Genomic DNA, 71,593 nt, shown 5'->3' on the forward strand with positions numbered 1-71,593 from the left:
CAGTGGCCTTCCACCCTCCCGAGTTACCTAGGGTGAGGCCTAGTGACGTCAACACAGGGGTGGGGCCTTGGGTGGAGTGGGGGCAGGATCTGGGGCACAGCCGGGGGTCGAGCACCCCCGGCACTTTGGAAAGTCGGCACCTGTGCCTCCCCCTACAGATTCCCCTGGTAAACCTCTTGACACTGTCCCCAGAGTCCATCCTTATCTGGCACATTATTTGATCCAGTTCTTTCCACAACACTTCCCAGGGCTCACAGCACATCTCCCCCATGGAGAGGTTACAAACCATCCCAGCCCGCAGCTTTGCATTTAATACAATGGACTCCAGCGAGACTTACACTTAATTCAGTAAGGCCTCCTACATCACTGTCACACATCCCTTCCCCTCTTACCCTCCTCTCCCCTGCTCTGTCCCCCTCACCCTCTTTCCCTTCCCTTTAGCTGATCCCCTCCTAACTAAACCCATCCAAAAAAAGGTCCAACTTCCATCATGTTGCTGCAGTCATGTTGTTCACTCTGCAAGTGTGTTCTACCCCTTCCCCCACCCTGTGTCTATCTTAGTGGTTCTCAACCAGGACTATGTGTACCCCTGGGGGTACTCAGAGGTCTTCCGGGGGTACATCAACTCATCTAGTACATCAACTTGCCTAGTTTTACACCAGGCTACATAAAAAGAACTAGCAAAGTCAGTGCAAACTAAAATGTCATACCGACAATGACTTCTTTATACTGCTCTATATGCTATACACTGACATGTAAGTACAATATTTATATTCCAATTGATTTATTTTATAATTATATGGTAAAAATGAGAAAGGAAGCAATTTTTCAGTAACAGTGTGGCTGTGACATTTTTGTATTTTGATGTCTGATTTTGTAAGCAAGCCGTTTTTAAGTGACGTGTAACTTGGGGGTATGCAAGACAAATCAGCCTCCTGAAAGGCATAGGCGCCGACTCCATGGGTGCTCTGGGGCTGGAGCACCCACAGGGAAAAATTGGTGGGTGCTCTGCACCCACCGGCAGCTCCCTGCCCCCCCCCTCCCAGCTCACCTCCGCCTCCTCCCCTGAGCGCGCCGCAGCGTCCTGCTTCTCCCCCTCCCACCCAGCGCTTGCACTGCGAAACAGCTGTTTGGTGCGGCAAGCCTGGGGAGGAGGGGGAATGCGGCGTGCTTGGGGAGGGGATTTGGGGAGGGGGTCCAATAGGGGCAGGGAGGGGTGGAGTTAGGGCGGGGCCTTTGGGGCAGGGGTGGAATCGGGGCAGGGGCGAGACAGGGGGCGCGAGCACCCACCAGCGCAGAAAAAAGTTGGTGCCTGTGCTGAAAGGGGTACAGTAGTCTGGAAAGGTTGCGAGCCACTTGTCTATCCGGTCATTTACATTGTAATCTCTTTGGGGCAGGAACTATTGACTACTTCGAGGTTGTACCAGCACCTACCACAAGAGGGCCACACTCTTGGTGGCTCCTGATGCACTACTGTAATAAACATGATTAATAATAATAATTTGAGTCAAATAGGTGCAACAGGAGTAGAGACACTATTTAATCTCCAGTGTCCACAGTATTCTTATTTTTATTTTATTTATTTGTACTGTGGTAGTCCCTACAGGCTATCTACTTATAGTTAGTTAGTTAGTTAGTAGATAACATGCCAATAGATGGTGCTCAAGAATTATAGTTGGACCCAGTAGAGGTAAATATAGATAATGTTTCTAGACACGTCCCATCATAAGACCCTGTTTTCAGTTGCTTAAAACTTTTGCAAACTTTTGGTGTTTGAGCTGACATTCTCCATGCGGGTGCCTTCCTTAGGATGTCTTTTTTTGGCAAGTTTCAGCAGAAACAGGTAAGCCGTTGTGAGAGCAAGATTAGGGGACAATATGTGGATTTGCCCAGTCTAAAAAAAATTTGCACAGGCATTTGATTGAAAAGCTCTAGGGTTTTGGAGCAGGGACCTGAAATGGACAGGCAGTGTGGCCCCATCAGGGATGTTCCTTTTCCTGTCCATGTGGAACACTCCTACACACACACACAAAAATGGCTAAGTTTTAAGCCTTCAACACATTGCCATTTGACATGCTCAGTAGGGATTTGATAAGAGTTTGGCAGCTAATATCTGCTACGGTTCCACTTGCACTGAGCATTCTCCAGCCTGGAGCTGCAGGGGCTAAGCAGGACTTCCCCTGCACTTTGTTCCTCTGGCCTGCTGATCCTGTGCTCTCAACCCTTCCCGGGTACCAAAGCAGCATGGAGAAAGAAGCCATTGACTAGAATGCTGCAGGGGCCAGAGCTTGACCTGATCAGGTGATGTGGGGTGACAAGGTGCTGGCAGGGGGGAAGCTTGGACAGGAGAGCTGACAAGAGCTGCAGGGCAGACTGAGACAGGGAGATATGTGGGGGGAGGAGACTGGTACTGACTGGGCAAGGAGACTTGGACTAGGTGCCAATGGGGAAACATGGGGGTGGGGAAACACCCCTACTCATCCCACCACGAGCCAATCAGCAGGAGGGATGTTACCATCCCTTACATTTCCCTGAGAGGGAACAACCCTTGGTTGCCCATTATGATGCATGTGGGTCTGTACTGACATCATCCCATTGTGACTAGCCTGGGGCATTGTTCCAGCCAGCCAATCACGGGGCTCAGAGACAGCCCCTCATTTGAATGCCTGCCACTATATATGAGTACAGCAGGGGGAAGGCCAGCAGCATTTGCAGGCGAAAGGGTTGGGCTGAACTGAGTGAAAGCAGAGCGAAGCAATGGCTGCTTCCCAGAGAGGGAGGAAGAAGGCCCAGCCTCGGAGGAAACAAAAGCACTATGGGAGGAAGTCCCAGACCAAGCAGAGGAAGTCCCGGGACAAGCGAAGGAGGCAAGCCAGGCAGAAGCCAGCGGGGAAGCGTGGAAAGAGCCCCCAGGGGAAGAAGCCCTCTCCCGCCCCATACGACGCCAAGATGCTGAGGCAGCTGCAACGGGACAACAAGCTCCTATCACCCAAGGCCAAAGGGCTGATGTTCTCCTTCGTGAACGACATCTACAAAAAGGTGTCCAGCGAGGCCGAACGCCTGAGGAAGCAGAGCCGCCGCCCCACGATTGGCCCTTCGCAGATGCAAGCCGCCCTGCAGCAGGTGATGCCAAGGAAACGGGTCAGGCGCTCGGCCACCCCGGTCTCAAAGAGGTTTCACTAGAGCAACATCCCTCCCCTTCTCCCTGGGGTGCCTCCTGGCTGGGATCAGAGAAAGAACAAGAGGGGAGAAGGGAGAGGAGCAAACGCCAGCCTGAGACACCTCAGCACCCTCCTGATTAAAGAACTGATGTTGCTTTAGACATGCCAAAAAAAAAAAACCCAACCTGTACTCTGCCAGAGGGACCAACCCCTCCCCCAGCAATTCTTCACGAGAGACTATGAGAGACTGAATCAGTGAGAGACTTTCCATACTGGAGCCTGATAGACCATTCCACACTGCAGCCTGCTTCAGTGATACCATCACTGGTGGGAAGAAGAGACCATCATCTCTGGACTAAGCCAGTGAGAAAGAATTTGCATCCTAGTTAAAAAGAGACCAGCCTGCTGGCTGTGGACTTAATGAACCAGACACTTTCCATCACTGCAAATGAGACACTACTGTATAGAAAAAGAGTCGGCATTAATTGAACTGAAAAGACTGGGTGCTTTCCCAAAGGAAAAGAAATAGTCATCTTGGCATTATATTAAAACAGGATTTTAGCAGCATTTCTGGTGTTATGTTTTCTTTAGTGTAGGGGGCAATGATGGGGTGGATTGTGCTTCACAATTTAATATAAAATTAGTTGTAGTATAGTGCAGTCAGTGTGAATCTTTCCACACTACTGTACCCCTTTCAGGAGGCTGGTTTGTCTTGCATACCCCCAAATTTCACCTCACTTAAAAACTACTTGCATACAAAATCAGACATAAAAATACAAAAGTGTCACAGCCACACTATGACTGAAAAATTGCTGACTTTCTCATTTTTACCACAGAATTATAAATCAACTGAAATATAAATATTGTACTTACATTTCAGTGTATATAGAGAAGTATAAACAAGCCATTGTCGGTATGATATTTTAGTTTGTCCTGCCTTCACTAGTGCTTTTTATGTAGCCTGTTGCAAAAGTAGGCAAATATCTAGACGAGTTGATGTGCCCCACTGGAAGACCTCTGCGTACCCCAGACAGGGGTATGTGTACCCCTGATTGAGAACCATTGGTATAGTGCTGAGAAGTTCTAATCATGGATCAGGATCCCATTATGTGTAAACACAGAACAAAAAGACAATCTCCGCCCCAAAAAACTTTTGACTAGAAGTTTTGGATTTTGCTTTATTGAAGAAAGGGGGATGTTAATCATTCTGCCTTCTCACGGACTAAAAGTGAATGTCCCTGTCTCAAATGTTAAAACACTTTAGACCACAGCCACCGACTTTTTTCTTTCCAGGTGGATGCTCCACCCCTGCTCCACCCTAAGGCCCTGCCCCAATTCTGCCCTTTCCCCCAAGGTCCCACCCTTGCCCTGCCTCTTTCCACCCCTGCCACACCACCTCCCCCGAGGCCTCACCCCTGCCATGCCTCTTCCCACCCCCACTCCACCTCCTCCTCCCGCCCCCAGTACCTTCCACCTGCTGCCCAACAGCTGATCAGCAGGTCCCGCCAAGCAGCTGATCAAAGGGTGGCTGGTGGGTGCTGAGCACCAACTTTTTTTTTTTCGTGGGTGCATCAGACCCGGAGCACCCACAGAGTCAGCGCCTATGCTTTAGACCACCTGAGAATTGAGGAGTAGTTAAGGGACCAGTAAGACACCCAGATTTTAAATCAATCAGCCAAAAGATGGGCAAAGCCACTACATATGCAGACCAGTCACCACACTCTCTAGTTAGACCCATTCCTTCCAATATTTACTCCAGTCTTACCTATACTGATCTGAAGTGATGTGGCTTTCACTCAGAATCCAGTCTTTGTTAAATCAGAAGGGACCGGATCTGCCCCATAGCAGTTTTAGTATAAAGAGGGCTTTGCTGCTGTGTTGATAACACCTACTCTTAGCAGGGTTAGAGGACCTGGTGATAGCCTTTGTCCTCTCATCACTGGTACTGTGGAAACAGGGGAATCTCATCAAGCGCTCATTGTATGTAGATGCGGCCAACAAATCTTCCAGGAACACAAGAAAGGCCTGAATTTGGAATGCAAAAGTCAAGCAGGAAGAAACAAACCTTGTGGGTTTTCTTCATCCATCATGAAGAAACAAAAGAAAAAAAATGGGGGGAGGCAAGCCCCTGCTGTAGGGGCAGACTTTTCAGAGCAAATACATTTCAATTAGCTTCTCACTCCCTTCTGTCTCTGATCCAACTCCCACCAAGTCACTGGAGTCTTCCCACTGATTTCCGTGGGCTTTGGTTCAGGGCCATACTGAGCAGGCTGCCTTCCTCACCCAGACACTTAGAGAAGAGTGGATTTTTCCATTACCGCAATTCTCAGCCTTGGTTTTCATTCATACCTGCCGGCAAGATACTTCACCATGAACAAATACTGTTCAGAATACAGGGCTAGGAACTTCCTTTTAAGTACATTTCTGACTTCTGTGCATCGCCCTGTTGAAATCCAGGGGCTACTCACACTAGCTAGCACTACAGAGGCTAGTGTCTTCATGCTTTGGCTTTCAGGGTATGTCTACTGTACACTGCCCCCTCCCCACCCCCCCACAAAAAAAGGGAGTGTTCTTAACTCAGGTTAGTTAGCTTGGGTTAAAGTAGCAGTGAAGACACTTTAACTTAGGTTAGCATCTAGAGTTCAACCACCAAGTTCCCTGCTAACTGCTAAACCAAGTTAAAAACTGAGCTACTGTGTCTTCACTGCTATTTTAACCCAAGTTAAGAACACACTTCTTTGTGCACCCTTAGATACTAGCTTTTTGCAAGTGCAGATCAAAGACATAAACAATACAGCTGTAAGTATCAAAAATGGAAATACGTATCTAGGCCTTGCCTAGATTAGGATTGTGATTGAGGACAGGTCTACACTGTAAACTGACATCGGTGTCACTACATCATTCAGGGGTGTGAAAAATCCACACCTCTGAGCGACCAACCTAGCCCCTGGTGTGGCTGGCGCTATCTCAATGAGAGAGCGTCTCCCGCTGACAGCAGGTTTCAGGGGGTCCACCAAGCAGGGCTACAATTAAACTCGCTGGGGTCCAGGGCAGAAAGCAAAGCCTCATCGCCTAGGGCTGAAGCCTGGGGCCCTGAGTCCCACCACCTGGGGCTGAAGCTGAAGCCTGAGCAATGTAGCTTTGTGGAGGCCCCTTTGGCATGGGGCCCCAGGCAACCGCCCTGCTTGCTGTGGCACTGGTGGGTCGTGGAGCTTTTAAGACTGCTCATCAGTGTAAAGCAACACATGTTTAAATGCCGGAAAGGTTCTAACAGGTTCTGCAAACACGGCCTGGTAACTGTAAGAGCTCTTGTTGTCATGTGGGGATTTGTGCTTAAGAATGCCTCGCTCTTCTACAGCATTTCTCATCAGTAGATCTCAAAGCACTTTATAATGGCAGTCACTGTCACAAATGGAGAAACTGAGGCACAAAGAAGTGACGTGACTTGTGCAGGGTTAATCAGCAGGTCAGTGCCAGAACTGGGAATGAAACCCAGGTCTTGTGACTCTCAGTGCAGTGATCTAGCTACTAGACCACAATAATTGCTTTCATCCTTTGTTTCTTTCCCATAAACCTGACACTTATTTTTAAAACAAAAATAAAGCAAGCTTTGATTGGCACAATAACAGTAAAGCATCAATTCCTAATGGATTTCCAATTTGGGGAGGATAATAATTATGATTATGATACTAATCAATAATAATTAACAAGGGTTAGATTCTGACACACTTACTCCAGCTGATTAGTATTTTAACCTTCTAACAGCTTCCTGGTTCTTAGTGGGACCACTCAGAGAGTAAGACAATATTTACTATAAATAAAGGGGACTCTTCATTTGGTTAGTCTTTTAAAAAACAGTTTGATCCCAAAATACCCCCCTTACTCTGATAGTGCAGATTTTTTTTTATCGGCACCCTTTGCCCCTTTAAACTAAGAATGGAGTTTTATTTCTCTCATTTACATATGAAGTAGTGCCTTACTGCACAATTTACCCTGCTGATTTCAATGAGGCCACTCGTGTTAGAATCTGGCCCCAAATAACCCTGCTTATTGCTGGGACAGGAAGCACCTGCTTTTAGGCTGAGATTTTGGAGGGCTGTAGAATGACTAATAATACTTAGCTCTCATATAACACCATTCCTCAGCATATTTCCAAGTACTTTGCAAAGGAAGGCACCAGCATTATCTCCATTTTGGAGATGGGGAAACCGAGGCACGAAGCGGGGACTTTGCTCAAGGTCTCAGGAGAGCCAAGACTGCAATCTAGCTGTCTTCAGTGCTACTCCAAGGCCATGCTGCCAAATAATGGAGAGAGAAAAGTCAGCTTGTTCCCCAGCCTCCCAGACACAGTGTTGCTGAAGGTCCTTCTACTATTCAATAAAGTCAGAAAGTGACAAAAAGTGTTAGCATCTGATTATTTGGTGATGGTGACTCCCTAAGAAATATACCCTTTGGCTCCTAACTTCACTAAGAGAAACAGGAAGATTTCTCTGCACAAGAGTAATTTCATTCACCACTATCCCAGTGGTTTCAATGACCTTACTCCTGTGGGTAAAGTTACTCAGGGGCATTTGTGCTTCCAGTGATCAGCCTTCACAAATGTCTCTCCCAGATATCTCGCAGTTTTCTAAGCCACCTAGGGCTGGGGTAGCAATAGAATCATTCACAAGCAATAAAACAATGTTAATTTCTCTTCCCAGGTTGCAGTAGAGTGTAGACATCCGTCCGTCTGAAACTATAGCACAAACTTAAAAAAAAAATACTAAAACCCATATTCAGAATGGGAGAATTTCTTTCTCTCTCCCGCCCCTCACACGTGAAAATTACAGACATTTTAATCAAAACACTCCTTCCCTGACCGGGAATCGAACCCGGGCCGCGGCGGTGAGAGCGCCGAATCCTAACCACTAGACCACCAGGGAAGAGATAGTAAAAGCTTACTGCAGGCTGTACTCCTGCTCGCATGTACAGAGTTAGTATTTTCTCCATGCAAAAGTCTCCACTGCAATCACATACAATCATTTCACGTGCCTGAATTGACCAAAGCACCTAGACTGCACGCTGCAGCAGGCACAAATCTTGTGCAAATCGGCAGAGACTGGCTTTGCCCTCCCGCAGTTAATTTAAACTTTGAAAGAGCTGTCAGTGCGGGTTATAGGTTTTACGGCTCTTTTCAAGGCTGGGCTGCTGATCCACCCCCAAATCTCTCCTTTACCCCTTAGAGCCCCTCCATAATACAGGGCAAATAAAGATCTGATGGAAAAGAGCCCTGGAAACAAAACACATACATGTTTTTAAATACACTGTCGATGAAAAGAAAGGAAGGAAAGAATCCTTGGTTTGTTTTCCCATTTTAATCCAATGGGATTAAAATTTCCTTTCTGAGATAGCAAAGGTAATTTATTATTACTTAAAAAGAACATGTCAGGAGTGGGATTTGAACCCACGCCTCCATTCGGAGACCAGAACACCCAGTTGAGGGGAAGACAGAGCCTTGAGTCTGGCGCCTTAGACCACTCGGCCATCCTGACACTGACAAAGGAATGTTTGAAACAAGTGCCTCATAATCTTTCCACAGACGTGTCTTCATTTCACACTTCCTCATATCGTTTTTGTATTGTTCTCAGAGGCCCCAGGACCGACACCCCATGACACACACAGACCCACGACTGCTGCTGAGCCACAAAAAGGATCACAGACGCATCTAATTACTCCCGCTGGTTTAGGCAGGTGGCTTAGACAGACTCTAAACTGGACTACACCGGCTGCTCTGTTTGCTGCTGTTTAAATGATACTCGCTCCTCTTCCTCAATACAGCAGCTCCCTGCTAGGAACGCGCTAGCCCAGTGTTTATCGGGTTTCAGCCCGTCTTCCCGACACAGATTTTTTCCCCATATCCCTTTTGTCCCTTCTCCCAGTGTACCTGCCCAGTTTCTCCTACCTCCCTCTTCTCACTTGTTTCCCTTCCCCATCCCCAGGACAGAGTCAAAGGGTATAAAGTTCACCCAGGAGGGGACTTCACCATTCAGCTAGCCCCTCTGAGTAGAGCCTGTGCTTGGATTGGCTCTCTCATTGGCTCAAAAGAGAGAAATAGTGAGCCCTGATTGGTCGTGTTTGCAGTCATATCTTAATCTATCCAATCCTCTTCCCTATACACTCTGCTCCGTGGCATGGCTATAGTACTTGCTGCTGCTACACTATCATAATATCAAACACCTATTTCCCTTCCAGTCCACACCCTCAAGCCAGTGCAAACCACTACAGCCTGGTGCATAGTAGAGATCTTTACCTTCCAGCCGGAAAAACAAAGTCACACACACAGGTCTCAGCCCTCTCGGGGTGTGATTATGCTGTACAGACATATAATAAAATACAGCTGCTGCTGGCACAACAAGCTCAGGGCCAGACTTCCAAAGGTATTTAGGTGCCTAAAGATCCAGATAGGCACTAAGCGGGATTTTCAAAAGCACCTAACTCCCATCGAAATCAAATGGAGTCTGCACTTAGCCTGCTTCAGGTGCTTTTGAAAACCCTGTGTGATGCCCATCTGTATCCTTCGGTGCCCAAATACTTTTGAAAATAGGTCTAAAAGACGTTAAATCCCAAACCACAAGCCATCCCATTCTTATTCTTCTTTGGGAAACAAGAAACACACAACAAACCACTCCTAACATTCCAGTTTTATTATAATGCCGAGGTGATGTTACCGTCTATTATTTTTCCCACCTCCCCTACAACTCTTTCATTTCTAATGCTGCCCAATCTTTTTACTCAGTCTCGGTTGTCTCTGAGTTTTCAAGGATGGCAAGTCCCTGCTTCATTCAGTCTGCCGCCTGGTGACCAACAACAGAAAGCCTCTCTCATTGATTCAGCCAGGAGATGACGGTCTCTTCATTAAAATAACGCAAATTCTCTCAGGCATTCAGGCTGTAGCATACAGGCCTCTTAAGGAGCTCTCATTGATTCAGGCTGCAACATGATGGTCCCTTGTTTCAGGTGATGGGTTGGAGTCTCTCTCCTTTAGCTGAGTATCTGGCATGCAGAAGAGTGTGAGGTTGGTCCACCAGTAGGGGGCAAAATGCAGGTTTGTTAGACATCTTTCCAGCAATTTTCAATCAGGCAGGTCTCGGGGTCTCTCAGGCTTGCTTCTCTCCCTTCTCCCCTCTTGTTCTTTCTCTCCCCCAAGTTGGGCTTGCCCCCGAGGAGAAGGGAGGGACGTTTCTCTACGCAGACTCATTGCAGATGGGGGTGGCCGAGTGCTTGGCCACTTCCCTCGGCATCACTTGCTGCAGGGCAGCTCGCACCTCCGAGGAGCCCAGGGCAGGGAGCTGTTTCTGCTTCCTCAGGTGCTCGGCCTCGGTGGATACCTGGCTGTAGAGATCGGCCATGAAGGATTTCATCAGCCCCTTGGCCTTGGCCGACATGCGCACCTTTCTCATCTGCTGCAGCATCTTGGAGGCATAACGGGCGGGGACACCGTTCTTCCCCAGGCCCTTCTTCCCCTGGCAGCTCTTCAGCTGCTTCGCTGCTGGCTTCTGCCTCATCTGATGCCCCAGCTGGGGCTGGGGCTTCCCCTGCTTGGGGGTGGTCCGTGGCTCATCTTGCTGGGCCTTCTGTCTCCTCTTAGTCTGGACCTTCCTTTTCCCTCTCTGGGCAGCCGCCATCTTTCCACTCTGCTCCTGCTGAGCTCAGCTCTCCCCAGCCAAATGCCACCAGCCTCCTGCCAGCTGAGATCTCATGTAACAGTTAGCATGCAAATGAGGGCCCACCCTGAGCTTGCTGATTGGGTAGCCAGGCTGCCACTCCAGCCAATTGCATTATGACTAGGGCTGTACAGGCCCCATTGTGCATTTGTGTGCGGCTATGTCATTTTCCCTTTCTTATGTAAATGACAGGCTTTTAAAACCCTAGGTGCTTATTGGCTGTTGGCTGGTCATTCTAGCCAATGAGGTGACCCTTAGAGATTTTGCATATTAAAATTCCATTAGTCACATATTAATATTATTGCACCAATCTTTTATTTTATTGAGTTGGATTTATTTTTATCATTCATTGTTTTATTATTTCATGTTATCAATTACATCGTAACTGAGGTAGTGGTATTCATAGTAAATTATTTATTATTATTAATTGTTATTATTATTATTTTATTATTGCAGTAGCATCTAGGAGCTCTAGCCCTGGACCTGGACCCTATTGTGCTAGGAGCCATACAAACACAGAACAAAAAGATGGCCCATTGTTTTGTTTTTAGGTTCCACCCTTCATTGTTATTTCTTCTTCTCTCTCACATAACATTGGTTTAAATGCAGAGGAACTGGACAGAATTTTTCCATGTTTTATTATCTGATTTCAATGGTGAAGGCTTCCCTTGCATTAACAAACCCCTAGGGAACGAGCTATTGCTTCAGGGTTTGTATATTTTTTCATTTGTAATGTATAAAATGTTCCCATCCGAGTTCTCTCTAAGCACCTGTACGAATGTTCTAAAGCCAATGCACATAACAAATGGATAACTGTTAACTCCAGAAATGACCCTCTCATGATCAAAGCCAAGTTGCTTTCCGACTATTCACCACAAGAAAATAGCTGACAATGGAATGGAAAGCCCTCGTTATGTGACACAGTGAGATGTTTGTGTCTGTTTTAACCAACTCAAGTTCTCTCCAGAAAGGTGTGTAAATACCTTTCAGTATCTGAGCCTTTATACTCAGCAATTCAAACATTTCATACCGAGTGAAATGCTTATTGTCACTGAAGTCAATAGGACAATTAACTGCAGTAAACAAGCGCTTTGCTCAGTAGTAAATGTTGGTGAGATCGGGCCCTTATCGTTTGCAGTCTTCCATTCCAGGCTGACAGAGGCCTGGAACAGAGAGTGAAAGGAGAATATCTGGGATTACATAGGATCTTAGAAATGGCAAGATATTTTCATTCCTCAGATAGTGCAAAACATTACATAGACCCTGATTTTCAGAGATTCCTAGCACTAGTAGTTCCCATTGACTTCAACTGGAGTTTAGGGCGCTTGGCATTTTTTCAAAACTAGATCATATAGGTCTAATTCAACTTCCTTTGGAATCATGGAAGTTTCCCATTGGGGTCAATTGGAGTTTCCTATTGACTGCTATGGAGATGAATCAGATCCTATATGCTACAAGACAAGAAGACACTCTCATTGGCCCCAATCCAGCAGAACATCTAAGCAAGTCCATAGTCCCCTTTAAGTCAATGGAACTACAATGTGCTTAAAGTTATGCATGTGCTTAGGTGCTTTGATGTATCAGGGACTCTGGGACCAAGTTTTCAAAGGTATTTAGGCCCCTCACAATGCCAATACGTCTAGTGAGATTTTCAAAAGTGTCTCAACACATTAGACACCTAACTGCTATTGAAATCAATGGGAGGTTGGAACCTAACCTGCTTAGAGGCTTTTGAACACCTGCATCTTAGTACCTTTGCAAATCTGGCCTATTGTCAGTAGTTTTCCATCTGCTTTGCAGGTAAGATTGCTCAGATCTGACACAGTCTCTCAGAAACTCAGAACGGGCTGGGCTGTCTGAACAGACCACTTCTCTCTGTTGAGTTCCTTCCATTCTCAGTGTTGTTGGATGTTCTCAAATTTTAGGATAAGATTTCACAACCACCACCAAGATGAACACCTGCCCATGGTGGTTATTAAAAGGAAGTGTTGGGACTATTATTATTGATGGGAAATGATGCTATCGCCCTTTATAGACCCAGTCGCTTAATGCCCAGAAGCAAGCAAGGTTCTGCTGAAGAAGCCATCTCTTCCTGTTAACATTCACATCAATTTTTACCCTCCCTTTTGAGAACAGTTACCAAGCAGATTCTAATTAACCAACTTCAGCTACACCTAATTCTTCTTCTTTATGAATGCCTTATCAACCTCGGTCTAGTCTGTGATAGGTTGGCCCTCTTTAAGATGCTACCTGATGTGCTGAGATACCACTGAGCCCACCTGTTCTGCCAGCATGGGCCCCCTTTTTACCTGTCTTGCTGAGCCAGGCTCTTAAGCATCCTCCAGAACACGTGCAGGCAGGGCCACACCCAACTGCAGAACGACACAGACACTGAGATCAGCTCTGGGAAGGACTTGCCCCAGCACTCAGGTGCCTCTCTCTCGGAGTGCAGATGCAAAGGTATATTATGAAATCCGCCTCCTCCCTCAATGTGGAGGAAGATATGCACAGCCTCTTACTGCCTCCCCCCCCCCCCCCCCCCAATTATGAATTGCACAAACTGGGTTATATTATAAACACAAAATAAGTTTATTAACTATAAAAGGAAGATTTTAAGTGGTTAAAGCGATAGCAAAGAGAACAAAGCAGATTACTAAGAAAATAAAACAAAACACTCAAACTAAGTTTGTTTCACTAAAGAAATTGGTTACAACTAGTAATTTCTCACCCTAGATATTGTTGCAAGCAAATTACAGAAAGTCTTGAAAGACAGCTGCGCTGGCCTGCAGCTTGAGACCTCAGGTATTATTACCCACAAGCTAGACGTCCTTCCAGCTTGGGCTCAACCCTTCAGTTCTTGCTTCCAGGTGTTTTTCAGTTTCTCTTTGGGTGGGGAGGCAGAGGAGAATCTTGATGATGTCACTCCCCTGCCTTATATAGCTCTTGTGTAAGGCGGGAACTCTTTGTCTTGCTGTGGAAAAATATGGACATTCCAAAAAGGCATGGAAGGGGTCCCGTAGCAGGTGACTCGGACCCCTGTCTCTGCAGGGCTGTGGCAGCCATTACTCACAGGGCCTCTGAAGCATCCACTGGAAGACTAAGCTCTTCCACAGTCCATTGTCTTTGCTAATGGGTCAGCAACCCTGTCTGGCTTTTTCATTGTTGTTCATGAAGGGCTAGTTGGGGGTGACACCCAAAGTATCCCATTTGAAATACAGATGCATAGTCAATATTCCTAACTTCAGATACAGAAATGATACAGGCATACAAATTGGATAATCACATTCAGTACATCATAACCTTTCCAATGATATCTTACATGAGTCAACTTGCACAAAGTATATCTCAGTTATGCCATATCATAAGCATATTTCCATAAATAATATGGAATGGAATGTCACACAGACCTGGTGCTGGATAAGGAATTGTGGTTGTTGAGGGTCTCTTCCTAGTGAGACTCCAAGGTCAGGTGACCATTTTAGACTTTAGCCTATCTACCATCAACCTGATATGGTTGATCATGAGGTGTTTTGGGACCTGGCAGAGGTGGATGGAGTCACTTTTAATTGTAAATAAGGGGGGGACCCAAAGAAACTAAAATTTGTGGTTTAGAGCTGGGGTTCTCAACCATTCCCCCCCATCCCCCCATCCCCAATTCTATAAAAACTCCATGGCCGACCTGTACCACAGCAACTGTTTTTCTGCATATAAAAGCCAGGGCCAGCACTGCGGGTAGCAAGCAGGGTAATTGCCCAGGGCCCCACACCACAGGGGCCCCCACGAAGCTAAGTTGCTCAGGCTTCCGCTTCAGCCCCGGGTGGTGGGGCTCAGAGCCCGGGGCTTCAGCTTTCTGTCATGGGCTTCAGTAAGTCTAATGCTGGCCCAGCTTGACGGACCCCTAAAACCTGCTCGCAGCCTCCCAGGGGGTCTTGGATCCCTGGTTGAAAACCACTGCTTTAAAGCAACTCCATTCTTTCCTTTCTTGGAGATTCCACGGGGTTGTATTGGACACATCCTCCTTAAGAGAACTGTTTATTGTACACATGAAGACCCTAGAGGTAAGAGACTCTAAGACGTAACATCTTAGCATCTTCTGCGCAATTTGGACAATACCAAAGTAGTTAGGAAGAGGAATAAATCTGGAGGAACTGGAGATGGTTGTTACTGTTCTCTAGGCTGAAAGACTAGCCTATATCCACTCTTTTCTTAATGGTTTATAATCTTGAGTTCTTGTCCTTCCAAGCTGACAACGGAGGCCTATATTCCTTTATCATCTGCAGCTAGATATTTATTTTAAGCACTGATCAGAAAAAAAGGCCTTGAAAGCCCTTTGTGTTCACTCTAGCAGAAGTCTACAACTCATTAAGACTTCATCTTAAATGCTCATAGACTCATAGACTTTAAGGTCAGAAGGGACCATCGTGATCATCTAGCTAGTCTGACCTCTTGCACATTGCAGGCCACACAACCTCTCCCATCCATCCCTGTAATAGACCCCTAACCTCTGGCTGAGTTACTGAAGTCCTCACATCATGATTTAAAGAGAATCCACCATTTACACTAGTTTAAACCTGCAAGTGACCCATGCCCCATGCTGCAGAGGAAGGCAAAAAATCCCCAGGGCTCTGCCAATATGGCCCGGGGTAAATTCCTTCCAACCCCAAATATGGCAATCAGTTAGACACTGAGCATGTGGGCAAGACCTGCCAGCCAAACACCTGGGAAAGAATTCTCTGCAGTAACTCAGAGCCCTCCCCAGCTAGTGTCCCATCACTGGCCGCTGGAAATATTTGCTCCTAGCAGTCGCAGATTGGCTACATCATGCCATTGTAGGCAGTCCCATCAGACCATCCCCTCCATAAACTTATCAAGGTCCATCTTGAAGCCAGTTAGCTAAAACATAAAGCACTCCCCCCACTCCCATATAAAGAAAACATTTAGCAACAGAAATTGCTGCTAAAATCCTGTTTATTATAATGTCAAGATGACTTAATTTCTCCCCTTATGATAACATCTCATTGGCAATCCTTTGATTTTGAATGTTGGCAAATCTCTTTCCCCAGATTCTTTCAGTGAAGCAATGCAGAGAAGACAGTCTCCATCCATCAAGGAAAGTACGTCTTGCAAATTCAAGGTGTAGCATGAGAATCTTTTTTTCCCAGGTGTGAAAAGTCTTTGGTGCTGGTTCAGGATACTCTTTTCTTCTGATGAAGAATGGTATTTCTCGCAATGTTTGCTGATCCCATTGTTTCAGGATGCTGCTTGACTCTCTCTCATTCATAATCATGGAGATTCCACTTTTGATTCCATCTCTCCTCTAGCTCAGCCTCATGCATGAAGAATGGCTGTACGTAGGGTTGGTCCCTCAGCAAGGGGCAAAGTGCAGCATTTCTGGTCATCTCGAAGGCAATGATAGATCTTTAATCAGGCAGGCGTTTGGGTCAATGAGGCTGGTATTTGCTCCTCTCCCTTTTCCCCTCTTGCTTTTTCTCTTACCCCTGCCATGGTGTAGGGCCTTAGGGGGAAAGGAAAGGGATTGTTTCTCTAGCGAGACTTGCTGCGGATGGAGGTGATGGAGTAATTGGCAACATTCCCTTTCATCACCTTCTCCAGAGCGGCTTGCACCTCTGAGGTGCCGATGAAAGACCCACGTCTCTTTTTTCTCCGGCGATCGGCCTCCGTGAATACTCCGCTGTAGAGATTGCACATGGAGGAGTTCATCAGCCCCTTGGCTTTGGCCGACATGCGCCGATTTCCCTGCTGCAGCCGGCCCATCATCTCAGAGATATACAAAGTAGAAAAACGCCTCTTCCCCTGGCTTTTACTCAATCGCTTCAACACCGGCTTCCACCTGCCTTGCTGTGGCTGGGACGTTTTCCGCTTGGGCTGTGGCTTCTGGAGCGTTATCTGCTGGGTCTTCTGCCTCCTCCGGATCTGGGCCTTCTTTCTTCTCTGGGCAGCAGCCATTGCTCTCTACCCTGGTCTCTCCAGCTCAGTTCTCAGCCTGCAGTGGCTTTGCATCAGCTGTATTCCTATATAGTGTCAGGCATTCAAATGAGGCACTGACTCTGTGCCCAGTGATTGGCTGGCTGGGACAATGGCCTTGTTAGCCACACTGTAATGGTGATCCTCGTAATAAGGGACTCGAATTCACTCCTTCTCATGTGAAAATGAAGGAAATTGTAGCATTCCACATGCTCACGGGCTTTTGGTAGGATGAGTAGGGCAATTAAGTTGCTATGGTGATTTTTGTGGAGTATATTAGGGGTCAGCTGCCAATTAGCTGATTATTTACTATAATTTATTATTTTAATATTTAAAGGAGAACCTCAGAGTTATGAACCCCAGAGTGATGAACTGATCAGTCAACCACACACCTCATTTGGGGCTGGAAGTACACAATCAGGCAGCAGAGATGAAAAAAACCAAATACTATACAATATAATACTGTGTTAAATGAAAACTACAAAAAAAAAATACAGGGAAAGCAGCATTTTTATTCTGCATAGTAAAATTTCAAAGCTGCATTAAGTCAATGTTCAGTTGCAAACTTTTTTGGGGAAAAAACATAATGTTTTGTTCAGAGTTATGAACATTTCAGAGTTTCAAACAACCTCCATTGCTGAGGTGTTCATAATTCTGAGGTTCTACTGTAGATGTTATTATTCTACTATCACCAATAAGTATCATTACATTTTTTCTTTAATCATTTTTATCGTGGCATTATTTTTGTTAGCTATTGCTGTGTATTTATTAAGCCAGGATCTCCACTGACATAAATTGACATATGCAGTGTTGCTGTATCCGGGTTAGTCCCAGGATATTAGAAAGACAAGGTGGGTGAGGTAATAACTTTTATTGGACCAACTTCTGTTGGTGAGAGATACAAGTTTTCACAGAGGTCTTCTTCAGGTCAGGGAAACTAACTCATGGCGTGTCTACATGTACAGCGTTGCAGCAGTTGTAGCATTTTACTACTATGCCGACAGGAGAGCCTCAAGCTTCTCCCACCAGCATAGTTAACCCACCTCTGCAAGAGGCAATAGCTATTTCAGTGGGAGAAGCTCTCCCGTCAACATAGTGCTGTCAACACCAAGGTTTAGGTCGGTATAACTATATCGCTCATGGGTATGGATTTTTCAAACTCTTGAGCAATGTAGTTATACTGATGTAAGCTTGTAGTGTAGATCTGGGGTTAGACTGTCACTGCTAAATGCAAGGCAGAAGAGATTGTTTAGCATAAGTAATTAACACATTTCAAGGGACCATTCAAGGTGAAGTGGCCCGTTAACACTCCTCCAGTCATAGGCCAGGTGAACGCTACAAACTTTCTTAGGTATACGTCACTCAGGGGTGTGAAAAATCCACACCCCTGAGTGACAAAGTTTTACTGACCTTAGCCACCCCACGTAGACAGCGCTAAATTGGTGGGATTTTTCACACCCCTGAGTGACATAGTTATACCACTATAGGTCTGTAGTGTAGACTTGGCCTTAGTTTTCCAGACATGAAGAAGAGCTCTGTGTAAGCTCAAAAACTTCTCTCTCGCCAACAGAAGTTGGTCCAATAAAAGATATTACCTCCCCCCGCCTCGTCTCTATAAATTGACACAGCTCCATTGATTTAATCAGAACTACACTTCCACCCACTGAGAATCTGGCCTATTATTGGTATTACATATTTTCTTCATTGGTTCCACTGGCTTTAAAAAATTCCTAAGGGACTGTGCCAGGTCTTCAGGGTTTTTATTACTTATGCCCTGTTCTTTTATGAAAGAATACCAAGTAATCCACCAAAAGCCTCCAAAATCTTGCAGTGGAAGACACTAATTTTGCACTGAGCTCCACATCTGCAGGCCCTTGTAACATGCAGAGTCATCGAGGATCTGCGTGAGCACAGAAGCCTCTCTGCAGAGAGCTCCTTACAAGGTCAGGGACTACAGTTTTGGCAAGGCACAATGGTTGGGGTGGCAAAATATTAAGGAAGACACAGGGTTGAGGATTGTAAATTTATTTCTGATGTCCCAATTGAACCCATCAAAGTTCTCTGTGAAAATGTATATATGCATAATGTAATCCCGCCAAAATACATAACGAGTGAGCAATTCATACCCTCAGAAAGGCTCCACCTCCAGATTAAAGCTAACTAAGCCCCGGATCCTCAAAGATATCTAGAAGCCTAACTTGTGGGAGATAAGCACCAAAATACCTTTGAAGATTTGGGCCTAAATTAGGATGGCCAGGTGTCCGGTTTTTGACCTGAAAGTCCGGTCGAAAAGGGGACCTGATGGTGTCCGGTCAGATCTACCCACTGGACACCCAAAGTCCAGTTACTGCGGGTGGAGGAGGTGGGGAGGCATCAAATCATCATCCACACCAGCCTCTACTCAGCCAGGGCCGCCTCCTACCTGCATCGGGCAGCTGCAGCTCCCAGGCCCGGCTCTGCAGCTGAGTCCCTCCCGACCCATGCAGGGAGGGGGTGAGAGGGGAAAAGTAGTGAGCGATGGAGGGAGGAGGAAAGAGGAACGAATGGGGGCAGGCCCTCAGGGGGAAGGGGCAGGGCAGGAGTGGGGCCTCGGGGGCAGGGATGGGGCAGGGTGGGTCCTCAGGGGGGAGGGACAGGGCTCGGGTGGTTCCAGCACTCCTGCTGGAGTGTCTGTTTTTTAAATATTACTAAGTTGGCAACCCTAGCCTAAATTCCTAGCATTCCTCCTGAGGAAATAGCTGGAGACCAAACCATTTTCCTTCCAACACATTGCGAGATGCTTTTTGCTGCTAGCATTTCTTCTTTGTGCTTCACTAGCACCTCAAAACCCTCACCGAGATTGTGCGAGACATTGGGCACATCCACAGGAATAGAACATTTCTGCCTCAGAGAGCTTCCAATCTAAGTGGACAAGGCAGTGACAATCTTCGTTTTACAGATGAGGAAGAGGAGGCACAGAGAGACAAAGGGCCAGGTTTTAAGAGCTGTTCAGGCACATCACAATGAAGAGAGGTCCTCAACGGATTTTGAAAAAGCATCTAGGCCATTTATGACAGCTTTCAGAGTAGCAGTCGTGTTAGTCTGTATCCGCAAAAGGAACAGGAGTACTTGTGGCACCTTAGAGACTAACAAATTTATTAGAGCATAAGCTTTCGTGGACGACAGCCCACTTCTTCGGATGCATACCTTTCTAGGCCATTTAGACTCCTAACTCATATTGAAATCAATGAGAATTAGGCCCCTGACCTGCTTAAGTGCTTTTGAACTTACCTATCTGCAACTTTAGGCACCTCAATACCTTTGTAAGTCTGGCCTGCTAATGAGTCTGGCTTCAGTCCTAGGAATGGCCTATGGTCTGCAACGATGACTTTGGCTGATGATCTTCTCCTGGAGATGCACAGAGGGCTAGTGTCCCTACCCACTTCATTCAGTCTCTCAGCAGCATTTCATATGGATGACCAGGCCTTGCCATGGGACATGGCAGCAGCAATGGGAACTGAATGACAATGGATCCATTCTTTACCCTCTGGGAGGTCTCACAGGATTGCAAGTAACTCATCCCTTTCATGGCCTCCAGCATGGATCCATGTTCTTACCCTACTTATTTAATGAGTCTATGAAGACGGAAGAGGAAATTTAGAGATGTTTGGGGTTTGTCAGGAACATACAGCTAAGGGTAGCATAAAATCCCTCCTTTACCTGTAAAGGATTAAGAAGCTCAAATAAGCGGTCTGTGGGGGAAGGTTTTTGCTTTGTGCTCTGTGTTGTTGTTCTCTCTGAGACAAAGAGAGAGACCACGCAAGTAATCCAGCTCCTACTGAAATGATACATCTAATATTACAGAAATAGTAAGAAATAGCAAGGAAATGCATTAGATTATCTTTTGCTTTAGCTTGTGAATTTTCTCTGTGCTAAGAGGGAGGTTTATTCCTGTTTTTTTGTAACTTTAAAGTTTTGCCTAGAGGGGAATCCTCTGTGTTTTTTATCTTATTGCCCTGTAAAATTACCTTCCATCCTGATTTTACAGAGGTGCTTCTTTTACTTTATTCTTTATAATAAAGTTCTGTTTTTAAGAATCTGATTGGGTTTTTAGTGTCCTAAAAACCCAAGGGTCTGGTCTGTGCTCACCTTGGTTACCTATTTGGTTGGTATATTATTCTCAAGCCTCCCCAGGAAAGGGGATGAAGGGGCTTGAGGGGATATTTTGGGGAAACAGGAACTCCAAGTGGTCCTTTTCCTGAATCTTTGTCTAGCTCACTTGGTGGTGGCAGCGATACCATCGCAGGGCAAGGAATTTTTGCCTTGGGGAAGTTTTTAACCTAAGCTGGTGGAATATAAGCTTAGGGGGTCTTTCATGTGGGTCCCCACATCTGTACCCCAGAGTTCAGAGTGGGGAGGGAACCCTGACAGGGTTGAACAAACTGCCAGAATGCGACAGATATTCAACTCTACTTCTCCTGTTGGTCAAACTAAAATTCTCCTTCCTCCTCGTTCTCTCAGGATCAGGTCCTCAGCTTCTGTAAATCAACAGATAGGGCCCTTCATTTTCGGTTTTTAATCTTATTTAATTTTTCCTGGGAATTTATCAGTGTTTATTACTACAACCACAAAACAGGTGAAAATCAGTGTCAAAAACTATTCATAATTTTTCTGGGTAAATATCCGGGTTTATTTTGGTGGATGGAAGGAAAGATTTTCATTTTCTTCCAATTTTAGTGTGTCAAAACTTTAAACTGTTATCTGCTTGAAATGTGTATATGGTGGGTGTGCAATTCATCGGTATGTTCAGATGTGCACAAACTTCAGAGCTTGCATGAGTGCCTGTTTGTTTATTGTTGCATCTTCTAGACTAATGCATAGTCTTACTTCAAGAGACAGCTTTGCATATACACACTGTGGCAGAGCTCCTTCTCTGCCTTGGTGGGTTCCGTGCTTCCTCTTAGCAGTGGGCTGAGGAATTCCTCTCTCCCTGGGAATTTCCCCACCCCCTGGGTTTACTGTCTGCACCTTTCGGAGGAGGGGTTGCTGCCGGCCTCCCTGACAGGGGAGGGGGAGGGGAGCCTCTTAGTCTCTGGTAGCTTCTCTGGGTGTAGTGGCAGCAGGCCAGACACCCAGTTCAGTCTCCCCCCTCTGCCAGGGTCTCTTCCCCCAAACCTCTGGGGCCCAGAAGGGCTGTACGCCCGGTTGGGTAGGGTTTCCCCTGCTCCTCACCTCTATACCTGTGAGGTCTTCCTTCTGGCATTTGTCAGTGTCTGCACCATCCAGCTCTCCAGTAGCATGCCTGCTCCCCCAGCTCCCATTGTGCACACCTATCTGACTGGAGGGGAGGCTTTTAACAGGTTCTGGCAGGCCCTTGATTAGCCCCAGGTGTCCTAATTAACCTGGAGTAACCCCTGTTCAATTACCAGGGGAAAAGGGACCTGCTTATCCTGGGCCTTCTCTCATTTATGCACACCCTATCCGTGGCCCCACAAAATCGCAGGACCTCCTCATCAACCTCCGCCTGGCAATGGCCAAAGTGGCCATCTACAACACCAGGGAGAGGATGTTGGTTGAGGGGGTTCTTTGCGACTGTGAGGTCTATTTTCTGTCCTCCCTCCATTCATGCATCCAGGCAGAGTTCCTCTGGGAGGCATCTGCTGGCTCCCTTGACACCTTCAAGGAGCAGTGGGCGCTGTCCGGGGTTCTCTGCTTGGTGTCCCTTTTGGTTCTCTCTTTTTGACCCTTTGACCTTCACACCTGCCCATGTTTTCTTTTTTATTGTCCCCTGTAAGTAGTTGAGTTCCCGGGCTCAGTGGATCCTCCCCAAAGGCTGAGGGAGGGTCCTTTAGCCATGGACGGGCTTACGCCCGTCCACTTCCCCTGGAATTTTCAATAGGACCACTCTCCTATAGCTGTCTGGCCTGATCCCGTCACAACACAGACTAAAGTATTATCGTAATGCATATATCTCATGAAATGTATTGTATTTTCCTAATAAAACACGTAATTTTTTATATATTTGAATGATGCAAAAGTAGAGTGAAAATCAGAAAAAAAACTAATAATACTTTTTGTAAAACCTGCAATTTTTTTGGTAAAAATTGGTTTAAACTGAAAACGAAGGGGCTTATCAACAGAACATCGCTAAAGCTAATAGACCTATTCCAATTAAATCAAACTGAGGACCTTGCCCTTTTCTTGCAGAGATTGGCTCCTGGGTGAGTTCCGCCTGGCTTCAGATTAATACAGGTATGCGTAGGGAAATACTATAAGGAAGGAAATTAAATATGGAGCTGTTCTGTGTATGTATTGGTTGTGTCCACACTTTGTCTGATTAATTTAAAATCTGGATATTTTATTAGTCCCTTAATAAACCCTCAATTCCCGGGGGAAAGTGGTGGCCTAAAGTGACTAACATTTTAGCCAGGATAATTCACTGTTAATCTGTGGTAAAGAGAAAGGCCTTAAAGGAGTTAATAAAATTGTTCCTTGTTTCAACACAAGAAAATCCCAAAACTCTTAGTCATTAGTTGTATATTAAATTGGGAAGCACCGTCCATCCCATCCTTATTCCTTAATATAGAGGAACCACACGACACCAAAAGGTGCTGTTAAAATCCTGTTTTATTATAACGCCAAGACAATTATTTCATTTCCCTTAGGACAGTGCCTCTCATACAATCCTTTCAGTTCAATTAATGCCAGCTCTTTCTAGCCAGTCTCTCATTTACAGTGATGAAAAGTGTCTGGTTCATTAAGTCCACAGCCAGCGTGTTGGTCTCTATTTTTCCAATGATGGAAATTGACTCAGTGGCTCAGTCCAGAGATAAGAGTCTCCTCTTCCAAACTGTGATGGTCTCACTGAAGCAGGCTGCAGTGGAATGGTCTATCAGGCTCCGGTATGGAAAGTCTCACGCTGATTCAGTCTCTCATAGTCTCTCGTCAAGAATTGCTGGGGTAGAGGTTGGTCCCTCTGGCAGAATGTAGGTTGCTTGGGGTTTTTTTGGCATGTCTAAAGCAACATCAGTTCTTTAATCAGGAGGGTGCTGAGGTGTCCCAGGCTGGCGTTTGCTCCTCTCCCTTCTCCCCTCTTGTTCTTTCTCTGATCCCAGCCAGGAGGCACCCTAGGGAGAAGGGGAGGGATGTTGCTCTAGTGAGACCTCTTCGAGACTGGGGTGGCCGAGCGCCTGACCCGTTTCCTTGGCATCACCTGCTGCAGGGCGGCTTGCACCTGCAAAGGGCCAATCGTGGGGCGGTGGCTCAGCTTCCTCAGCTGCTCAGCCTGCGTGGACACCTTTTTGTAGATGTCGTTGATGAAGGAGATCATCAGCCCTTTGGCCTTGTTTGACAAGCGCCTGTTGTCCCGTTGCAATCGCCTCAGCATCTTGGCATTGTGTGGGGTGGGGGAGGGTTTCTTCCCACGGGGGCTCTTTCCGTGCTTCCCCACTGGCTTCCGCCTGGCCTGCCTCCTTTGCTTGTCCTCGGACTTCCTCTGCTTGGCCTGGGACTTCCTCCTATAATGCTGTCTTCTCTGAGTCTGGGCCTTTTTCCTCCCTCTCTGGGCAGCAGCCATTGCTCCACTCTGCTTTCACTTAGCTCAGCTCAGCCCCTTTGCCAGCAAATGCTGCTGACCTCCCTCCCGCTGTACACATATATAGTGACAGGCATTCAAATGAGGGTCCGATTCTGAGCACAGTGATTGGCTGGCTGGAACCACACCCCCAGCTGGTCACAATGGGATGATATCGGTACAGACCTATGCATTTCATAATGGGCAACCCTGGGCCGTTCTCTCCCTTTTGGAAATGAAAGGGATGGTAATATGCCTCCTGTTCATTGGGCAGTGGCAAGCTGGTTAGGTCAATTAGGTTGCTTTATTATTAATTATTATTAATATTACACTGCTCTACAGCCAAAATGCTTCTGAAATAAATATAGTCAAACTTTACTAATTCTGGGTCACTGAGAACGAAAATGATGCTTAAAATTGTTGATTGGCTCTAGTTTTCAAGATATGCTATTGGGTCAGTATATACGAATGGCGGAGGATAAGGGAAGGGATCTCAATTTAAACCAGAAATGACTAAAATACATCTTTGACTGGATCTATGAATAAATCTATGACTGGGTTTGGACAGTACTTGCTTTTTAGGCAAAACAATGAATGATGCAATCTGAAGCTGGTATTGCGTCATACATGATATGAATTGCATCATGTTATTCCTAGAAGTCATGGATGATGCAATCATAACGAAGCTTACATCACTCTGCTGAACAAATTGCCCTATATCAGCTCTAGAAATCATACAGTGTCGTGCTCTCTTATTTGTCAGTGTTTGATTTTGCAAAGGGACACATTTCTGTTTAGCCAAAGCGAGCAGAGATGCCTCGTACTTGTGTGAACAGTGCAGATAAGTTCTGCTATGTTTGTGGTGAAGTGACTTTTGCATCACAAAAGCGCAGTATAACCACTATGGTTAAGAAAGCCTATCACCTTTATTTTGGCTGCAAAATTGGAGATCAGGACAAGAGGTGGGCCCCACACATATGCTGCAACGCTTGTGCAACAAATCTTCGCCAGTGGTTGAACAGGAAAAGGAAATCTATGCCTTTTGCAGTGCCAATGATTTGGAGAGAGCCAACAGATCATACCAGCAATTGTTACTTCTGCATGGTGCCTCCAGTTGGGAAAGGTGTATCAAAGAAGAAAAAGTGGACTGTGCATTATCCAAACATTCCATCAGCTATATGCCCAGTACTCCACGGAGAAGGACTGCCGGTTCCTGATGCACCAGAATCATTCTCACTTCAGTCAGACGAGGAAGAGGAAGAGGATGAAACTTCTGGTCCTGAACAATCAATGTCACAAGACCCACATTTTCTCCCATCCTCCTCCTCTGAACCACACCTCATAACACAAGGTGAACTGAATGACCTTGTCAGGGATTTGGAACTACCCAAGAGTAAGGCAGAGCTGTTGGGCTCCAGACTACAGCAGTGGAATCTCCTGGCAGGTGATGTTAGGGTTTCCATGTTCCGTGACCATCAAAAGGATCTTGTCCCATTCTTCTTCATGGAAGGTGATCTTGTAGCCTGCAACAACATCGATGGTGTGATGGCAGCCCTCAACATCGTTCACGATCCAGATGAGTGGAGACTGTTCATTGATTCATCGAAGACGAGTCTTAAAGCTGTTTTACTGCATAATGGCAATGTTTTGCCATCAATTCCAGTTGGTCATGCAGTCCATATGAAGGAAACCTATGACAACATGAAACAACTTTTGAGGTGCATAAACTATGACCAACACCAGTGGCAGCTTTGTGGCGATTTGAAGGTTGTTGCTCTCTTGCTTGGTCTGCAGACTGGATACACAAAGTACTGCTGTTTTCTCTGTGAATGGGATAGTCGTGCAAGAGATTCCCACTACATCAAGAAAGATTGGCCACTCCGACAGTCATTGGAGCCTGGGAGGAAAAGTGTTCAGCATCCACCACTTGTTGAATCAAGGAAGATTTTGTTACCACCCTTACACATCAAGCTGGGTCTGATGAAGAACTTTGTCAAGGCCATTGACAAAACACAAGCAGCTTTCAAGTACCTCCGTGGAAAATTTCCAAGGTTAAGTGAAGCTAAATAAAGGAAGGTGTCTTTGTTGGTCCTCAGATTCGTGAACTTCTTCGAGATGATGCATTTGACCATGCACTGCGTGGCAAGGAAAAGACGGCATGGAAAGCCTTCCAGTTAGTGGGAATAAATTTTCTCGGAAACAACAAGGCAGACAACTACAGGTTGTTGGTGGAAAACCTCCTCAAGGCATACAAAAGCCTTGATTGCAACATGTCACTAAAGATACATTTTTTGCACTCTCATCTAGATTTTTTTCCACCATACTGCGGAGCAGTGAGTGACGAGCACGGCGAGCGATTTCACCAGGACATTGCAACAATGGAGAAACGCTATCAGGGCAAATGGAGCCCATCAATGCTTGCAGACTATTGCTGGACAGTGACAAGAGATGCTCCATTTAATGAATACAAGAGACAAGCCAAGAAGCACCGAGTAGACACTGAATAGGACTAAACTATGTACATAATAGCTTTTTGCCTTTTGTTTCATAATAAATTTTATTTATATATCCCTTTTGCTGACTTTTAAAGTGTTACATAAACAGGAAAGGTGAAATATTATCATGTAAAGCAACCATAAACACATGAAAAGACCTAGGTTTACAATTTATGATTAAAACTCTTCTATCTACACAATATACATAGACATAAAATGTAAAAACTTAAATATCTTAGAAACAGTAGCCAATCAGTTGTTTTAATTGTCATATTTGAATTCAGCACATCAAAATACATAATAAATAGCACATTTTATCTCTGAAGCAGACGACTTCTCAAAAATTGTAGACCAGTGTTATTATTATTTTATAATAGACTCTAGCTGTGCTTTAGCTGATTGTTATTTACAACTGGTTCATTCTTATTTGGCTGTTCTTATTTTAGTCTGTTTATAATTATTTTTTTTATGTATATGGTTTATCAAGCTTTTTCCCTTTGGTTCTAGGTCCATTACAAACTGTCCCTAAGGGACTTACCCCCTTTTCAGGCTTCGCATTATTATTCCCTTATTATTCACTTTTATAAAAGTGTTGTGACATACTATACCTTGGGGGAGCATCTTGTAAACCCCATATTCTTCATCTGTATATAATTGTGATATTGCATATAAAGCATGCCCTGTGAGGTATCTATCCATATATGTATATCATTAATGCCTATGAAGTTATGAGAATTGTGTTGTATGGTTATCACTAAAACATGCTGTAAGTTGGGGAATCAGCCAGATATTAACTCCCCAGAGGCAACAGCAAGGAAAGTAACCAATGCCCAGGCAGATAGATGACTCAGTCCCCCTGAGGAGGGAGAACCCGACCACCACCACCTGCCTCCTTCCCTTGGGAGCGGTGGTCGTGGAACCCCCATCACTAGGACAGTGCATTTCATGCCTTCCAATCGGTGGAGTCTTCTTCTGCTCCCTTCCCTCAGATGTATCATCTAGCCCACTCTCCACATTAGTACCTGTGGAGAGAACATGAAAATGGTTGCTCATCTGCAGGGCCGGCTCTAGGCACCAGCAAAACAAGCTGGTGCTTGGGGCGGCACATTTTTAGGGGCGGCATTCTGGCGTGGGCCATGCCGCCCCTAAAAATGTGCCCCGGCCGCCCTAACTCACCTCCGCTGCTGCCGCTCGCGCGCCGCTGCTTGCCCTCCCTCCCAGGCTCTCAAACCCGGGAGGGAGGGGGAGATCCCGAGCGGTTGCGGCGCGCGAAACAGCTGATTGTGCGCTGCGGCCGCTCGGGATCTCCCCCTCCCTCCCGGGTTTGAGAGCCTGGGAGGGAGGGGGAGCAGCAGCGTGCAAATCACCTGTTTCGCGCGCCGCGGCTGCTCGGGATCTCCTCCTCCCTCACGGGTTTGAGAGCCTGGGAGGGAGGGGGAGACCCCGAGCAGCTGCGGCACGCGAAACAGCTGATTCGCGCGCCGCGGCCACTCGGGATCTCCCCCTCCCTCCCGGGTTTGAGAGCCTGGGAGGGAGGGGGAGACCCCGAGTGGCCGCGGCGCATGCGCTGCTTCTCCCTCTCCCTCTCCCTCCCAATGCACTCCCAATTCACACTTTTCAAACAATCAAGCGCACAGTCAAACTGACAAACTGACCAACTGTTCCCGCAACAGACACTCAGATACTCACCAACACAGCTCCCCTAATGCAGCACTTAGCATATCTCCTCTCGGACAGATCTCAGTCAAACTCCCTCTGTTAGCTTCTCAGCTGTTCGCCGCTCAGCTGGTTCGCAGTTATATATCTGTAACTGAAACCTTTTTGAACTTTGCTCAAAAAAATTGGTGTTAATAATACTATGATTATATCCCAACCATGATCTTAAAATAGTGTGGTACCACATATACATATATTTTAAAAGGGTATACAATTGACTTTTGTTGCAATGAAATAAAAATAATAAAAAATAGTCACATGACACACACAACATACAACACAGGACAACACACATGACATACAGGACAAACTTACAATTAAAAACAAATGGTGCCAGAATTCTATTCATAACTATACAAAACAAGGCAAACAAAAATAAAAAATAAAAAGGGTTAAATATTTGAATAAACAAGTTATTACTGTGATGGTGCACCCCACAAGGCTTTATAGAAATATGCTTATGAATGTATATATGACATAACTGGAATGTGTTTTATGCTACATATGCCATGTAACATATCTCTGTAAAGGTTATGATCTACTGAATCGATTCATCCTATTTGTATGCATGTGCCATTGTTGTATTCAAAGTCATAAATATTGGCTGTGTACTTGATTGATTTCTAAGTAGCCTTAGTAAAGCATTTGGTCAGCTTCTTGAGAAAGGAATGTACAAATTAAGTGCCCAATCAAGAAACACTTAAAGGACAATGAAGCTTGGAAGGCTCCAATCCACATAAGAAGTCTACCTGAGGACGTTCAGGGTAGCATGAAAACAATGGCTGCTGCCTGTAAAAACTGAGTCATGCATGGACATGTGACTTGCCCGCATGACTCCAAAACTCCATCTTGGAGATGGACTTTGCACAGGAGAGAGGGGGTCTCCACTCACAAGAGAAAGTCTATTTAAGCCCGTGGGAGACCCCCCATTTTGTATTCAGCTGGCTCAAGAGATAGTCTCTCCACCCCCAAGGATACCTGAAAGAAACTGGAACAAAGGACAGTAACTACAGGGGTTGTGAGTGATTGCTGGACCCAGACTAGAAGGAGACTAGTCTGTAAAAGGAAGCTTACTGGAACACTACTGAGGGTGAGGTTTTATCTGTATTCAGTTTTCTTACTGTATTAGACTCAGACTTGCGTGTTTTATTTTATTTCACTTGGTAATTCACTTTGTTCTGTCTGTTACTACTTGAAACCAATTAAATCCTACTTTGTGTATTTAATAACATCATTTTTTACTTATTAATTAACCCAGAGCATGTATTAATACCTGGGGGGCGGGGAACAACTGTGCATATCTCTGTATCAATGTTATAGAGGGCGAACAATTTATGAGGGTAAAACGGATTTATTTGGGCTTAGACCCGATTGGGAGTTGGGCATCTGAGTGTTAAAGACAGGAACACTTCTTAACCTGCTTATAATTAAGCCTACAGCTGTTAGGGGATGTGGTTCAGACCTGAGTCTGGGTTTGCAGCAGGCTAGCAGGTCTGGCTCAAACCAGGCAGGGCACTGAAGTCCCAAGCTAGGAGGGCAGGGAAAGCAGGGGCAGAAGTAGGCTTGGCACATCAGTTGGTAGCCCCAAGGGGTTTCTGTGCTCCAACCCATCACAATTACCTTATTTTAAACTTTTAACAAAAATTGATAAAAAAATATTAATATTTGTCAAATTTATTTGATTAATTTGCATTACTTTATATTTAACATTATTTTAAAACTCTGCTATATGGAAATAAAAAAAGCCCATGTTTCAAATATTAGTGAGTGGTTAGGATTAGAAGCAGAGTATGCATTTCTGTTGCTTGGCAACCATATCTTCAAGAAAGTTAGGAATAATTCCAGCTGTAGCATTCCTGAAGGGTTAAAATAATTAATTTACTGGATTTATTTAAAGTAAAGATTTTACCTTGTTTTCTTTTTGTTTCTTGTTTTGTTCTGTTTTCAATTGCTTTATCTTTTGGAGGTTTCGGTAAAAACTATAACTTTTAACTTTTAACACAGAGAAAGAGTTGAAGTGAGGAGAGGCAAGGGAAAGGGGGTGGGGAGCATGAAGAGCTACCTAGGAAGGTAGTGAGACTTGAGCCAAGAGAGATTAACTCTTAAGGCACAGGCGGCAGCAGCAAGTTTAGCAAACTGATAAAAGATATAAAAGAAAACCTACTGGTATGTAAAAATATTTGAGAAAGGAGGTTATATTTTTAGTTGAGTGCCAAGTGTGTTTCCATGGGTCAAAGCAGTTGGGAAACCGCACCCTGGGTTTTTATCCTGGCTCTGAGATAAGAGTGGGGGTAATTATCTGCTCTTGTAAAACCTGAATTTGTTCCCCCAGTGTCTGTTGTTTTGGTCTGCATGCCAGACTGATTGCAGGAGTGCCCTTTTTTTCCTGCAGTTAACTGTTGTTGGGCAACTCCATATGTTAATGCACCGATTTTAGGTGTTAACCTGCTCAATTTTAGTTTTTGACTTTGAAATTCCTTTCTGTTCACTCCCCTGCAATTGAGTCGCAGCTCCTGTCTTGTAATGTGCTCTGTGAACTGTTCCATCTTTTCCTTCATTTGATTTACCAATTCAGTGAAAGTATTGTGTGCTACTTTTTCCATTTTACTTGTCCCGTTCTGACAAGCACCAGTCTAGGACCCAGTTTAGGTTTTACCAGAACCTGGCTTTTATCACAAGGTGGTGGTTGCACTGCAGTGGATCCCGTTTCATCTTTTAATTTTGCTAGGGCCAACTTTTTCAACTTCTGTCCCCATTCTTCAGGCACAGGAGAGCTACCTGAAGCCTGTTGTTTGCCACCAATATTTATAACAGGGGACGGCACATGTATTTTTTGTAGGTTCCTTGCAGCTGTTTCCAATGTTTTATTCTGTTCCTGTGCTGGCTGTCTCTGGGCTGCTTGCCACCCTGGAAGGGGGCTGGGAGCATTCCAGGGCTGTGTAGCTTCTTTTGATTCTTTTAACTCTTTCTTTGTTACTGTTACTTGCCCCACCAATTTTGTGGCGTGCTGTTTTAACTATTTAATAACCATGGTTATAGTTTGCAATATTTTACATTTTAAGGCTACAATCTCTGCCCTAGCCTTACAAATTACATTGCATATTTCTTCCCCATTATATTTTTTAAACTCTGTGGGGATTTGCAGGGAGGGGTTAAGGGGGTTCCCTAGCTCATGGTTTTCTGTCATGTTAGATCGCGATTCCTACAGCGGACAACTCGCTTACTCACCAGATCAGCGGTCGGGGTCACCAATGTCATCATACGTCACCAGTGTGGTGCTCTGCTCTATCCACTGTGGATAACAATCGGCTGCATGCATGTGTTCCCTCTGTGTGCTATCCCGGCTCTGCGCAGGTAGCTGACACAGCAGACCCCAAGAGAACCCCCAATGAGCACAGACTCCAATAAGGTACAAAGGCACCCGGACAGGTTTATTGTCAAACGAAGCACAGTAATAGTTTCCCGCAGACTCTACAGGACATACTACGAATATGTACCCGCTGCCAATGGACCGGCTCAGTCAGTGGTGGGACTCTCCACTGCCCCCTCAGCCAGACAAAGACATCCACTTATACACAGGTACAAACAAGTTACCCATCACTCCTGACGCATTGAGGTGCAACCCCTCTACGTGTTAGGGTGCTGCCTCTCTCCCAGTACATGTTGGTTCGAACAAACAACTCTATTCGTCATATTATCCTTTTGACCCCGTCTTTAGGATTGGTCAGACTGTTCCTCATTATCTCTGTGGAATGTGTTCATACCAGAATGTTCTGGTGCCATCCTGACACCTGTTCATCCTATTAGTACTTGATACCTTTTAGATATGTGTATACGTGCAATTAGTAGCCTTCTTCTTGCCAACTTCTGTGAGCAGGTCCTGCCTCTGGCTCACAGCTTAACTTTGCATTATGTTAGCAAAATCTTGACCATTACTTTAGCTCAGGCCTTAGGCCTCATAAAGGGCCTCTGATACTAGGGTTTATGTTTAAGGGCCTCATCTTACTACAGCTAGTACCAGTGCATGCCAGGTTAAGATGCCATTCAACTTGGGCCACTGAAGCATCTGTATCATTCTCAAGCACACGTATGCAAAGCAGCAACCTAGTTAGGTGTGTACTTTCAGGGACCACACCTCTTTAGACTTAGCATTGTACTCCAGTGCTTGCTTTGGGAAAGCGGTGCCAGAGTCCACATTACATTAAGAACTGCACACCCACTATCCTCCTGGGTGGCAGTGTTCACTGATCTCCCAGGACTGGGAATGCACAGAGTTAATTCACTCTGAGGACACGGAGAGGTTATTTATTATGTTCACAGCATACAGACAAGAGAAGTTAGATAAAAACATAAAATACTCTTGCTGGAAGGTTGCAGTGTAACATGATTTTATTTATTAGACTACAGAACCTTAACACACTAGAACCCAAAACAGAGAGAGACAAAGCAGTCTGCTCCCTAAAACAGAGAGGCACAACTCATCCCACTTTACTCTTGGCAAGCATCTGTCTGCAGAATATGAACTGCCCATTGCTGCTGGACCCAGATCCATGCTTCTCTACAGAATCACCTGGCCTGCAAGCAGGACCAGGAAAACCTCTTGAAATATAAAGTGACAGCCAACAATTTTAACTCTAATAAGTAACTGTGGTTCTCTGAGAACTACCTCTGTGAATTCCCACTGCCCACCCACCCACACCTTGGAGTTCTACATGACATCAGGGCTTTGCAGTACACAAGGAACTGAAATTGTTTAAGAGGGGTACACCCGCTATCCCCTCTCCCTGACCCTGATCTGCCCTAATAAGGGCAGCTGAAAGAGCACCCTCCCCCACTGATGACGCTGCACCTCCTGGCTGCATCAACCTTCCAGAGCAGTGGCTCTCAACCTTTCCAGACTACTGTACCCCTTTCAGGAGGCTGATTTGTCTTGAATACCCCCAAGTGTCACCTCATTTAAAAATGACTTGCTTACAAAATCAGACATAAAAATACACACTACTACTGAAAAAATGCTGATTTTCTCATTTTTGCCATATAATTATAAAATTATAAACTAAATCATTTGGAATATAAATATTGTACTTACATTTCAGTGTATAGTATATAGAGCTGTACAAACAAGTCATGGTTTGTATGAAATTTTAGTTTGTACTGACTTTGTTAGTGATTTTTATGTAGCCTGTTGTAAAACTAGACAAATATCTAGATGAGTTGATGTACCTCCTGAAAGACCTCTTAGTACCCCCAGGGTACATGTACCCCGGTTGAGACTCACTGCTCCCGAGGGTAGCAGGGATCCCACAAGGCTCGCACTGCCTGCCTCCTCTGCTGGATGGACCCTCCTCCTGACACAGTGGCTGTGTCTGCCTCTGACACCTGGATCCTCCAGCCAGGGTCACCCTCCCATAGGGAGCCAGAGCATGCAGCCCCCTCCACCAGGTGCTGCAGGGCCCTTTCCCATCCTGCTGGAGGGCCCCCCTAGACCACAGATCTTGGGAGAAAAGGCAAAGGCTTGTCTCAAAGGCTGATGTTCAGGAGATGGCAGGTAGGGAGCTACTCTGCTTGGCACTACGGATCTGTTTTCCCCCTTTCTATTGAGAGTGAAGAGCAAGATGAAGCCAGCTTTAGCCCTTCAGCTCCACAGAAGATTTTGTCCACCCTGAGCTCAACTTTTGACAGCTGTCTTATGATGTTGCAAGTACAGTTCCCCAGTCAAAGTCCCCATCTGAGACTGTGCCCAAAGTGGGCAGCAGCTGACAGCACCCAACTCTTGGAGGCAGCCACCAGAGCCCCTCAGGGGGGCTTGCCGCTGGTCTCAGGAGGGAAGTGAAAAAAACAGCAGCATAGACAACTCAACCCTGCCAGTGTCATTTTGGCTGCACGCTAGCTGAAGGCAGGTTCTAGATAATGCATCTTCTTGGATCGCTAAGACAGCTCTCCAGGCAGTGTTGATCGTGTAGTGGTTAGCATGGCTGATTTCTAAGCAGTTGGTTTGGAGTCAGTTCCTAGCCAACACAGTATTTTCATCAGCTCTTCCCCTTCTTTTACCACAGCAACTGCAGTGTTGCAAAGTAGAGAGAGGAGAGGAACTCTGCTTCTAGGTAGAGGGCTCTGTGGCCCAATGGAATGCATATTCACCTGCTTAAAAAAAACTGCCTTGCCTGGTTTATAACAGTTATTCAAAAGCTATGGGTTCAAATCCCCCCAGAGTCCCCTTACCTGCTCCCCGGCAGCCATTGTGCCTTTTACACAATAGGCAGTCACTTCAGGGTGACAAAATGGTGGGGCAAAGACAAAGCCAGAAAAGTGTGCCTGGCTACCAGTAGGGAGACGCCTCTGCATGCCTCTCAGTGGTGCAGCCAGGCATGCTTTCATCCCTAGAGAATTAAGAAAAAAATGGGAAAGGGAAACCAAAGCCCCTCCCAGTGGCTGAGGCCTGGTACAAGCTTTGTGCAGGTGCTTTTTTGCACCCCAGCTGGGTTCCCCCTTCTGTCTTTAGGGGGGTTGGGCCACTGGCACTTAGCAGTGGGCAGATGGGGTCCGGCAATCCCTGGCCTCACACTGAAGAGGCCGACGTTTAAGCCTCTCCACTAACTTGAGATGTTGACTCTTAAACCTCCCCACCTTCTGCTGCAGCTGGAGTCTTCAGCCTTCTTGTGTGGCTTCTCCTGCCGGGGAGAATGGGCCCTGCTGGGCTCCACTTGAAGAGGAAACCGGGGCCAGAAAGAATTGCGGCCAGCAGGTCAACCTCTTGCATCCGTAGGGGTGAGCTGGCGGCCCTGCTCCTTAGTCCCCGGCCCAGTAGCTCAGGCTGGTGCTCCCATGAGTGGGGGAGGCAGCTGAGGAAGGTGGCAGGCCCTGGGCCCCAGGCCCGTTCGGCCACTGGCTCATTCCAGGACCCCAGAGAGGGGAAGAGAGGAGGTGGCACTCCTCCCCTCAGAGTGGCTGTGCCCACCTCTGACTGCTGGATCCTCCTGCTGGGATCACCCTCCCCACATCCCGAGCAGGGAAGCCTCCTGCGCCAGGCGCTGCGGGGCCCTTTCCCAACCTGATGGAGGGCTCTCCTCCTCCACCGGCTGGACCCTCCTCCCCTCAGATTGGCTGTGCCCACCTCTGACTCCTGGATCCTCCTGCTGGGATTGGTGCACATGATGCAACAAGGGGGCTTAATATAATTGTATGTTGCTTTGCAGTCCTCTTTTTGCTTTCACTTAATAAAATAAAGATTGCTTTCAAACCAACACAATTCTTGAGAGAGTCAAACAAAAAAATTCATCAGCAGGGAGGGGGATGGAGGTTGGGGGATGGAAAGGTCTCAAGAGGAGGATTTGTGTATGTCCAGGGATCATACCCAACCTTCTCCTTTGGAATACGATACAGCGGGTGCTGTACTTCAGCAGGGCCAAACTGCAGAGGGATGGGTGTTGAGTGCAGTGGGTAGTGGGAGTCCACAGTGCTGGACTGTGAGGAGGGAGGATTGGAATGCTGCGGGTGTAGCCTGGAGCCAGGAGGTTGCTAACAGTGTGTTGGTGGTGTGTGGGGAGCACATGGGAAAAAGTTTTGCGACAGCGGCTGCAGGGTGGGGCGGGCATGGAGCTGCTCAGTTTGAAGAGGTACTATCACCTGGAGCATGTCCACTTGATGCTCCATTACGTTTAAGAGCCGCTCCGTGGCTTCTTTCTGGTGTGCCGCGTTCTCCTTTCGGTCCCTCTTCTCGCTGTCCCACCAGTCCTTCAATTCCTGTTTCTCGGCGGCGGAGTGCATCATAACCTCACAGAGAAAGTCCTCCTTAGTTCTTCGTGGACACTTTCTAATTCTGCGCAGCCGTTCTGCTGCCGATAACGAAGAGGGAGGCTGGGATCTCATATCTCTGTGACGTTTAAATGCAACATTTTACAGAAGCAGTATTGTTTGCAACACAGACAACACTGATTTAGTGCTTTAAAACACAGCCAGTACTCACACACCTGTCACTAACTGGCTGACCCCAGGCAAGCACACATGAGCCACAAGACCCCCAAAATGTTGAGTAGCCACAGGGGCAGGGTAAATCACTCTTCCGGGACTCTGCTGTACACTGGACGATACAAAATTACTCCAGATAAGCAGGTAGCGAAGAGTTGCAAAGGGATCTCATTAAACTGGGTGACTGGGTGACAAAATTGCAGATGAAATTCAATGTTGATAAGTGCAAAGTAATGCACACTGGAAAACATAATCCCAACTGTATATACACAATATGATGGGGTTTAAATCAGCTGTTACCACTCAAGAAAGATCTTGGAGCCACTGTGGATAGTTCTCTGAAAACATCTGCTCAATGTGCAGTAGCAGTCCAAAAAGCAAACAGAATGTTAGGAACGATTAGGAAAGAGATAGAGAATAACATATATCATAATGCCACTATATAATTCCATGATACCCCCACACCTTGAATACTGCGTGCGGATGTGGTGGCCCCACCTCAAAAAAGGTATTTTAGAATTGGAAGTTACAGAGAAAGGCAACAAAAATTATTATGGGTATGAAACGGCTCCCATACGAGGAGAGATTTAAAAGACTGGGACTGTTCTTTTCAGAAAAGAGAGAAGTAAGAAGGGATCTGATAGAGATCTGAAATAATGAATGCTACGGAGAAAGTGACTCAATGAAATTAATAGGCAGCAGGTTTAAAATAAACAAGAGGAAGTACTTCACACAATGCACCGTCAAACTGTGGAAATCGTTGTCATGGGATGTTGTGAAGGCCAAAACTGTAACTGAGTTCAAAAAAGAATTAGATAAGTTCATGGAGGACAGGTCCATCAATGGCTACTAGCCAAGATTGTCAGGGACGCAACCCCATGCTCTGAGTGTTCCTAAACCTCTGACTGCCAGAAGCTGGGACTGGACGACAGGGGATGGATCACTTAATAATTGCCCTGTTCTGTTCACTCCCTCTGAAGCAACTAGCTCTGGCCACAGTGAGAAGACAGAATACTCAGTTAGATAGACCGTTGGTCTCATCCAATATGGCTGTTCTTATGTTTAGGTCTCTTCCTCTCTCCCCACCTACTGTATTGCAGCTGCTCCCAGGTGTTCCTGGTACAGCATGTGAGAATTCCAGCCTAGGAATGGTTGTATGTCGGGTTATTATTCTGTCTGGCTGCCAAAATTTTCCCGAGGAAGACAAGCAACAGAGGGGAAATGGTAATTGTTATCTCCGCAATAGCTGAAGAGAGTTTCCTGTAACAAAGAAGAAGCAACTCTCTAGGCTTCGGGCATAACCTCTACAGAATTGCAAAGACTGGATGCAAACAGTGGCGGTATGACAGCTCCTCAAAGGAAAGGGCACAAGCATATTTTATAATATCAGGCAAAATAAAGAGAGGGGTCACTACCAGTTCCACCTGTAATAAAACCAAATGAATATATTAACATAAAAAGAAATAAAAATAAAATTGTATTAAAATGAGAATACTACAGTATCACTCATTTCCACACATTTATTTCGACAGTCTCCTTGGGTCGATCATAAGTCTATAAATTCACATATCAAACTGATTGGCCAAAGCACACAGCCCATAGTCAACAAGTTGCCAGATTTTACGATCCCTTCATTTACATAAGGGAGGGAACTGGTTGAGATCACAAAGGGTGTTGCCATGAAGCCCATGCTGCACTGGTCACAATGCAGTTGCCTGGAGTGGCAGCCCAGCTACCCAATCAGCTGGCACAGAGGGAACTCCTCATTTGTGTGCCAGCTCCTTTGACTGGTCAGATCTGGGAGGAGGCCAGTGGCATTTGCAGGTGGAGAAGAGCTGAGCAGAGTGGAGCCATGGCAGCCGCCCAGGGAGGGAAGAGGAGACAGCCTCTGAGGAGACAGAAGGCCCAGCAAGATGAGCCACAGGCCGCCCCCAAGCAGGGGAAGCCCCAGCCCCAGGCAGGGCATCAGATGAGGCAGAAGCCAGTGGCGAAGCGGCTGAAGACCTGCCAGGGGAAGAAGGGCCTGGGGAAGAATGGTGTTCCCACCCGCTACGCCTCCAAGATGCTGCAGCAGATGAGAAAGGTGCGCATGTCGGCCAAGGCCAAGGGGCTGATGAAATCCTTCATGGCCGATCTCTACAGCCAGGTATCCACGGAGGCCGAGCACCTGAGGAAGCAGAAACGGCTTCCTGCCCTGGGCTCCTCGGAGGTGCGAGCTGCCCTGCAGCAAGTGATGCCGAGGGAAGTGGCCAAGCACTCGGCCACCCCCATCGGCAACGAGTCCTCATAGAGAAACATCCCTCCCTTCTCCTCGGGGGCAAGCCTGGCTGGGGGGAGAGAACGAACAAGAGGGGAGAAGAGAGAGAAACAAGCACCAGCCTGAGAGACACCAACACCTGCCTGATTAGAAAGAGGACATTGCTTAAAAGATGATGAGAGAATTTTCCTTAGGTGCCAACCTCACAATTTTTTATGCAAGAGACTGAGCTATAGGAGAGACTGCATCACTGAGAGACACTTTCCATTGCTGCAAACCAGAAACCATCCTGCTGCAGCCTGAAATAACCGAGAAACTCTTCTTTGTAAAACAGAACTTTGTCAGATCTCCACACTGAGTGAGAGACAGTCCAAGATGCAACCCTTGTGCTGCATCCAGAAGCGCTGAACAAGATCCTAGACAAAAAGAGCCTAACATCTCTGTACTGGACCAATGAAATAGACTGGTCTTCCTTGGGAAGAAGAGATCTCCATACTGAGGACTGAATGAGCCAGAGACTCCATCATGGTGAAACAGAAAGAAGAGACAAAATAGAGAGATTTGTCCTCACTCGAAATGAGAGGATGATATGTGATGTGCATTATCCTAAAGCAAATAAAAACATCATCTTTCCATTATAATAAAACAGGATTTTTAACAGCAGTTTTTGGTCTCACGTATTTCCTTTGTCTTAAAGACCAATGCTGGGGTGGATTGTACTCGAGAATTTAATCTAAAACGTTAGTAAAATTGTAACTTTCTGCTGTGCTGAATAAAAAGAGGAGGAGGGTTCTATGCAACTTCTTCAGTCCTGTTTGCTTATTGCTGTTTAAAAACAATAGCCACCCAAAGATGGTAAGAGTGGCCATTTAAAGCCGCCTTTGGGGGGTTGAGGAGCAGTAAAGGTTCTAATAAGATCCCTAGATTTAAAGCCACTCAGATCAAGGGTTGCCATACATCTTCATAGAAAGAGAAGTCACAGCCCTCTCCAGTTCCTTCAGATTTATTCCTCTTTATTCCTATTCTGCTAAACGGCTCCCTTGCCTTCGGCTCTCCCTGACCCTCAGCTTTGGATCACCAGCTTAGATGTGAGCAGGCAACTCCCTCTGCTGTTCTCTGGCCTTCAGCCTTTTCCAGAAGAGCTGGGCAGCCAGCCAGCAAATCCGTCAGCCACTCTCCTACCTTCAGCCTTCTCCCCAGAACTAACTATACCTCCTTCCAGGCCCTTCCACAGCTCCCTGGTCTCTGGAAGCTCTCACCTGTCCTTTTCCTGGCTGTCTATGTCCATGCTGTAAGGCAACCCACATTCATTAGGTCTATCCCTCTAGGGTCCACCAGGTGGGAGGCAGCTGATGAGTCACAGGTACACGGGCCCTGCTAACTCTTAAAGGGCCAGTGTCACCCTCTGTCAATCCCTTTACAAACACGGTTGTTGAGAAGGCTGCATAGAACTAATTTTAGCTACACCTAAATTCTTCCAGTTACTGGGATGCCAACGAGTCCGGCTTTATACCTAGAGTTGGCCTAGGATCTGATCTATTTGGCCGATAATTTCCTTCTGGTGAAGCATGAAGATCAACTGTCCATTTACACTTCCCTCATTTTTTTTGGCAGCCTTTGGTATGGTTGATCAGGAGGTGTTAGAACTGCTCTGTGGTACCTGATGGGGCAGAGGGAACTGTTGATATAAGTGGCTCTGTTCTTTAATCTCTGGGAGGTCACTGACTCACCGTTCTTATGGGCTCCTGCATGGATCCATCCTGTCTGACACCTCTTTTAGATTAAGATAGTGGAAACTGGGAGATGTTTTGGGTTGGACAAATCATCAGGATGCTAAAGATACCCAGCTCGTCGAACTCAGATGCTCCCGCCCCTTGTTCTCGCAGGACCAGCTGCTGCAAATCACTGTAACTTCACTGAAGTTCATGGAGCTATACCAGTTTACACTGGCTGAGGACATGGTCCTTATATATACAGCATCATAAGGGAAAAGCCAGCTAGCTTCAGCTCCAGACAGATGTAGGTAATATTGGTAAGATTTGGGCTAAATATGGAAAATCTAAAGAGAGATGTAGACTGGTCTCTCTATGGAGTGGCTATTCCCACCCTTTGAGGGATTTTAATCCTGAAGTTTTTTAGACTCTTAATAACTCTCAATTCCCCAGTGACACTGGTGGAACAAAAGCATCTTTTAACATTTTAGATGGGATAATCTCTGATAACAAAAGAGGCCTGGAAGAGGTTTGCAAAATTCCACCCCCTTTCTCACTAAAGCAAAAACACACACAACTCTTACTCGTAAGCTTTCTGACACACAATCCACCCCCACCATCATTAATCCCTAAGATAAAGGAAGCACATCACACTGAAAAACGCTGCTAAAATCCTGTTTTATTATAATGCCAAGATGACTATTTCATTTCCCTTAGGAAAACACCTTACATACAGTCCTTTCAGTTCAAATTGATGCCAGATCTTTCTAGTCTCTTTCTAGGGTTTCTCATTTATAGTCCACAACCAACATGATGGTCTCTTCTTTCCAATGGCCGAAATTCTTTCACACTGACTCAGTTAAGAGATGATGATCCCTTCTCCTCCTCCCTACCCCCCTATCCCTGCCACGATGATCTCATTGAGTCAGATCGCAATAGAATGGTCACTCATTCTCAAGCCTGGAAAATGTCTTTCACTGATTCAGTCTCTCATATGGCTGGTCCCTCAATAATGCAGAGAGTGTAGGTTTTTCTTGGCATCTTTAAGGCAATGTCAGGTCTTTAGCAGGCAAGTGGTAGTGTCTCAGGCTGGTGTTTTCTCCTCTCCCTTCTCCCTTTTCTCTTGTCCCAGCCAGGGTGCACTTCAGGGGGAGAAGGGGAGGGATTATTTCTCTACCGAGACCTCTTTGAGAAAGAGGTGGCCGGCTGCCTAGCCTGTTTTGTCGGCATCACCTCCTGCAGGGCGGCTTGCATTTGGGAGGAGCCAATGGTGGGGTTGTGGCTTTGCTTCCTCAAGCGGTTGGCCTCTGAGGACACCTTTCTGTACATGTTGTTCATGAAGGAGATCATCAGCCCTTTGGCCTGGCTTGACATTTGCCCATTGCTCCGCTGCAGCTGTCTCAGCATCTTGGAGTCGTACGGGGTGGGAGAGCGCTTCTTCCCAGGCCTGCTCTTCCCACGCTTCCTTGCTGGTGTCTGACTTGCTTGCCTCCTTCGCTTGTCCTGGGACTTCCTCCGCTTGGCCTGGGATTTCCTCCCATAGTGCTTCTGTCTCCTCCGAGTCTGAGTCTTCTTCCTCCCTCTCTGGGAAGCAGCCATTGCTCTGCTTTGCTTTCACTCAGCTCAGCTCAGCCCCTTTGCCTGCAAATGCCGCTGGCCTTCACCCTGCTGTACTCATATATAGTGGCAGGCATTCAAATGAGGGGCTGACTCTGAGCCCATTGATTGGCTGGTCGGAACAATGCCCAGCTAGTCACAATGTGATGATATCGGTACAGATCCACATGCCTCATAATGGGCAACCATGGGTCATTAGCCCCCCCCCCCCCCCCCACACACACACACACACAGAAATGAAGGGGATTCATAGATGATAAAGCCAGAAGGAACTATAGTGATCTTCGAGTCTGACCTCCTGTACAACTCAGGCCATAGGACTTCCCTGAATTAATGGTTACATCTCACCTGCTGACTGGCCAATGGAGGGATAAATAGTATAATAAAGTTTATATGGCAATTTGATGGGTTATACTGGCGTCAGACTGTCCCTTAGCTGAGTACTAATGATTACTTTTTAATGTTGATATAATTAATAATATTAATCTAATAGTATTCATGTTTATTTTTATGGTGATTTTGTTTTTGCATTATTAATTGTAGTTATTACTATTTCTGTTGTCCTTTTCTCTCCTTTACTTCCACTTAGCAATATAAATCCCTGATACATTGGGCTCTCTTTTTAATATTTTGGGTTGAGTTTTTTGGATACCTGTGGATGCCCAATTCCCACTAATTTGAATGAGAAATGAACAGATAAATCCTTTAGGCTGCTTTCAAAATGTTAGCCTGTATTATTAATTAATTATTATTATTTTATTATAAGTTATTATTATTAAGTTATTATTTTATTAAAGAGAGTCTGGCATTTCATAGAAGTCATATCAAACATCTTTCCTTACTCCAAAGATCTTACAAGTAATTCTTTAGATGTGACCCAACCATTGAGTTAACAAAACAGGATGGGGATGAGGTTCATAAGGACAAAGATTGTAAAAGTATTCGTCAGATTTAAAATGTTCCCATCAGAGCTCTCACTAGCAATCTGCGCATACATTAAAGCAATAACTTGATGAGTAGATAACTGCTCAACCCTAGAATGGCTCCAGATTAAAGACAAGTATGTTCCCCACCATTCTCCCAAAGAGAAGAGCAGGAGGTTTAATGAAAAATCATTGTTTTTTTGGAGATGTGTCAATTTTAACTGCATCAAGCTCTATTAGTGCCCATTTCTTCAAACATTTACTGTAGCACTTTCTTCAATGAACACTGCCTGTGAATTTCAGTAGGACTGATCTTAGCTGGAAGCTCGACAATTAGTAAAAAATCTCTGAAAAAATGGATCCTTAATAAATGAAGGAATCTATGTATAAAGAGAAACTTCCAGTCCATGGGGTAAAAGGCTTGATCCACACAGAGTGAAAGCAGAAGGGCCAGGTATACAATGGGATCCAGGAGCCTATAATATACTATACATCATCAAAATACTCAGCACTTTATGGCCTGAACCAGCTCCCCATCAAAGTCATGGGTAATAAGAGCTGAAGCAAGCATAATGCTGACCCACACCCAAGCATCAGCAGCATCAAACCTGGGACATCTGGAATTAAATGCATGAGTGAAAAAACGCATGTCTGTTAGCCAAAGGTGTGGCAGGCTCATCATTCTGTAGGGGGCCTAACCACCACTAGAGGGGGACAGAGCGCCATTCTGAGCAAGCAGGGAGTTACACTAGTATTTCTGTTTCATGTGTATTTGAACTCCCCCATCTTGATTAAATACAGTTTAAAATGAAATAAGTTCACATGGACTTAGAAGAGCTATCACATAAATACAGCAGCTCCGCAATGCTTTAAAAAAGGGCCTCCTTCCCACAGATGGATGTTTCATATGTTCAGGGTAAGCTTTCTTCAGCTGTCTGAAACATGAATAGGGGGGATATGACAGAGGTCTATGTTAGAGAGCTTATTCCTTCACTCTCCCATTTCCCTGGTCCTTCTCACATGAACAGAGAGCAACAATACCCAAAGTCCGAAGGTGCAAACAATTCGATGTTTATTGGGGTGAACTTCCAGCAAGCTTAAATCCAAGTTCCTTTTTCCTTATTTTTGAATCCCAATTTACTTTCTGCTTGCCCCTAATTTATATAATAATATTCTTAGCTATCCCTTAACCAATCATTCTACTGAAATTTACCTAACTAATCCTAACATATTGTAACATGATTAGCTAACCAATTATATCCCACTGTTGTCGGCCTAAAAGGGCCCGAGGAGGCAAACAGCGGGGTTCGTTGCCCGGTGTGCTTTGCACCAATGAAGACACCGAGGTGGAGAAACAAAGCAAATTTATTCGAGATCTCTGAATAAATTTGCTTTGTTTCTCCACTTCGGTGTCTTCATTGGTGCAAACCACACCGGGCAACGAACCCCGCTGTTTGCCTCCTCGGGCCCTTTTAGGCCGGCAACAGTTTTGGCACCCAACGTGGGGCTCAAGGCTGAAATTTAGCCTTGCCCGAATCCCTCCTGGTGGCCGACGGATTACGACAACGACCGACACCCAGAGCTCACCGGTGACTTCATCAGAGGCCTCGGCAGAGACGTGGTTTGCTCAACCCCGGAGGGCACAATGGTGCAACGCACTCGGACAGTGGAGAAGCAACTGCGGGCGATGGTGAGGAACCGGTCCCGTGGATAGGGCGACGGTGCAGAACCAGACCTTTGGATAAGGTAGGAACAGTCCAGTGGGGACTTTACCTGTTTTGACCTGGGGACGCCCAGTGTCTACCTGTTTTGACCTGGGGACGCTCAGTGTCTCCCTAGAGTATGGGACAGGAACAGAGTACAGCCGGCAGGGTACAGTGTACACCCTTGGAATGCATTCTGGGGAACTGGAAAGTGTTTGGATCTGACCAGTTGATTAAAAGTAAATTGAAAAGGTTCTGTACAGTTGATTGGCCTCAGTATCAGCTTGAGTGCCAAGAAAGGTGGCCACTGGAAGGATCACTTAATTACAACATGATCCTTCAGTTGTTTTTGTTCTGTCAGAGAACAGGTAAATGGAATGAACATCTCTATGCGTATACGTTTATGGTGTTAAGAAATAGGACTGATATTTTGCACAAGTGCCATTTGACTCCGACAAGCTCAGTAGTAATGGCTGCTAAACCCCAGAACCCTCCCACTGGTGTAATGGCAGAATCGGTGTCCCCTTCGGCTCCTCCACCCCCACAGGCTCCAGAGAGTACCCCCTCGGTGGGATTGTATCCATTGATTACTGAGAATGTGGTAGCCCGTCCAGGAACACAGAATTGTGCAGCCCAGATTGTGTATGTGTACTCCCATGTTCCTTTTAACCCTGTACACCTAGCTGCTTTTAAGGCAGAGGCAGGGGAGTTCTCAACGAATCCAAGCAAGTTTATTTCAATCTTTGAAGGGTGTCTGGCTAGCCATAAGCCTGACTGGGATGATTGCAATATACTTATGAGAACCTTGTTGTCTGAAGTGGAGCGGAATCAGGTTATAGCCAAGGCTAAGAAGAAGGCACAGAGAAAGCATTTAAGGTTTAAAAAGGAAAGCTATTGGACACCAGAGGTTGTACTGAGTGGAATCCTCAGAAGTGAGTGTGCTCGTCCTGGTTTGTTGCTTCAAAGCTCTGTATAGAAGTTATGTTACTGAAAGGATGTATAATGGCAATGTGTATGGGTTCATTGTTGGGAAAAGGTGTATGAGTGAAGAGTGGAAGGTTCCTTTGTAAGTTAGAAGAAGCCGAGAAAGGGAGAAGGAAAAAGAACAGAACGAGTTAACTGGGAAAATATAGCTAGCAGCTCAGTCATGCTGGCTCTATCCAAGGATATTGTTCACAGCCAAGACTTGGTTGACAACCAAGAGAAGTGGGGGCCTGAATGTGCCCAAGCAACTATGAGATCTGCAAAATACTGCCAGGCATAAGGAAGACAACAGAAGGGTTAAAAAGCAGCTTTGCTGGACAGTATTGGCCCAGAGATTTAAAAATTCCCCCACTCTGTTCAGACGGCCTCTGGCCAGAGACTTGAAGGAGTGGGACAATGAGGACAAAGCCCTCCTTCTGCAGTATGTAGATGATTTGCTAATTGCTGCTGTGGGTCTAATCCCTTGTCTTAAAGCTACTGTGAGCCTCCTGAACTTTACTGGACTCCGAGGATACAGGGTAGCTCGAAGTAAAGCTCAAATTGCACTCCCTGAAGTTCAGTATCTGGGATTTCACATCAGGCAAACTACTAGTGCAAACCCAGATGATCAGGCAACTAAGGCAATTATAAAAGGTATCTTCACCAGCCATGCAGCCCCTGATATTAAAAGGAAATTGCAGAAAAAGGAGGATTTAATGGGAATGTCTATGGCTCAGATTTTGGAAACTGCAAATAGGGCTTATAGCCTTAGAGAGGGAGAGAAGGAAAAGAGGCAAGTGAAAATAATGGTAGCAGCGGTGCAGGCCGGCGGCAGAGAAAGGCCACAGAGAGGTGGAAGGGGCCGGGGAGTGAGAGGCCGTGGATGTGGGTGCCCTGGTCCCCAGGAAAGGCGCCTGGGTCGCAACCAGTGTGCCATATGCCGAAAGGAGGGACATTGGAAAAATGAATGCCCTGAAAGGGAAGGTACCCCTATGATGACAGCGGAGGATCAAGATTAGAGGTGTCAGGGGAGACGGACCATCCTACCCCCGGAACCCCGAGTAAAAGTGCGGGTGGGAGATTCAGACAGAGACTTTTTAGTAGACTCTGGAGCAGCAAGGACCGCTGTAAACAAACCCCTACAGCTGCCAGTGGCAGGCTCCCTCACTGTGGTGGGTGCCACAGGGAAAGGGACCAAGTGCCCAGTATATGCCCCAGCGGAATGTGCTTTGGGAAACAGAACTGTATCACACAAGCTGGTTTACCTCCCTTAATCCAGCTACCCTGCTACCAGAGACAGAAAAGCAGGAACATGACTGTCTGGAAATCATAGATGTACACTACTCTAGCCGCCCAGATTTAAAAAATCAGCCACTCCCAAATGCTGACTTGGAATGGTATACTGATGGCAGTAGTACTGTTGTAAATGGGCAAAGGAGGGCTGGTTATGCTATTGTGTCTCTCCATGATACCGTGGAAGCTGAGAGTTTACCTGCTGGGACATCTGCACAACTTGCTGAACTAGTGGCCCTGACTCGTGCACTTGAGTTGGCAAAAGACAAACGGGTTAATATCTTTACTGACTCAAAGTATGCTTTTGGGGTATTGCATGCTCATGCTGGTTTGTGGATGCAAAGGGGAATGCTAACAGCCCAAGTTTCTCCGGTTAAGCATGGGTCTCAAATTCTCCGGCTATTAGAAGCAGTACAACTCCCCTCAGCAGTAGCTGTAGTACATTGCAAAGCCCATCAAAGGGAAGATCAAGATGTAACCAAGGGCAATGCCAGAGCAGACAGGGAAGCCAAGTGCGCTGCTACTCTGAAATCACCAACTGAGGAGAATGCCCAAATGCATGCCCTTATCCCATCAGTAGGTGAGCTTGCAGCCCCTCAGTACTCCCATGAGGACAGAAACCTGGCTGACAGGCTCCGTCTCCAGGAAAAGGAGGGATGGCTTTATTCCACAGAGGGAAAAATCCTCCTGCCCAAGGGCCTGATTCGACCAGTGTTGCAGAAACTGCATCAAACCACACACGCAGGCAGAGAGGCTCTTATCCAGCTTATGAATAAGTATTTTCTAACCTCTGGACTTAAACCCCTAGCATCACAGGTACAGGCTGAATGTTTAATCTGCCAAAAGAACAACCCTCAACCAGGAGTAGCAGTGTTACCAGCCACCCTGGAACCCACCCCAGGTCCAGGATTGGTGTGGCAAATAGACTTTACTGAGTTTCCCAGGACCCAAGGGTACAGGTACCTCCTCATCTTGGTGGATCGATTCAGTGGATGGCCTGAGGCCTTCCCATGTCATAACAACACTGCCAAAACAGTGGCTCTTAAGTTTGTTAAGGAGATCATTCCTCGCTTCGGCCTCCCCCAGTGGATGGAATCTGATAATGGAACACAGTTCACATCTCAAATTGTTCAAAAGATATCAAGTGCTCTGCAAATCCCCTGGAAGCTCCACACACCATGGCGACCACAAGCCAGTGGAGTAGTGGAACGCACAAATCAGACACTCGAGCGACACCTCTCAAAGGTCTGTCAGGAGGCCTCTCTTAGGTGGCCTGATGCTTTGCCCCTTGTGTTACTCCGCATTCGTGCTCTCCCCAAGGGCAGGTTAGGGCTTAGTCCCTTTGAGATTATGTTTGGAAGGGCATGGCCTCTGAATGGTACACCGGTTCTGGCAGGGGAGTGGGAGATGGGGTGTGGTTTCTTGTCTCAGTACATGTGCTCTCTGTCTGCTGTTCTTTCTTCTTTTCACAGATACACCAAAGATTCACAGCCTCTTCTGCTGGATACCCTGGTCCACTCCTTGCAGCCAAGCGATTCTGTACTCGTTAGGACCTGGAAGGACGAACCTCTCCAAGAGAAGTGGAAGGGACCCCACACCGTCCTGCTTGTTTCCCATACAGCGGCAAAGGTCAAAGGACACAAGAACTGGATTCATCACTCTCGACTGAAAGCAGTGCCCGCTCCTGAACAGTGGACTGTCCAGCCTGCAGAGAAGACTGCCAGTGACAATTTGGGACTTAAGCTGTTATTCAAAAGACAGTAAGGGTCGTTGGGAATGCTTTGTGATCTCTCTGAACAGCCACAGCACACTCCCCGCGAGAACCCTGAGCATTGGTTTTATCTATTCACAGTAGGCCGACCTAGCCTATGGTCCTGGTCCTTTTAGTTTTTGATTTGTTTCTTATCTTCTGGGCATTTGGGTTGTTGTAATTACAATATGGGTTCAGGTTTAGGGTCTCTCACAACATTCCTTTTTGTCACAGAAGCAATCCTTCTGTTACCTACTGTTTCATCCACATCGCATGCAGGATGGGGAGCCATCCCTGCAGATATGGCTACCAACACATACAAGGCCCTGTAAATTGCCTTTGTCCGTGAGTTCAATCTCTCCAACTGTTGGATATGTGCCCAGACTCCCCACCATTCAGCGGGATTGCCCTGGAGAGTAGTTCCCCAAAATTGGTCAGACTATTGTCAAAGGTGGATGGTTACCAGCAGTAGCACCTCTGACAATTTGAGTTTGCGATCTAACTGTACTGCGGAAGCTCCTTATGGCCTACACAATGGCTCTTGGAATTCCCATTATAATAGCACTCGTAAGCCCCAGCCTATTCGTCTACGCTCTCCACCAACTGGTCTCATATGTTATCAGCAAGCCAGTACAAGTAATCATACCTGGTTTGCAGGCATTAGTAAGTGTAGATTTTATATTGGTCCTGGTATAAGTCTCACTGTTCCTTTACTAAATGCCACCGGTTGGCAAACCGGCGCTGCATTCTTTGCCCTTTCCCCACAAGCCACCCTACGAGACCTACAGGGTAACAATGGAAAGGCTAGTTATGGTGAAGCATTCTGGGTTTGTGGTAATAGTGCCTATAAATGACTCCCTCATGGTTGGTATGGTAGCTGCTACAAAGGCTATCTCACTCCTCCCCTCCATGTTCTCACCCAGGCTCCCTCAGGTCGCCCTAGGTACTACCGGTCCTTGAGAGCTACCACTGAACCCATCGGAGAAGGAGACAGGTTTGGGATGATATTCCTCCCTTCCTATGGGGTGGGACGGCTAACCCAAGTCTACAGAAGGCTGTCTAAAATTCTCACTCAGTTTGCCAATGATACCCTGGCCATAGAGAAACGCATAAGTTCTGAGCTGTACCAGCTTCGACTGCTGGCTTTGCAGAACCGCCAGGCCCTAGATTATGTGTTAGCTTCACAGGGCGGGGTCTGTGCCCTTATTGGAGAAGAATGTTGTACCTATGTCCCAGAGTTTTCACAGGATATTAACAAGCATATCTTGTCAGCCGAACAGGCCTTGAACCAGTGGAAGGCCCAGGAAGGGGAACCCACTATTTTTGATTCCCTTTGGGGTTGGTTACCTAGTCTAGAAGGACTAGGGGGAGGCATTGTTCGCATCTTGCTCACAGGTGTTGTGATATGTTTTGTCCTTTTCCTTTTGCTCGCTTGCTGTGAAGTGCTCATACGTAAGATTTGCACCTCCCATACCCCAGAAGTTCCCTTATACCCTCTCATTGATCATCCTGATTGTATGGAGCTTAATCGCATTTTGTCTTTAGAGTATGAGAAAACTCTGACAAAGGTTTGTTGAGTGTTCTCAAAGGAGGGATTGTTGGTGTCACTAGACATAGCTACCAGGTAACTCGGGAGAATGGAAGGCCAGAAGTGCCGATGAAGCTTTTCTGCTCTGGGTCTAAGTGAGCCACAGTGACTCCATCTTGTGAACATTACCCAGCCTAGAGTGCTGACAGCCTAAAAAGCAGAATATGTAATGGTCAGCTTTTCTAGCAGACAGCTGCTGTTTTGCTTGCTCACAAACGCTGTAGTGATAAGTGCGGGGGAAAGTATGGGGGTAAAAGACTGCGTGCGCATGAATCTACAAGGCCAAAAGATAAGCAGGCAAAGGGAAAGTTTCTAACATGCACAATGTGTACCTGTTGTAACTGTAGTCTGGAAGGGGAGGGGTAGGGGTGAAAAAGACAAAGGCTTACAAAGAAACAGCTTAAAGTATAAAAAGGGAAATTTGTTTGTATGTGCTGCGCTTGATTTGAGACATGCTGGTCTCCTAGTGCCTATTCAGAGATCTCGAATAAATTTGCTTTGTTTCTCCACCTCCGTGTCTTCATTGGTGCAAAGCACACCGGGCAACGAACCGCGCTGTTTGCCTCCTCGGGCCCTTTTAGGCTGGCAACACCACACCTTAATTAGTTTACATCCAGCAAAACTAATTATACAGCTGTCATAACTATAAAGGGAAGGGTAACAGCCCTCCTGTGTACAATACTATAAAATCCCTCCTGGCCAGAGACTCCAAAATCCTTTTACCTGTAAAGGGTTAAGAAGCTCAGGTAACCTGGCTGACATCTGACCCAAAGGACCAATAAGGGGACAAGATACTTTCAAATCTAGGTGGGGGAAAGGCTTTTGTTTGTGCTCTTTGTTTTGGGGGTTGTTCGCTCTTGGGACTGAGAGGGACCAGACATCAATCCAGGCTCTCCAAATCTTTCTGAACAAGTCTCTCATATTTCAAACTTGTAAGTAAACAGCCAGGCAAGGCGTGTTAGTTTTTATCTTTGTTTTCTCAACTTGTAAATGTACTTTTTGCTAGAATGTTTATCTCTGTTTGCTGTACTTTGAACCTAAGGCTAGAGGGGATTCCTCTGGGCTCTTTAAGTTTGATTACCCTGTAAAGTTATTTTCCATCCTGATTTTACAGAGATGATTTTTACCTTTTTCTTTAATTAAAAGCCTTCTTTTTAAGAACCTGATTGATTTTTCCTTGTTTTTAAGATCCAAGGGGGCTGGATCTTGATCCACCAGGAGTTGGTGGGAGAAAGGAGGGGGATGGTTAATTTCTCCTTGTTTTAAGATCTAGGGGTTTGGATCTGTATTCACCAGGGAATTGGTGAAGAATCTCTCAAGGCTACCCAGGGAAGGGAATTAGCATTTGGGAGTGGTGGCAGCAGACCAGATCTAAGCTGGTAGTTAAGCTTAGAAGTTTTCATGCAGGCCCCCACATTTGTACCCTAAAGTTCAAAGTGGGGAAGCAGCCTTGACATGGGGGCAGAGCAGTGGGATCATTTTAAACCAAAAGCCAGTAAGATTTTTTTTCTCCTTTCTAGCTGCTTGGAAAGCAGAGCTGAAGGTAGCTGCATATCGTATCTCTTCTTGCCTGAAGGCAGAGGTGTTAAGTTTTTTTAACAAGGGTCTTTGTTAAGAGAAGGAGTCAAGCAGTGAGCAAACAACTGGCAAAAGGAATTTACAAGCTGAATTGTATTTTTTTCTTTCTACCTTTCGGGGATAGCTAGTTAGAAAGTTTCTGTTACCTGAGCAGCCTGAACTGAGTGCATCCCAGTTTCAGTGAACTGCAGAGGGGGTGTGACCCAGCACAAGAAAACAGGAAAATGAGTACCAGTGACGTAGTTAACAAACTAGAACTGGTCAGACTAGAAGCAGAAGAAAATGAAAAGAAACATCAGAGACTGCTCCAATTAAAAAACCTCGAGAAAGAAGCTGCTATGGAGCAGAGAGAAAGAGAAGAGAAAGCCAAAGAGGAGGCCCATGAAAGAGAAGAAAAAGCCGAAGAGGAGGCCCACAAGAGAGCTATGGAGCTGAGAGAAAAAGAGATGAAGCATGAACTGGAATTAGCACGGGCTAGGCCGGATATACCAGCCAATCCTAGCAACCCCTCTCCAGGTACCACTTCCCATCCCAGAAAATTCCCCACCTACAAGGCAGGCGATGATACTGAGGCCTTCTTAGAAAATTTTGAAAGGGCCTGCCTTGGGTACAGCATCACTACAGACCAGTACATGGTAGAGCTGAGGCCGCAGGTCAGTGGATGCTTAGCAGAGGTGGCGGCTGAAATGCCTAAGGAACACATGAACAGTTATGAACTTTTTAAAAACAAGGCCAGAATCAGAATGGGGCTAACACCCGAGCATGCCCGTGGGCGGTTCAGAGCCCTAAGGTGGAAACCCAATGTTCATTTACCCGACATGCCTACCACATTGGGAAAAATTGGGATGCCTGGATATCAGGAGCAAATGTTAAATCTACAGAAGAGTTGCCCTTCCTAATGCAAATGGAGCAGTTTTTAGAGGGTGTTCCTGAGGAAATAGAAAGGTACATCCTAGATGGGAAGCCCAAAACTGTAACCGAGGCAGGGGAGATTGGAGCCAAATGGGTGGAGGTGGCAGAAAAGAAAAAAAAACTAGTAGCAGTTGGAGCGAATATCAGAAGGGGCAAGCCGAAACAAAACCTTACCACCGGGGACAACCCAAGGCCCCACCTACATCCCAAGGGAAACCCCAGATGCCTTCTCACCCCACCACACCAGTCTCCACCAACCAACATCGCCCCGGTGATACCTTAGCAGGGCGATGTTTTAAATGTAATGAACTGGGACATATAAAGGCTTATTGCCCCAAGAAACCCAACCGATTACAGTTCATTACACCACAATCACACCAAAGATCCCCAGGCCCAGATGCCTCTCTCATACCCTCAGAGCGAAGGGAAACCTTGAGAGTGGGCAGAAAGAAGGTTATCGCATGGAGGGACACTGGGGCACAAGTGTCAACTATCCACCAATTCCTAGTGGACCCCAAACTCATCAACCTGGAGGCTCCAGTGACAATTCAACCCTTCATGTCACAGTCTGTAACTTTGCCTACAGCCAAGTTGCATGTCCAGTACAAGGGCTGGTCAGGAATGAGGACTTTTGCAGTCTGTAACAATTATCCCATCCCCATGCTGCTGGGGGAAGACTTGGCCAACCATGTGAAACTAGCCAAGAGGGTGGGAATGGTCACCCACAGCCAGGCAAAGCAAGCTGTCACCCCCATCCCTGTTCCTGAGCCGTCCGCCAGGGCCCCGCCTGTGTTACCAGAAACCCAGACAAAGGTGGTGGAACCGGATCCCCTGCCAACGACTGCAACAGCCGTAGTGGATCTAATCTCAGAGACCCAGCCAAAGCCAGTCCCAGAACCGGAACTGGCAACACAACCAGCGCCAGAACCATTGCCAGTACTGAATACAGCGTTTGCAAACCCGTCTACAACTCCAACGCCAGGGGGCACCAGCGAGCCTGAACTGGCAGAAGCAGCAGATAACCCTACCCAAGAGGCTCAGCCAGAGCCTGAAATACAACATAGTGCACCAGCGGACAGCGGTTCACAGTCAATGGAAACAGCCCCAGCACCTGCATCGCTTCCAGAGGGACAAAGCCCCAGTCCACAGTCCAAGGAGGAACTGATGTCTCCAGCATCAAGGGAACAGTTCCAAGTCGAGCAGGAAGCAGATGACAGCCTTCAGAAAGCTTGGGCGGCGGCACGGAGCACCCCACCGCCTCTCAGCTCTTCTAACCGATCCCGGTTTGTTGTAGAACAAGGACTTTTATACAAGAAGACTCTTTCTGGTGGGCACCAGGAGGACTGGCATCCTCAAAGACAGTTGGTAGTTCCCACTAAGTATCGGGTAAAGCTCTTGAGCTTAGCCCATGATCATCCCAGTGGCCATTCTGGGGTGAACAGAACCAAAGACCGGTTGGGGAAGTCCTTCCACTGGGAGGAAATGGGCAAGGACATTGCTAATTATGTCCAGTCTTTTGAGGTGTGCCAACGAGTGGGAAAGCCCCAAGACCAGGTCAAAGCCCCTCTCCAGCCACTACCCATAATTGAGGTCCCATTTCAGCGAGTAGCTGTGGATATTCTGGGTCCTTTCCCAAAGAAGACACCCAGGGGAAAGCAGTACATACTGACTTTCATGGATTTTGCTACCCGATGGCCGGAAGCAGTACCCTTAAGCAACACCAGGGCTAAAAGTGTGTGCCAGGCATTAGCAGACATTTTTGCCAGGGTAGGTTGGCCCTCCGACATCCTTACAGATTCGGGAACTAATTTCCTGGCAGGGACTATGAAAAACCTGTGGGAAGCTCATGGGGTGAATCACTTGGTTGCCACCCCTTACCACCATCAAACCAATGGCCTGGTGGAGAGGTTTAATGGAACTTTGGGGACCATGATACGTAAATTCGTAAATGAACACTCCAATGATTGGGACCTAGTGTTGCAGCAGTTGCTTTTTGCCTACAGGGCTGTACCACATCCCAGTTTAGGGTTTTCACCATTTGAACTTGTGTATGGCCGCGAGGTTAAGGGGCCATTACAGTTGGTGAAGCAGCAATGGGAGGGGTTTATGCCTTCTCCAGGAACTAACATTCTAGACTTTGTAAGCACCCTACAAAGCACCCTCCGACACTCTTTAGCTCTTGCTAAAGAAAACCTAAAGGATGCTCAAGAAAAGGAAAAGGCCTAGTATGATAAACATTCCAGAGAACGGTCCTTCAAGGTAGGAGACCAAGTCATGGTCTTAAAGGTGCTCCAGGCCCATAAAATAGAAGCGTCGTGGGAAGGACCATTCACAGTCCAGGAGCGCCTAGGAGCTGTTAACTATCTCATAGCATCCCCCACCTCCAACATAAAGCCTAAGGTATACCATGTTAATTCTCTTAAGCCCTTTTATTCCAGAGAATTAAAGGTTTCCCAGTTTACAGCCCAGGAAATAGATAACGCGGAGTGGCCTGAAGGTGTCTACTACGAAAGAAAAAGTAATGGTGGTGTGGAAAAGGTGAACCTCTCCGCGACCCTTGGACGTCTGCAGCGGCAGCAGATCAAGGAGCTGTGCACTAGCTTTGCACCAATGTTCTCAGCCACCCCAGGACGGACCGAACAGGCCTACCACTCCATTGACACAGGTAATGCTCACCCAATAAGAACCCCACCCTACCGGGAGTCACCTCATGTCAAAACTGCTATAAACTGGGAGATCCAGGACATGCTACAGATGGGTATAATCCGCCCCTCTAACAGTGCATGGGCATCTCCAGTGGTTCTAGTTCCCAAACCAGATGGGGAAATACGCTTTTGCGTAGACTACCGTGAGCTAAATGCTGTAACTCATCCTGACAAGTATCCAATGCCATGCACCGTTGAGCTATTGGAGAAACTGGGACATGTCCAATTCATCTCTACCTTAGACTTAACCAAGGGGTACTGGCAAGTACCACTAGATGAACCCACCAAGGAAAGGTCAGCCTTTGTCACCCAGGCAGGGGTGTATGAATTTAATGTACTCCCTTTCAGGCTGCGAAATGCACCCGCCACCTTCCAAAGACTTGTAGATGGTCTCCTAGCGGGATTGGGAGGATCTGCAGTTGCCTACCTCGATGATGTGGCCATTTTTTCTGATTCATGGGCAGAACACCTAGAGCACCTGGAAAAAGTCTTTGAGCGCATCAGGCAGGCAGGACTAACTGTTAAGGTTAAAAAGTGTCAAATAGGCCAAAACAGAGTGACTTACCTGGGGCACCAAGTGGGTCAAGGAACTATAAATCCCCTACAGGCCAAAGTGGATGCTATCCAAAAGTGGCCGGTTCCAAAATCAAAGAAACAGGTCCAATCCTTCTTAGGCTTGGCCGGATATTATAGGCGATTTGTACCCCACTACAGCCAAATCGCCGCCCCACTGACAGACCTAACTAGAAAGAAACAGCCAAATGCAGTTCGGTGGACTGATGAGTGACAAAAGGCCTTTAACCAGCTTAAGGCGACACTCATGTCTGACCCTGTGCTAAGGGCCCCAGACTTTGACAAACCGTTCCGAGTAACCACAGATGCGTCCGAGCGGGGCGTGGGAGCAGTTTTAATGCAGGAAGGACCGGATCAAGAATTTCATCCTGTTGTGTTTCTCAGCAAGAAACTGTCTGAGAGGGAAAGCCACTGGTCAATCAGCGAAAAGGAATGCTACGCCATTGTGTACGCGCTGGAAAAGCTATGCCCGTATGTTTGAGGACGGCGTTTCCAACTACAAACAGACCATGCTGCGCTACAGTGGCTTCATACCGCCAAGGGGAATAACAAAAAACTTCTTCGGTGGAGTTTAGCTCTCCAAGATTTTGATTTTGAAATACAATACATTTCAGGAGCTTCTAACAAAGTGGCTGATGCACTTTCCCGGGAAAGTTTCCCAGAATCAACTGGTTAAACATTGTTCTTGGAAAGTGAAACATATTGTTAGTTTTTATATAATCAGTAGTATGTCTAAAGGTGCATGTGTCTTATTAACTCTGTTTTCTCTTAGAGCTCCAGGAAGAAATCGCAGCCAGTGTGGAACCGGCTGTCCAACACTATCTGTGATTTGGGGGGCGTGTCATAACTATAAAGGGGAGGGTAACAGCCCTCCTGGGTACAATACTATAAAATCCCTCCTGGCCAGAGACTCCAAAATCCTTTTACCTGTAATGAGTTAAGAAGCGCAGGTAACCTGGCTGACATCTGACCCAAAGGACCAATAAGGGGACAAGATACTTTCAAATCTTGGTAGGGGGAAGGCTTTTGTTTGTGCTCTTTGTTTTGGGGGTTGTTCGCTCTTGGGACTGAGAGGGACCAGACATCAATCCAGGCTCTCCAAATCTTTCTGAACAAGTCTCTCATATTTCAAACTTGTAAGTAAACAGCCAGGCAAGGCGTGTTAGTTTTTATCTTTGTTTTCTCAACTTGTAAATGTACCTTTTGCTAGAGTGTTTATCTCTGTTTACTGTAACTTTGAACCTAAGGCTAGAGGGGATTCCTCTGGGCTCTTTAAGTTTGATTACCCTGTAAAGTTATTTTCCATCCTGATTTTACAGAGATGATTTTTACCTTTTTCTTTAATTAAAAGCCTTCTTTTCAAGAACCTGATTGATTTTTCCTTGTTTTTAAAATCCAAGGGGGTTGGATCTTGATCCCACCAGGAGTTGGTGGGAGAAAGGAGGGGGATGGTTAATTTCTCCTTGTTTTAAGATCCTAGGGGTTTGGATCTGTATTCACCAGGGAATTGGTGAAGAATCTCTCAAGGCTACCCAGGGAAGGGAATTAGCATTTGGGAGTGGTGGCAGCAGACCAGATCTAAGCTGGTAGTTAAGCTTAGAAGTTTTCAAGCAGGCCCCCACATTTGTACCCTAAAGTTCAAAGTGGGGAAGCAGCCTTGACAACAGCAGACAGAAACAATCACAGAACCAGACCGAGACCATGCAAATAAATAATAGCAAAGTGGGAACTATAATGACAAAACAATATAGAAGTGAGGATTTCACAACTACATCTATAAAGACATAAGGGTTTCTCAGCTGTGTCTATTGATAAGTGAGTTCTTACCAAACAGAAAACTATCAAACTAAATTTCCTTTTACATCTTCTAGGCTCTTCCCTTTATCTGAAGGTGATAGATTGGATAACCGTTCTAACAGCCCCAGATGGCCTTATTTCAATATGGCTAGTTTGGAATGTGAGGATGTGACCATACACTTCCCAGCTTATGGCTGCTCCCACTGCTTAGCCAAAGGCCTTAGCTTAAAAACAGGGCCTCAGACTGTCCCAGTGAGAGAAGGCCCTTACACAGATTCTTTCTTTTATACCGCTATAGCTAGCTAAGTGGTAAGAATACACCTAAATTCTTAAAGTACAGGCCTTTACAGACAGGCCTGAATATCTATATCCTAACAGTCTATAAAATCATGACTGGTGTGGAGAAAATAAATAAGGAAGTGTTTTTTACTCCTTCTCATAACACAAGAACAAGGGGGTCATCAAATGAAATTAATAGGCAGCAGGTTTAAAACAAACAAAAGGAAGTATTTCTTCACACAACACACAGTCAACCTGTGGAACACCTTGCCAGAGGATGTTATGAAGGCCAAGGCTATAACAGGGTTAAAAAAAGAACTAGATAAGTTCATGGAGGATAGATCCATCAGTGGCTATTAGCCAGGATGGGCAGGGATGGTGTCCCTAGCCTCTGTTTGCCAGAAGCTGGGAATGGGCAATAGGGGATGGATCACTTCATGATTACCTGTTCTGTTAATTCCCTCTGGGACACCTGGCATTGGCCACTGTCGGGAGACAGTATACTGGGATAGATGGGCCTTTGGTCTGACCCAGTGTGGCCATTCCTATGTTCTTATGAATGACCACCTTTCATGGCTAGTGAAAACCAGTGTTGGAGTTACTACTGGTGAAATATGGATAATAAGTCACCTGTGAGGGCAGCTTGCCTAACAGTCAGCTTAGGCTGTTGCTGATGGTGCCCCACCAACCCATTCACATTCTGCTCTGTGTTCATCCTGTCTCAAACCTTCCATTTTGGAAGGCTGCAGTCAGCTAACTTCAGCGGCACTCACATTCTTCCAACTTTTGAGATCCTAACAGGTCTGGGTTTACACTGAGGAACGGCCTAAGACCTGCACAGATCTCTTTAGTTCATCGTCTCCTTCTGGGGAAACACAGAGGCCAGCTGTCCATGTGACACTTCATTTGATCTTTCAGCAGCCTTGATTAGGATTGAACATGAAGTGCTGTGGCTCATGTATGGGTCTTGGCAGAATAAAATGGAATTGTCTTTCCCATGGTTACATTCTTTACTTTCTGGAAGGTCCCATGGGGTTGTAGTTAACCTATCCTGTCCATGAGTTAATCGTGAAACCCATTTAGTTTTAATGTATATGTGAAGATGATTGGTACTGGTGGTGGGGAGCAGCAGTTCTGAGATGATTTTGGTGAGAAAAACTCTCGGTATGTCGATGATAATCAAGTTTACTTTGTCTTTTTGTCAAACCCAAATTCTGCCTTCTCCTTCCTCTCTCAGGTTATAGTTTCACTGCTAAAATAGGGTTTAATTTTTACAGTGAGGTAGCTAACTCAAATTAGTGATCTTCCTGTACAAATCCCAGTGGAGACAAAGTACTGTAGTTTTTATCTCGATGTAGCTAATTGAGCTAAAAGGATGGGGAATCTAATATTGATCTCGACTAGCTACTCTGAGGTAAAAACTACCCGTGCTTTATCTCCACTTTGAATCTACAGGGAGATACCTAACCCAATTTACCTATTTCGCTGAAAAAACACAGTTGTTTTGGCAGTGAAAATATAGCCTCAGTAGCTAGTAGAGAAGTTTCTCATCAGAGGTCCTGCCTATCTTTAGCTCAGTCAAGCCAAAGCCAAGGTAATCCTGGTGGGAAGAGGAATAAATCTGAAGGAACTGGAGAGGGCTGTGTCTTCTCTTTCTATGGAGGTGTATGGCAGCACTTGATCTGAGTGGTTTTAAAACTTGGGATCTTATTAGAACCTTTACTGCTCCCCAATCCCCCTTAAGTGGCCACTCTTACCATCTTTGGGAGGCTAAATGCAAAGAAACCAGGACCAAAGAAGTTACATAAAACCCTCCTCCTCTTTTTATTCAGCACAGCAGAAAGTTACAATTTTACTGAAGTTTTAGGTTAAATTACCAAGTACAATCCACCCCAGCATCATTCTTCGAGAAAAAGGAAATACGAGAGAACAAAAACTGCTGTTAAAAATCCTGTTTTATTACAATGGAAAGATGAGGATATTTTATTTGCTTTAGGATAATACACATCAGATACCATCCTCTCATTTCGAGTGAGGACAAATCTCTCTATTTTGTCTCTTCTTTCTGTTTCACCATGATGGAGTCTCTGACTCATTCAGTCCTCAGTATGGAGATCTCTTCTTCCCAAGGAAGACCTGTCCATTTCATTGGTCCAGTACAGAGATGTTAGGCTCTTCTTGACAAGGATCTTGTTCAGCGCTTCCGGATGCAGCACAAGGGTTGCATCTTGGACTGTCTCTCACTCAGTGTGGAGATCTGACAAAGTTCTGTTTTACAAAGAAGAGTTTCTCGGTTATTTCAGGCTGCAGCAGGATGGTTTCTGGTTTGCAGCAATGGAAAGTGTCTCTCAGTGACGCAGTCTCTCCTATAGCTCAGTCTCTTGCATAAAAAATTGTGAGGTTGGCACCTAAGGAAAATTCTCTCATCATCTTTTAAGCAATGTCCTCTTTCTAATCAGGCAGGTGTTGGTGTCTCTCAGGCTGGTGCTTGTTTCTCTCCCTTCTCCCCTCTTGTTCTTTCTCTCCCCCCAGCCAGGCTTGCCCCCAAGGAGAAGGGAGGGATGTTTCTCTATGAGGACTCATTGCAGATGGGGGTGGCCGAGTGCTTGGCCACTTCCCTCGGCATCACCTGCTGCAGGGCAGCTCGCACCTCTGAGGAGCCCAGGGCAGGGAGCCGTTTCTGCTTCCTCAGGTGCTCGGCCTCGGTGGATACCTGGCTGTAGAGATCGGCCATGAAGGATTTCATCAGCCCCTTGGCCTTGGCCGACATGCGCACCTTCCTCATCTGCTGCAGCATCCGGGAGGCGTAACGGGCGGGGACACCGTTCTTCCCCAGGCCCTTCTTCCCCTGGCAGGTCTTCAGCCGCTTCGCCACTGGCTTCTGCCTCATCTGATGCCCTGCCTGGGGCTGGGGCTTCCCCTGCTTGGGGGCGGCCTGTGGCTCATCTTGCTGGGCCTTCTGTCTCCTCAGAGGCTGTCTCCTCTTCCCTCCCTGGGCAGCTGCCATGGCTCCACTCTGCTCAGCTCTTCTCCACCTGCAAATGCCACTGGCCTCCTCCCAGATCTGACCAGTCAAAGGAGCTGGCACGCAAATGAGGAGTTCCCACTGTGCCAGCTGATTGGGTAGCTGGGCTGCCACTCCAGGCAACTGCATTGTGACCAGTGCAGCATGGGCCCCATTGTGACACTGTTGTGACTATCACCTATGAGGGATGTCATGCTCCTATACCAGATATAGGCTGGCTACAGAACTTGTTTATATACACCAGATATGTCCATCATCAGATCCTTTAATGCTCTGCCAGGTGTGGCTGAGGTTAGCTTAAGACAGTGCTCTCAACCTTTCCAGACGACTGTACCCCTTTCAGGAGTCTGATTTGTCTTGCGTGCCCCCAAGTTTCACCTCACTTTAAAAAGTACTTGCTTACAAAATCAGACATAAAAACACAAAAGCATCACCGCACGCTATTACTTAAAAATTGCTTCCTTTCTCTTTTTTACCATATAATTATAAAAAAAAATCAATTGTTATACAAATATTATACTTACATTTCAATGTATAATATATACAGTAGTATAAACAAGTAATCGTCTGTATGAAATTTTAGTTTGTATTGACTTCACTGGTGCTTTTTATGTAGCCTGTTGTAAAACTAGGCAAATATTTAGATGAGTTGATGTACCCCCTGGAAAACCTCTGAGTACCCTCATGGTACGCATAACCCTGGTTGAGAATCACTGGCTTAAGTAACATATGATACACACAGCGCCTCCCAGTGACTGACCAGTACAACAGAGTTTAGTATTCCATTACATCTCCCGTCCCCTTAAGTTCTACATTCCTACCATTTACAATATTTACACTATCACACTGTCTTTGAAGTTCAGTACAGATCAGTCTGTTAAGTGTCTTTGGCTTGTACTGGTTTTCTCATCTAATAATTTGGTCATCTGGTAGTCCATTTGTTGCAGCAGCTGGCTGTGCTCTGTTTGGAATCAGGAGGTCATCTAGTCCAATCCCTTGCTCAAAGCAGGACCAACACCAACTAAATCATCCCAGCCAGGGTTTTGTCAAGCCGGGCCTTAAAAACCTCTAAGGATGGAGATTCCACCACCTCCCTAGGTAACCCATTCCAGTGCTTCACCACCCTCCTAGTGAAATAGTGTTTCATAGAATCATAGAATATCAGGGTTGGAAGGGACCTCAGGAAGTCATCTAGTCCAACCCCCTGCTCAAAGCAGGACCTAATCCCCAACTAAATCATCCCAGCCAGGGCTTTGTCAAGCCTGACCTTAAAAACCTCTAAGGAAGGAGATTCCACCACCTCCCTAGGTAACCCATTCCAATGCTTCACCACCCTTCTAGTGAAAAAGTTTTTCCTAATATCCAATCTAAACCTCCCCCACTGCAACTTGAGACCATTACTCCTTGTTCTGTCATCTGGTACCACTGAGAACAGTCTAGATCCATCCTCTTTGGAACCTCCTTTCAGGTAGTTGAAAGCAGCTATCAAATCCCCCCTCATTCTTCTCTTCTGCAGACTGAACAATCCCAGTTCCCTCAGCCTCTCCTCATAACTCATGTGCTCCAGCCCCCTAATCATTTTTGTTGCCTAATAGCCAACCTAGACCTCCCCCACTGCAACTTGAGACCATTACTCCTTGTTCTGTCATCTGGTACCACTGAGAACAGTCTAGATCCATCCTTTTTGGAACCCCCTTTCAGGTAGTTGAAAGCAGCTATCAAATCCCCCCTCACTCTTCTCTTCTGCAGACCAAATAACCCCAGTTCCCTCAGCCTCTCCTCGTAAGTCATATAAGAGTTCAGTATAAATCTCCTCCTAAGTTGATTTGTACTGAATCTCCTTTCAAAAGTCCAGTATCATCAAATCCTTCATCATGTTCTTCCACCTTTCCCACTAGGCCCATCATGGCTGCCATGCTGCAGCTGAAGAAGTTGTTGGTCTGTGTTCCTTTGACTGCTCTGAATGCACAGCCTTTGTCTTTTTTGGTTGTTTCTGTGGTGAACTGACCCATGTTGATGTAAGCAGGGTCAGAATGAGCTCTACCCTGACATGTGGTGGTGAGCTGTGGAAAAGGACTTCAGGGGCTGATCTTGTTTGCATGGGCTCACCTACCCCACCTAGCATGATGGAACTGCTTGCTCAAATGGTCACTTTGGCTGCTTTGGGATCCCCGGTCTCTTTGTTATTGGGGCAGGAGTAATAAAGTGTTGTTATCCTGGTTATGTGAATAGAGGACACTAGAACTGTACTTGGCATTTTATGATGGAGGAACTCACCCTCAACTGAGTAACACTCACTAGGCAAGGGACATGGGTTCCAAAACCTAGTGAACTGAGAGAGATTGGGGATATATATGTGTATCTGGCAGTGTAGGGTCCTCTCTGAGGGTCTTAAACACCATTTTGACCCTGCCTTGCTCCACAATGTAATAATAGAGCTAATTTTGACTCCATTAGGAATCCTGTAATATGCTGCAGAGCTGAAATCACTGATCTCTAGGTCTAAACATTAGATCTACATTGGACTAGTGGTTCTGAGTGCATCAGCACTGAGGCTCCCCTGCTAACAGCTAAAATCACAAAGAGCTGAAGTTACTAAAAGCTGAAATCACGGGGGGGGGGGGGCTGAAGACATATTGGTGAGTGGCTAGTGAAGAAGAGTGGCTAGCAGGATGGCTGGCGCAGAGGCGCAGCCAGCAGGATGGCTGGTGGAGAGGTGCAGCTGGCGGTGAAGACTGCAGCAGAATCCCATGGAGAGGCGTGGCAATCAGCTGTTGACTGACAGTGGAGCACGTAAGATGCCTCCATACCTCCCCCCACTTCCACCGAGGCTGGGAGGTAAACTCTGCAGATGAACTTCTGAACTCTGGGGGCTGCACTGACCAAGGACAGAAACTGTGGGTGAGGGACTGATGGGTTGGGTTCCCTGAGTGGAAAAGGACATTGCCAAACTTACTTGGGGGTGGGTCTTTTGCTCATGGTTTGTGTTATGAGTCCTGTTTGTGGTGTTTCCCTAACATAATGCCACATTCTTTCCCTCCTTTATTAAAAGGCTTTTGCTACACTTAGCCTCTGTGCTCTGTGCTTAGAGGCACCCTGGGGGGTGGTATGTAATTGTCCCAGGTCACTGAGTAGGGGCTCGAGACGGTTTTGCCATATGTTATTGAAATGGAACCCCTAGATACTGAACCCAGCCCTTGTTGCTGCCAACTCTGACGGGCAGAAGGGTTACATGATTCAGAATAGTTCCAAGGCTAGTCAGAACTGTGTCAGGTGACTTCAGTCCTGGGAGGGGTTGAAAGTGATTGTAAGTCCCTTCTGACATGACTGTAACATCAGCTTCTGAGTCAATTTTACAGTCAATAGTCTTGCCATGAATATTCAGTTTCACTCTCCGGACAGGCTCTATGTCATCACAATTGATAGATCCCAGAAACAATGGCTCTTGATTGTCTGTAATATGAGTCAACTCCCTGACAACATTGGTGTGGCAAACAGATGCAGAATGTCCATTTTTTTGCATTTATTACACCATGTGCATCTGGCTGGATATGCATCATCTCTTGTGATATGATTTTCCTACACCTTGTATGTGTCGACTGGAATTTGTCCCTCTTAGCCTGGGAGCTCTCTCTCCTTGCCTAAGGGGTTTTATGACAATGACTTTTGACAATCAAGTGTCTGTTTATAGCTTCTAAACTAGTTTCTGGTTTTTCAAGTTGCTCCTGCCTTTTGTTCTATTGTTTGACTAATTCTGACTGCTTCGTTATCTGTATAGCTCCTGGTAGGGTTAAATCTCTCTTCAGCTGTTGTGAAAGGCTATCAGCTGTTAACCCAATAACCAGGCTGTCTCTGATATTTTCATGTTTTGCAGTTTCAAAATCACAGTTTTCAGCCAATGCATGATGAGCTCTTATAAAACATTCAACGTTTCCCTCTGGTTTTTGAATTTTCTGCTGAACACATGCTTTTTCATAAAACACATTTCTTGGCAGTATAAAATATGTATGTATTAAACATAGCCAGAACCCTTTCATAGTCATCTTTGTGACTGTCTTCAGTAAAGTCAAAGGATTTAAAGATATGCTCTGCTTGCTTCCTTATAGCATAAATTAAAGATGACACCTGTATATCTCCAGTTTCTTTGTGCAGCTTGACAGCAATGCCAAATCTTGCAAAATATTGTTTCCAGTCTGTCCATTGTGAAGGTTTGTCAAAGCTGAAATTCTCTGGGGGCATTGAAGAGTGACATGTTGATGAGATCCTACAACCTTCTGTCTGCAACCTTTGTTCCTGTTTTCCTTCTGTTTCTGTTCTTAGTTTACTTCTGACACCATGTCATGTTCTTCAGTACCAGATATAGACTGGCTACAGAACTTGTTTATACACACAAGATGTGTTCATCATAATATCCTTTAATGCTCTGCTAAGTATGGCTGAGGTTAGTTTAAATAAGGTATTTTACACATCATCCCACCTAATGGCTGAACATATAATACAGTTTAGCATTCCATTACAAGTAGATCGCAAAACTCCTTGCTTACTGCCTGGCTGTTTTAGCCAATTAGGCAGATAGGTTGAATTTAAAGAATTATAACAGACTTCAATTGCTCTTTAAAAGTTTAAGGAGATGATATTATATTATTTCCACGTTAATAATGCTGTTTTATTTTATTTTACTATATTGCATTATTTTATTAGTATTTTATGCTATCAATTACTTAGTAGTATTTATTGCATTAATATTTCAATTTAAATGTTATTCATTATTATTAACAATAACATCATTGTTTTTGATGGGCTAAGGTATTCTCTCTTACTTTAGTGTCAATTCAGAGTAATTTAGCTGAAGTCTTTGGAGTTATTGGAGGTTTAAATCCAGAATAACTAAGGGAAGAATTTGGCATATATTTTACTTTATTTTTTGGCATCCATTGCCTTAACAAATCCCTGAGGAACTGTGCTGCATTTTAGGCCTTGCAAATCTATTTATTTGTGATATAAAATATTTCCTTTCAGCTCTCCCTAAACACATATAAATGTAGAACAAGTGCTAATCTCAGAAAATCTCCATCTCTAAAATAAAGACAAGTCACTTTCTGAACCTTCGTGAAGAAACAGCTTAAAATGCGATGAAGAATCCCCATTATAACATACTCAAATGCTTGTGTCTGTTTGAATTATGTCTGATTCTCTTAGAACCCTGTTCTTCAAACACTTACAACCAAGGGAAGTACTTATAACCATGAGTTCTCCACAGAACTCGATAAGACTACAGTTGGTAGGGAGCACTGCATTTGGTAGCAAAAGTTGGAGAGATAATAGTGTCAGAAAAATTGCTCTTAGAAAGGGAGATATTACCATTTCCCATCAGTAATAACCATCCAAATGCTGGCTTTTACTAACCATGGTGGGCAGCTGTTCATCTTGCAGATGGTTGCTCAAAACTTACCTTGAACACAAGACAACTTTAGTGGCACTGATGGATGATGATGTTTTGCTATCAACGGACAGAGGGCACATATCCATTCTCATCTTTCCTGACCTCTCTGCAGCACTCACCACTGTTAACCATGTGGATGATGGCTGCTGGGACCACTGCTGTCCCACAGCAGAGAGGGGGCAAGGCTATGGTGGAATGAGCTAAAATGGCTTATGTCCTTCCTGGAGGGACGCATCCAATGAGTAGTTATTGGAAACTAGATCCCTCACTTGTGGACTCCCACAAGATCAATTTTCCAGTCTTAGTCAATATCTATATGCAATCAGTAGATGAACTGGTCAGACCATATGGACTCAAGTGCCAGCAATATGCAGATGACACATGGCTCTACCTATCCTTCAGAAGACACAACTATACATAAAATATTATAAAATCATGACAGGTGTGCAGAAAATAAATAAGGAAGTGTTATTTACTCTTTCTCGTAACACAAGAACTAGGGGTCACCCAATCAAATTAATGGGCACAGGTTTAAAATAAACAAAAGGGAGTATTTCTTCACACAATGCACAGTCACCCTGTGGAATCTTTGCCAGAGGATGTTGTGAAGGCCAAGGCTATAACAGGGTTCAAAAAAGAACTATATAAATTCATGTAGGATAGGTCCATCAATGGCGATGAGCCAGGATGTAAGGGATGGTGTCCCTAGCCTCTGATTGCCAGAAGCTGGGAATGGGCAACAGGGGATGGATCATTTGATGATTATCTGGTCTGTTCATTCCCTCTGGGACATCTGGCATTGGCCACTGGCAGAAGACAGGATACTGAGCTAGATGGACCTTTGGTCTGACTCAGTATGGCCATTTTTATGTTGGTAAGGCACTGGAGAGTGTTGTGAGTGTTCTCTCTGTAGAGGGTGTATGTCCGTTCTTCATCTTAGGGATTATCTACACTACCGCTTAAGTCGATGTAATTTACGTCATTCGGGGGTGTGAAAAAGCCACCCCCCAGGCAATGCAAGTTGTGACGGAGCAGGGAGCGGAGCAGGGAGCGGGGCAGATTTGACCTGGGAATGTTGCAGGGGGGTTGCATTGGGGATGGGGGACTTCCCTTGAAGGAAGCTACCTGAGCTGGAACCTGAGCCAGGAGGAGGGTTGGGAGAAATAACACCTTCTGCCCGGGAGACTGAACAAAGGAGAGGAGGAGCAGAGGGGACGGGGAGAAAGCTGCTGGAGGAGTTTTGGTTTAGTTTCAGTTTCGGCTGGGTAGTGCAACGCAGGGAACCCCAAGCTGGGGTCTAAGCTCCCTAAACCCCCCAGAAGGACTTGATTGAGGGGTTCTGGTTGTACCTACACGCTCTGCTTGGTACTGTGTTCCTGTCATCTAATAAACCTTCTGTTTTACTGGCTGGCTGAGAGTCATGGTGAATCTCAGGAAGAGGGGTGCAGGGTCCTGACTCCCCCACACTCCGTGACACAAGTAACATTGACCTAAAGTGCTGTCCACACCACACTATATTAGCAGGAGATGCTCTCCAGCCAACATCGTTTCTACCTCTCATTGAGGTGAAGTAATTATGCGAACGGGAAAGTGCTCTCCTGTCGGCATAATGCATCTTGACCAGATGCAGCACAGTGATGCTGGGGCACCAATGTAGCACGGTAGTGCAGACTAGCCCTGAATGGGTTAAAATCTCATAAAATTTTTTATTTATCTCAGTTCCCAGTGGTGGCCTTTTTACCATCCTGGATTGGATATTTACTTTCAATCTGTGATACGGATCAGGAAAAGTGACTGAAAGGGATGCATGAATTCTCCTCTATTCAAGACAGTAAGAACGCACAATAACAGGCACCGACTTTCTTATTTCCCAGGGGGTGCTTGACCCCCGCTCTGCCCCAGACCCTGTCCCCGCTCCACCCCTTCCCCAAGGTCCCGTCCCCATCCATGCCCCGCCTCTTCCCACCCTGTTCTGCCCCCTCCCCTGAGCATGCCCCACCCTCACTCCACCTCTTCCTGCCCCCACTTCTTCCCCTCCTCCCCAGCGCCTCCTGCCCACCACTGAACAGCTGATCATCAGCGGGCAGGAGGCACTGGTAGGGAGGAGGAAGAGCTAATTGGGGGGGCCCACCGGTGGGTGCTTTTTCACCCACTATTTTTTTTCTCTGTCTGCTCCAGCCCCGGAGCACCCACGGAGTTGGCGCCTATGCTTATGATACTACACATTATATTCTGAAGCACAACTCACCCTCCTCATTATTCCCCAATATACATTACAATAAAAAAGTGCTGCTTAAAATCCTGCTTTATTATAATCACAAGATACCACTTTTCCTCTTAGGAAAATCCCTAATGCAATCCTTTACTTCCTCATGATGGCAAATCTCTCTTCTGAGTCTTTATGGTTCAGAACCTACTATGATGGAAAGTCTCTTGCTCATTTCATCATCAGCGTGAGGGTGTCTTCTGCCCAAATCTTTGTCACTGATCCAGTTTGAAGCAGGATGGCCTCTGCTTTCCAGTGAAAACAGGTCTCGATCGGGTCCAGAAGTGATAGTCTCAATAGAGGTCTGTGTCTCTCACTCACTCAAGGCAGCAATAGGGTGGCCTCTTCTGATTAGTGATGGAAATTCATTTTTACCCATTTGGTATATTCTGTAACTGAGTCTCTTGTAGGAAAAATCAAAGGTTGGTCTCCCTGTGTGGATCAGAGTGCAGGATTGCTAGGCATCTTTAAGGCATTGTCAGATTTTTAATCAGATGGGCTTTGAGGTCTCTCTCAGGCTGGAGTTTGTACCTCTCCCTTCTCCCTTTATTATTCTCTTCTCTTATACCAGCCTATGGAGGGAAGGGAAGGGGGCATTTCCCTATGGAGAATTGCTGTTGATGGAAGTGGCCAAATGCTTGGCCACTTTCTTTGGCATCACCCGCCTCAGGGCAGATTGTAGCTCTTTCGAGCCGATGGTGCAGCAGCCGCTGTTCTTTCTGTGGCACTCTGCTGCCGAGGACACCTTGTTGTAGACCTTCCTCACATAGGAAATCATCGCTCCCTTGGCCTTGGCTGACATGGGCACCTTGTCCTGATGCAGCTGCTTTAGCATCTTAGACACATACAAATCATATGGGCGCTTCAGCCCCCGGCCTCGCCTCACCTGCCTCACTGCAGGCTTGTGCCTCACCTTCCTCCCTCCCTTGAGTGGCAGCTTCTTCTGCTTTATCTGTGGCTTCCTACACGTGGCCTTCCTTCGCTGGGGCTTCCTTTTCCTCTGGCCTCTTTTCTTCCCTTTCTGAGTAGCCACCATTGTGCTGTTCCGCTCCCCGTCTCACTTCCTCACCTCACCATCTGCGAATGCCAGGAGCCTCCCCTCAGTGGCACCCTTATATAATTGCCAGCATTAAAATGAAGGGTAACCTGAGCCCTGTGATTGGCTGGCTGGGACAATGCCCTGGCTGGTCACATAGCAGTGGTGCATATAACGACTCCAGAGCCTCACAATGTGGGACTGTGAGCCATTCCCTCCCTCATAGAAACGAAAGGGATCGTAATACCCCACCTGCTTGTTGACACTTGGGAAGAACGAGTTGGAAAATTGGAATGACATGGTGATTTTATGGGGTTATAAAGGACTCCTGCTGCCCCTTATCAGTTTATTAATCATGTTATCATTGCATTTATTATTTATTTCAATGGATTCACTCATCATTCATTTACATTTTTTTCTGTGGCTCTAATTGCCTTAACAAACCCTTAAGGGACTGTGCCAGCTTTTTAGGATTCTTATGAACATTGTTATATGCTGTTAACTAAAAGAGGGCCCAGCATGCCACATGAAACACAAAAAGACTTTTTCCTTGCCCCAAAGGTGTTACAGTCAAACTGGAGCTGTGACACACTGTGGGAGGGTGACAGAACCATAGGGAGGGTGAATTATTTGGGGGCAGTTCTGTGGACTGTATTATACAGGAGGTCAGACTAGCTGATCCCAATGGTCCCTTCTGGCTTTGGAATCCATTGGTACATCTATAACAGAAAAAAAAAAATAGCCCACAGCAGCAAGTCTCAGAGCCCAGATCCACTGACTTGGGCTAAAAATAACAGTATAGACATTCGGGCTCGGGCTGGAGCCCAGTCTCTGAAAACCAGCAAGGAAGGAGGGTCTCTCTGACCTTGGCCTCCAACCCGAGTCGGTTTGTCTACACTGCTATTTTTAGCCCTGCAGCATGAGCTCAAGTCAGTTAGCCCAGGCTCCTAGACTCACTGCCATGGGTCTTTTTTTGTTGTGTAGACGTACCCTATGAATTTATAATTGAGCCCAGAAGGAGGAGAACTCTATAAATGTCTGAATGATGAAGAAAATGTTCCCACCTGATTGCTCTCTGCGTACATTTACACATATTTCTAAAACAAAAAAAACTCAGATGTTGAGACTGTGAGATATCTGGGGCTGCAGTATCTGTCAGGAAGCTGTTTCTCAACTCCACTCCTCCTTGTTTTCCCAGGCAGGGATTTTCAAAGGAGTTAGGTGTGTAGGTCCCTCTGATTTTCAATGAGAGTTGGGTGCCTAACACCCTTACCCCAGATTCATTGGCTAGTCGAGAAAGACCATAATTAGATATTTGAGATTTCTTGTATTAGCCTCTGTCAGGGAGAGGATCCCAGACTAGATGGAGCTCCGATCAGATCCAGGGTTGCAGTTCCCGGATGAAAGTCAACCGTCCTAAACTCAAACCAAGCCAGGTGCTGTTGATAACAAGAAGGGAACACCAGGAGGAGCTTGAGAGGGTGCATAACTCTTACTCATACTAAAAGGGTGATGGCCTCCCTGTTACCATGGTTCTAAAAACCCAAAGCTCTTGGTAACTATTACTCTTGGTGAGGCAGTGGCAGGGAATAA

General features: G+C 46.0%; 3 protein-coding genes and 2 non-coding genes across 5 annotated transcripts; 1 reads left to right on the forward strand and 4 right to left on the reverse strand.

The window, feature by feature from the left end:
* The first annotated feature begins 2,757 nt into the window (after positions 1-2,757).
* On the forward strand, positions 2,758-3,183 carry LOC103306869 (uncharacterized). Its single transcript, XM_008176337.1, has one exon. The coding sequence runs from the start codon at positions 2,758-2,760 to the stop codon at positions 3,181-3,183; it is 426 nt and encodes a 141-aa protein (XP_008174559.1).
* A 4,828-nt stretch (positions 3,184-8,011) lies between these two features.
* On the reverse strand, positions 8,012-8,083 carry TRNAE-CUC (transfer RNA glutamic acid (anticodon CUC)). The gene has a single exon. It is a non-coding gene; the product is annotated as a tRNA-Glu (tRNA).
* A 500-nt stretch (positions 8,084-8,583) lies between these two features.
* Positions 8,584-8,692, reverse strand: TRNAL-CAA (transfer RNA leucine (anticodon CAA)). Its single transcript has 2 exons — positions 8,655-8,692; positions 8,584-8,629 (listed from the first exon to the last, which is right to left on the reverse strand). It is a non-coding gene; the product is annotated as a tRNA-Leu (tRNA).
* Positions 8,693-23,981: 15,289 nt separating this feature from the next.
* On the reverse strand, positions 23,982-24,404 carry LOC135974563 (uncharacterized). The gene has a single exon (XM_065562967.1). It carries the CDS (start codon positions 24,402-24,404, stop codon positions 23,982-23,984), a length of 423 nt encoding a protein of 140 aa, XP_065419039.1.
* A 45,161-nt stretch (positions 24,405-69,565) lies between these two features.
* LOC103306866 (uncharacterized) lies at positions 69,566-70,000 on the reverse strand. The gene has a single exon (XM_008176334.2). The coding sequence runs from the start codon at positions 69,998-70,000 to the stop codon at positions 69,566-69,568; it is 435 nt and encodes a 144-aa protein (XP_008174556.1).
* Positions 70,001-71,593: the final 1,593 nt, after the last annotated feature.

Source organism: Chrysemys picta, chromosome 12 (genome assembly GCF_011386835.1).
Source record: "Chrysemys picta bellii isolate R12L10 chromosome 12, ASM1138683v2, whole genome shotgun sequence".
In the NCBI taxonomy this organism is placed as follows: domain Eukaryota; kingdom Metazoa; phylum Chordata; order Testudines; family Emydidae; genus Chrysemys; species Chrysemys picta.

Bases quoted from the DNA above. Each gene is read 5' to 3' on its own strand.
- LOC103306869 (XM_008176337.1), top strand. From the start codon at position 2,758: ATGGCTGCTTCCCAGAGAGGGAGGAAGAAGGCCCAGCCTCGGAGGAAA.
- LOC135974563 (XM_065562967.1), bottom strand. From the start codon at position 24,404: ATGGCTGCTGCCCAGAGAGGGAGGAAAAAGGCCCAGACTCAGAGAAGA.
- LOC103306866 (XM_008176334.2), bottom strand. From the start codon at position 70,000: ATGGTGGCTACTCAGAAAGGGAAGAAAAGAGGCCAGAGGAAAAGGAAG.